General features: G+C 33.8%; 4 protein-coding genes, 1 long non-coding RNA gene and 1 other non-coding gene across 12 annotated transcripts; 2 read left to right on the forward strand and 4 right to left on the reverse strand.

Annotated features, from left to right (window-relative positions):
* Nucleotides 1–9,451: 9,451 nt before the first annotated feature.
* On the reverse strand, nt 9,452–10,063 carry LOC141482459 (uncharacterized). Its single transcript, XM_074175788.1, has one exon. It carries the CDS (start codon nt 10,061–10,063, stop codon nt 9,452–9,454), a length of 612 nt encoding a protein of 203 aa, XP_074031889.1.
* A 7,244-nt stretch (nt 10,064–17,307) lies between these two features.
* On the reverse strand, nt 17,308–30,111 carry l(3)mbt (lethal (3) malignant brain tumor). 4 transcript variants are annotated; one of them, XM_074175669.1, is made up of 7 exons: nt 30,093–30,111; nt 26,591–28,875; nt 24,209–24,437; nt 23,873–23,923; nt 20,486–20,797; nt 20,020–20,242; nt 17,308–17,907 (listed from the first exon to the last, which is right to left on the reverse strand). In XM_074175669.1, exons 1-7 carry the CDS (start codon nt 30,094–30,096, stop codon nt 17,421–17,423), a joined length of 3,591 nt encoding a protein of 1,196 aa, XP_074031770.1. In that variant the 5' UTR covers nt 30,097–30,111; the 3' UTR covers nt 17,308–17,420. The 4 variants fall into 4 exon arrangements, with proteins under 4 accessions (XP_074031770.1, XP_023027014.2, XP_023027008.2 ...); XM_023171246.2 differs by lacking the exon at nt 30,093–30,111 and adding an exon at nt 29,523–29,662; XM_023171240.2 differs by lacking the exon at nt 30,093–30,111 and adding an exon at nt 29,204–29,340.
* Nucleotides 30,112–31,489: 1,378 nt separating this feature from the next.
* LOC111514975 (protein-L-isoaspartate O-methyltransferase domain-containing protein 1) lies at nt 31,490–52,005 on the forward strand. Of its 4 annotated transcripts, none has more exons than XM_074175676.1 (7): nt 31,490–31,703; nt 31,774–32,489; nt 32,542–32,753; nt 35,739–35,841; nt 39,824–40,035; nt 45,152–45,494; nt 50,008–52,005. In XM_074175676.1, the coding sequence occupies exons 2-7, from the start codon at nt 31,790–31,792 to the stop codon at nt 50,292–50,294; spliced, it is 1,857 nt and encodes a 618-aa protein (XP_074031777.1). In that variant the 5' UTR covers nt 31,490–31,703; nt 31,774–31,789; the 3' UTR covers nt 50,295–52,005. The 4 variants fall into 4 exon arrangements, with proteins under 4 accessions (XP_074031777.1, XP_074031780.1, XP_074031779.1 ...); XM_074175679.1 differs by having other exon boundaries at nt 35,739–35,808; XM_074175678.1 differs by having other exon boundaries at nt 31,774–32,486.
* Nucleotides 52,006–54,950: 2,945 nt separating this feature from the next.
* Nucleotides 54,951–55,509, reverse strand: l(3)neo43 (cytochrome c oxidase assembly protein COX16 homolog l(3)neo43). The gene has a single exon (XM_023171196.2). The coding sequence runs from the start codon at nt 55,403–55,405 to the stop codon at nt 55,103–55,105; it is 303 nt and encodes a 100-aa protein (XP_023026964.1). The 5' UTR covers nt 55,406–55,509; the 3' UTR covers nt 54,951–55,102.
* Nucleotides 55,510–66,468: 10,959 nt separating this feature from the next.
* Nucleotides 66,469–67,973, reverse strand: LOC141482430 (uncharacterized). The gene is made up of 2 exons (XR_012465530.1): nt 67,750–67,973; nt 66,469–67,664 (listed from the first exon to the last, which is right to left on the reverse strand). It is a non-coding gene; the product is annotated as an uncharacterized lncRNA (long non-coding RNA).
* Nucleotides 67,974–69,210: 1,237 nt separating this feature from the next.
* TRNAS-CGA (transfer RNA serine (anticodon CGA)) lies at nt 69,211–69,292 on the forward strand. The gene has a single exon. It is a non-coding gene; the product is annotated as a tRNA-Ser (tRNA).
* The last annotated feature ends 1,186 nt before the right edge of the window (nt 69,293–70,478 follow it).

The following is a 70,478-nucleotide window of genomic DNA, read 5'->3' on the forward strand; positions in this document are numbered from 1 at the left end:
ACAATCCCTCAAATGCACTGCTTTATAGAACTACAAAAGTGAAACCTACAAAAGGGAGACTATCAGACCTAGGAAACTGCTTTGCCAAAAATGAAACTAACATGGAGACCCTACAGGCATTATGTATGGAAAGAGCTGAAGGACAACTATCCAAATTCGAAATACCCGGAAAAAACTATTTGGGAAAACATCAATTCGCTCTCATAATTTATAATATTTTTTTGTCAGAAATTTAATGTACCTCTCAAATCTATTATGTGAGCATATGTAAAAATCACTGCAAATATTTAAAAATTGTACACTGGCTGAAGGACTTCGGTTGATGGCCCTTTGGTATTCATCAATATATGACATTTATTATTGTTATTATTTTACTTCACTCCGAAATCAAAACGATTGTGATATGAGTGGTGAGCAACTGGTGAACTCGTCCAAAGTGCCCGAAAGCACAACAATCGGCTAGAAAAGTTATGGCTTCGGTATTTTGGGATGTGAGTGGTGTAATATTCATTGACTATCTTGAGAAGGAGAATACCATCAACAGTGAATATTATATAGCGTTATTGGAGCGGTTGAAGGCCGAAATTGCGGAAAAATTACGCCATTTGGAAAAACAAGTGCTGCTTCATCAAGAAAATGCACAGTCAGTGTTATTGCTTTTCCAGTTTGAAAGCCGTGGATTTTTGGAATTTCTTTCTTACGTTTCGCTGGCGCGAGTGGCTAGCTTCTTCAGAGGTTTAACCATCACGGCTTGCTGTCCGATGACTACCTTTTAGGCTTCTTAAAGCGTATTTATGCCTTGTCAGGTAATCAGTTGTATTTGTACCTGTATTCGTACCTGCACTTGAACCTGGAACATTGTTAATGTTTCAGATTCAAGTGCAGGAACATTGTTAATGTTCCAGGTTCAAGTGCAGGTATGAATACAGGTACAAATGCAGGTACAAATACAACTGATTACCTGACAAGGCATAAATACGCTTTACGAAGCCTAAAAGGTAGTCATCGGACAGCAAGCCATGATGGTTAAACCTCTGAAGAAGCTAGCCACTCGCGCTAGCGAAACTTCAGGAAGAAATTCCAAAAATCCACGGCTTTCAAACTCGAAAAGCAATAACACTGAAAACCTCAGCCGTGAAAGTCTAAACCATTTTGTCAAAATGCACAGTGTCGCAATGTAATGAAAAAGATGGCAAAATTGCATGAAATGGGCTTTAAATTGCTCCCGCATATTCAACACGAGATTAACAAGTTTCCTTGAATCTCGAAATCTCTTGGGCTCATCTCAACACGGTTTTCGACAAAACAAGTCTACCAGTTCTGCTATGGCAGAATTATGTTTGCAACTATATGATGCTTTGAACTCAAAAAACATCTCTATTGTACTCTTCTTTGATCTGAGTAAAGCGTTTGATACGGTCAATCACAATCTCCTAGTTGAGAAACTCTATCACATTGGTGTTAGAGGGACGTCACTAAATTGGCTCACATCGTATCTCGAAAATCGAAAACAAGTATTGATACTGGGTAGTGCAAAATCGGAAGAGAAAACTGTAAATGTAGGGGTACCGCAAGGATCGCTACTGGGTCCAGTACTGTTCACTATTTTTGTCAATGATATCACCTCAACATGCAAACAAGCGCACAAAATGATGTATGCAGACGACACAACTATGATAGTGAGAGAAAACAACTTAGCAAAAACAGTAGAAACTGCCAACACCGTTGAAACCAATTTCACACATGGTGTACTAGTACGGGCTTGTGTGTGAACGAAAAATCAAATTTTATCTCATTCATTCCAAAAAATATCAATAATACGTTCTGTTCCCTGATTAGAATTGATGGCAAAAGTATTGAAGAGGTCACATCAACGAAGTTTCTAGGTATTACCTTGGACCATAAATTAAGCTGGGAAAACCATATTAACAGCTTATGTAATAAACTGAGTAAAAACTGCTTTGTACTAAGGCAATTGAAGAATACAGTGTCAATGGACGTGCTGTTATTGGTTTACTATGGTTTGATACAATCAAATATATTCTATGGGTTGATATTTTGGGGAGGCTCTACTCAAATAGAAAAAGTATTTCTACAGCAAAAAAAAATTATTAGATGCATAAAAGGGGTACATCAAAGAATATCATGCAAAGAAATATTAACTGAATTATCTATTCTAACTGTGCCATCATTGTACATATTTCAAACTATTTTAAACGTAAAAAAAACAATTGGAAGTACTACCTACAAATAGTGCTCACCATAACTATAATACACGAAGTGCAGGGAATTTGCAGCAGCCGTTTTCGAGACTTGCCATTGGTCAATGCTCCCACATATACAAAGGCATCGTATTTCATAATTATTTCAAGAACAAATATGGCAGTGAAAAAAATTTCGATGATTTTAAAACTTTTAAATCTCTTTTAAGTAAGTTCTTGCTGAGAAAACATTCTATTCTATTCTATTCTATTCTATTCTATTCTATTCTATTCATTGTATTTTGTGAAGGAATTTTTAAATGACTGAATATGACCTTTTTTAACAAATTTTAGCGTTGAAAAGTAGGTTGTGTATGTAGAATAGTCTTATAAATAGGTATATATTCTGATTTTAGTTGACTAGTCTAATGAAGTAGTAACATTTGTGTACCAAATTATTTTGTAACATATTATGTTCTGCTTTTACAGATGATTAAATTCTATTCTATTCTATTCTATTCTATTCTATACCATATTCGCCAGATTTGGCTCCCAGCGACTACTGGCTTGAATGAAGAGGTTATTGCTGAAACTGAGGCCTATTTTGAGGCAAAGATAAGTCGTTTTATAAAAGTGGTATTGAAACGTTAAAACGGCACTGGAATGATTGTGTGGCTCTTGATGGACATCACTAGAAATGAACAAAGCCAATTTTGAAAAAAACGCGTTTTCTTCCTTAGGCCCAGGACTTTTCAGCCCAGGTGGTACTTGAATATTACGTTTGCAAAATATATTTCGAAAATGACTATTGTTCAAAGTGATTGAAACTCAGACTACCAAACACGCAAAAACCAAAAGAGCATTAGGTATCGGTGGTTTGTTGTTGAGTGTGAATGCATGTACAAATTTTTGAATATATTCAAACATGAAGTGGTTATCCTGTAGGAAATTGTGGATTGTATTCCTCATCAGCTTGGAAACTTTGGATGAGTTTTTGTCAAATCTTTCCAATATTATATTCTAAAGTTAGTTAAAGTTGTTGATATGCTTGTTTTTGAGTGCATTTTAGTTGTGAGTTGATGGCTTTTTCATAAAATAAAAGCTGCGAAGTTTTTCTGTTTCTGTGGAGAGAAAAATAATTGTTCACAAACACTGTATGGTGCAATATTATTGAAGTGTGGTACTTCGTGTCTAATACAAAGAAGCAACTATGAATTCCATTCTATTTAATACTATCTCTTGGATAGTACCCCGACCAATTTCGTGACAAACTATCTCTTGGGTTTTTTCAGAGTAACTCGGTCGAGTGTCAAAATGTGAAAATAAAATATTAAATGGAAAAAATGTTACATTATTCCCAAAACAATAATACAGAAAGTTTCAAATTATTATAAGACGCTTGTGAGAGTAAAGACACACCCGAAGAAGCCATTGTACGGCAAAACATGTGTTGGGTTTTGGTAAAATTTTTTAGTGAAAATCTCACAAAGTGAGGTGATTCTTTATTCTTCCTGAACTGAGGTTGCACTTAGCAGTTTGTAAATGATATGAAACTATATTTTTAACATCAATAAATGTTATTGTAAAAAATGTTTATTAAAATTATTTAATTATTATCATGGATATATAATATCGAATTCACAAAACTAAATGGCCCTATCTTTGTATACATTTGTATACATCTAAAAGATCAATAAATTATCTTATAAGGTCAGGGCAAGTTGAAAAGGTGCATGGCACCTAGGCAGCAGAGTTCCAAGGGCGGCAAAATGAGACTAAGCCAAAATTCAAATTTGGGTATAGAAAATGTAATTTTAATATCGGAAATTGTAAAAATATGAACAGATTTTAGAGATTGTTTTTTTTATATTCAAAATGCAGACGAATGGAATTTCTGAACGCAAACAAACACAGTTGCAGTAGAAATTGTTACAGCCTGATTTTGTAGAAAAGACCCTTTGAATATGGAGGTACACTAACGTTTGGTTTTCTGCTTCAAATTTTCTTCAGATGAGGAAATTTCCTTAAGTGACTATAGAAATTTAGAATCGAATCTGAATGACTAATCTATAAACGAATATGATTTTAATGGTTTAGAGTGATGCAAAATTATTGCAATTCTGTCTTTTTTCAAATTATATTGTAAATAATTGTTTCGATACATTTCCAAATATAATGTTAGCTTCAAGAATTGTTTTAAGTTGCCTGTATCTGTTTCATGTGGCCAATAATCAGTTCCTGAATTGAGACTTGAAAATCATTTACAGTCAACAATGAGTCAAGAGAGACTCAAGAATTCAATGTCAATATTTTTTATAGAATTAGATATTTGCAACAAAAATGATATCAACAAAATAATTGAGGACGTTGCTGTAATGAATGTTGAGAGTATATTTTAAGTTATACCTGTATTATATGAAAATTTGGTAGGTGGGTGTAAATATTATAAATTTGGTCATTTATCCATAAAGGTTTCACCTGACTGGCCTTTTCTCCGAGGCTACAATACAATGGAGAGCACACCAGTATTCAATGACCACTGCCAACAACGTGGGGTAAGTGATAATAGTATTCAAACAATCGCCTGCCCTGAAAAGATGCTATGAACCAAAAAAAACATGCTTCTGCAATTATCCAGTTGAGATTTTTGGTGTGGTATGGCAAGCCAATCTTGTTCCAACTACGAAAACTCTACAACAAATGTTGTCTTACTACTTTGATCGTTGATGAGGATTACATCAGGCTCATCAGTTTGTATTAGCCTGAGGTTAGAAATGGACAGTTCCAGTGAATTCGACCAGAATATGTGCAAAACCAGATGTCACTGTAAATTATATATCAGTTTCCAAGTCTGCCACCCATGTCAAATTTTCATTAATGTGCATTGATGCACATCTAGATTGGAAAGTACATTGTTTGAGTTTGATATCGGCGCTTCTTTTGCGGTGCTATCTTTTTAAAAATTTGAGAACACTACTTACACATTCTCATTTGTTGATGGTGTATTACACATAAATTGAGAGTTGTATCCGATATGGTGTTTGTTTCTAGGGATGGTCAACCACGCCTCTGGAAGTTTTCACTGCACAAAAAAAGCATCAGGTGCATCATGAATGTGCTTAGCACTGAGAGCTGTAAAAGGTTTTTCAGCAAATATGAAATCTCAACAAGAATATTGTTATTAATATTTCTAATATGTTTAGAATTCTTAATGGTGAGTGTCTATATTCCAAAGCGCTGAATGTGAACTTGTTTATTCCTTAATGTATGCTTTTTCTTTCTTGACTATTGCAATTCAATATTTTGTCCCTCAGAAAATCAATTATTATTATTATTACCACCTTGGAAACACTTATACCACTCGTAAACTCTTGTTTTACGCATAGCAGACTCATCATAGGCCTTATTGACATTTCACATACTTTGTTACACTTCATTTCATTTTTATGCAAAACATGATACAAATTCTTTGATCCATTTGTTTTGACCGAGCTCTTTTAAAAACACATCTAACTTTAGAGGCTGCTATAGACAAAGTAAACAAATAATTCAGCTCATAATTTAATCATATTTCAGGGATATGTATACTTACCAACAAAATTTGAAAAAATTGACAATCGGCCTTTCCAAACTTGTGTTATTTTGTGAACATAGCTCATACCTAGGCATACCCCGAGGCTGCTGACGGATATAATCAATCCGTCAAAGAGTCATCTTTCTGACCCAAAACATCACAAACAGCGAAAGGAGGTTGGAAACTTGTTTCTCTTCTATGGATGCTTTTACAGGAGCTGTTCAACTGACACTATGTCTTTTCATATTCTACACCATATCCAGATTGCTTTTGCAGCTTTGGAAAATATTTGACTTTCGTCGAAAATATAAGCTGAATTCCATTAGGATCTTGCTCTCTAACTTTATATATTTGAGTCTTGGTACATGGAACCAATACTGTTATGTTAGTATTGTCAGTGAGTCATCCTTTTGTGGTCCAGATCTGGATTGAGTTTAAGGTCATCTGTGTATGAGTTCTAATATGACTACATTATATTCTCCTCCTATGATGACGATTAGATCATCAGTATAATCCTGAGTTACGAAATCCTGATCGTGGAGCTTTTTTAAAAGATTGTCGACAAATTAGGTAGGTACCATAGAAGAGATGATAGTACTCTCCTTGGGGGACAGTCATTTGGATTTACTCTTCTCAGAATAATTCATCACCATTATAAAAGATGGAATTTTTCTTTAAATTTGGGGTTGGCATGAGAAGTTTAAAATGGCTAGTACCGTTAGGAGTGGACAAAAATAAACATTTATTCATGTTATTATACAAGGCAAATACCTTGATTGCTTGCTCCCTAAAATTGTATTTCGATTAGTAGCTGAGATTCGATTAGCGAGTGATAAATCATTTTCGCGGTATGGAAACTTAACTTATTATAAACTAGTCATATGTTATGCCGTGGGGAGGAATCTTACTCTCAAATTGTCTGAGTCTGGTTCATTAAATTTCAGCCTATTGCCGATCGAGATGCCAATAAGTTTTGTATTTAATTTGTTTTGTTTACTAAAAGTCCATCAGGCAAGCATTTAAATGATACCATATTTGTTTTCAAATATGTTATTTCTGTTATATGTTGTTTATTGAGCTTCTCTGTTCATTCTTAAGGTGACATGGAGAAACAAAATCAATGTCAACGCTGACTTATGCTGAATCGACATCCGGCGATACGCAGTTCTCCAAAACGACGACACAAAGGCTCTTTATTTTCAAACTATGTCATCATCTATTTTTCTATAAATACCGCCCGGGTGGCGGAATGAGTTAGTTATACTCAGTTATAATCAGTTACATTCAGAATCTGTTACTTTCAAGTTATAATTTTGTAATTGTAAAACTCAGTGGAATTCAGTACTGTTTCCTCATATTTCAAAATGAATAATTTTCAAAACCTTATATTTCCAAAGTGAGATACAACATTTCAATTTAACTTGGCTTATTGTTCTTTTCCACAATATTGTTGTATCATCCATGGAAAAAGTAAAACTACCAGATATATTAATCATAGTGATATTATTTCAAAAGTTTTGTCAGATTTTATAAGTCTACTTCAAAGTGTAATATCTCAGTGAATACATATTCAATTTGATTGAAATGAGTGTCATTTGAATAAGTGCTATTTGCCAACGTAACACAAGTCGAGTAATTCCATCAGCATAAAAATTGGATGCTCGAGTGCCATTTTTGCCTGATCTTGATTGGCGATGGTTCTATCCGTGAGAAAGTTATCGAAGTGCTTGAGAATATGGTAGTTGGTTGGCGAGGAGGTCTGGAGGCAGAACTTCGACGCTCAATTCGTTTCATTTCCGGACTGTGATGTGTGAAATGTGCGGACGAGTGTTGTCGGACATCTTCTGTTGACCAGTGTTGCTACTGACGCAATTTTCGGAACATTTCGTCGATTTCCTCACAATAGGACTCTGCTCTGATGGTTTGACCCGGTTTCAGAAAGTTATAGTGAATCACATCAGCTGCTGACTACCATGGTATTTTTTTGTTGGGTTTTTGCCTTTGGGAAGAGCCTGGGTGACTCATCGGTGTGCAACCACTGTCCTGAACGTCTCCAGTTGTAGAGGATCCATTTTTCATCACATGTCACACATAGTTTTGGATGTGCAAAAGCAAAGAAAAACAGACCTCGAAACATGACAATTTCTATTGATTATGAGGCACAAACTTTTCGAGCTTTCTGACCTTTCCAATACGTTTAAAACTATCAAAAACCGCATGGGAGCTGACGCTCAGTTCTTCCACCATCCCAAGCACTGTTTGTGATGGGTGAATCTCCACCAAGGTCCTCAATTCCTCGTTCTGGGTTATGGTAGTTCAACCACTTTGGTGCTCATCTACGAGGCTAAAATCTCCGAAACAAAATTTCGTAAACCAATGTCGAACAGTGCGTTCATTGACAGTATTATTGCTAAATGTGTATACCGAGAAGAGGTGTGGGGAAAGGACTGCACCTTGTGGGACCCCTGCAGTGACTTCGCCTGTCAGCTAGAAAAGACTCGATTAATCTTACCATTGATTTCGTGTAGCCAAAGTTGATCATTTTGGCCAAATGTCCGTCATGCCAGACTCTGTCAAACGCCTTGGAGAAATCTAAGAAAATCGCTCCGGTGTTGTATCCTTTGCCTAGGTTGAAGCCTTCCGTGGTAAAGTCTACTATCCTCAGGACTTGCAGCTCTGTCGAGTGTTCTGATCTGAAACCGAACTGTTCATGTGGTAATATTCCTAGTTCGTTGGCTTGATCCTCTAATCTTTTTAGGATGACACGTTCTGCCACTTTGCTTAAGGAAGGGGTTAAGCTGATTGGCCTGTGGTTATCCGGGAATAGGTGGTTCTTCTTTGGCTTCGGGATATAGATAACCGTCGCCTCCTTGAACGGGTACGGGAAGTACTGCAGTATAACATTTATGATGTTATAGCTGCTATACCCTTTCCTGGTAGGACTTTCAGAGCCCGGTTTGTAATTTGGTCTGGGCCTGGGGCTTTCCGAGTAGCTAGACGTGTTACGATATCTTCCACTTCCTCGGGAGATGTTGATGCCAGGGGTTGCGCGTTGTCCCTTCTTTGTCTTCTGAGTCTACGTACACCTGTGTCTCTATTTCTTCTACTTCGTCCGTGAACGGGACGTCGTTGTATCTACACTGCCTTTCGAAATTGTCCGCGAATGCTTCCGCTTTCTCTTGGTCCGTGTAGACGATTCCTTGCTCGCCGTGTATTAGCGGGCCTGGCTTTCGAGGTCCCTTCCTAAGAGTTTTCTGCATTCTCCATGTAGATGTGTCTTCAATATTTAGTTCTTCCAGACGGGTTGTCCATTGTTGATCTCTGATTTCTTTTAATTGTTCTCGCAGTATTTCTGCCGGCTCTTTGCATACACCTTTTATCCATTGGTGCGCGAGTCCGTTGATATCGCCTTTTCAGGAGTCTTCTGATTCTAATGAGCTCCATAATTTCTGGTGGGAGATGCTCTTTGTAATTTCTTTAGAAACTTTATTTTTCAAGAAAATACCAAATTATACTTTTTGACGTCTATTGACCTTTTTTGACAATCAACAACAACAAATTTTTTACAAACATATCTCACTCATAGCTAACTAAATGGAACAAAAAAATATATACTGAATGATAAACAAATAAACAAAATATATAATCTGTAACATTCTCCCCACCGTAAATGTTCTTAAGAATTTTCACCAAATTCAACATCTACCCTACAGATTTTGGTTGCAGGACATTTGAAGACCCCTGTAGATGTTTTCACCTCGAGTACTCTCGTAACATTGTCCTTTCTTGGAAATACTGCCGTAATTCTACCTAATGGCCAAGTATTTCTCGGAAGGTGACTATCTGCAATAACGACTACATACCCAACCGCAACAGGTTCATCATCCTTGATCCATTTTGCACGCTTCGATAAAGTCGGTAAATATTCCTTGATCCATCTTGACCAAAATATCTCTGCCAGCCTTTGAGACTTCTTCCACTGCTTTCTTAGGTTTTGTTCTTCAAATTTTGTTGGAAATGGATTTTCTGAGGGTGAACCAATCAGAAGATGATTTGGCGTTAAACACTGATGATCGGAAGGATCGGTTGAAACATGAGTTAATGGTCTACTATTAACTGCATACTCAGCTTCTGCGAACAATGTTAATAAAATGTCATCTTTAGGAGATTCTTCCTTTAAATTAACCCCCAAAATTTTCTTGACCGAGCCTATTAACCTTTCCCAGCATCCACCCATATGTGGACTACCAGGTGGAATGAAGTGCCTTTCTATCTCCATCTCTGTCATTCTTCGAGTTAGCTCCTGGTGATCAAGTTCATGGACAATTTTAAAAGTTCTTCATTTGCTCCCTTGAAATTTGTGCCATTATCTTAATAAAGGCGTCTGATGGGACCCCGGCGTGATATCATCCTCCTTATGGCCATTATTGTACCATCAGCAGTGAGGGAGTGTGCGATTTCCAAATGAATTGCACGAATTGTGAACCGTTTCAACCATTCTAACCATCTATGAAAGATTGTTTTTGGAATCTTATCCGATGCCACTTCGCCAGATTGCATGTAGAATGATTTTTCCCTTAATAGACAAGAATGTGAGAAAGCCTAAGGGATCAAAAATCGACATAACCAACTGCAAAACTTGGCGTTTTGTAGGAATCACCGTACCCATAGTTATTTCTTTGGAAACCATATGATAAAAGACTTTAAATGTAAACGAATCGGATTTCACATCCCACCATACTCCTAAAATGCGGTCCAACGATGACTTATTGAAATATTTTTCAACATGTTCATTTCCGTATTTTGAGATAACCAAAGATGAATTTGAAGACCAATTAACAATATCGAAACCACCTTTTTTATGAAGTTCAATGATTCTTTCGATTTTTGAGAGTGCTTCTTGCTCTGTATCACAACAATCCAGATAGTCATCAACATAGAAATTTCTCTCGACATCTTTAATCAATTCAGGATTTTTGATTGCTTGGCATTTAAATTTTTAACATATTGTGCGGAACATGGAGAACAAGAAGCACCGAACATCATCACCTGTAACTCGTATTCATCTACCTGCCTATGTTGCTCGCCATTTCGCCAAAGAAACCGCTGTGCATATCTATCCTCCTTACGAATTTTTACTCTATGGAACATCTCGATTATATCCCCACAGAAACCCCATTTCGATCGACGAAAACGCATCAGAACACCTGGTAATTAAGTCAGATAATCCGGACCTTGCAGAAGGTTTTCATTTAAGCTGGTACCATTACTCTTAGCGGCAGCGTCAAAAACAAGTCTCAACTTATTAGGCTTATATTAGGATTTACGACACCAAAATGTGTTCAATCGCCTTGGAAGTTTATAATTTTCGAATGTTCCCCTTTTTTAAGTAGTCACTGATTTTGTTGCAGTACTGATCAAAATATGATTTATTCCTCAACATTTTTTTCTCAATACAAATCAACCTTCTCATAGCATTTGATTTACTTTCAGGTAAAGTTACATTGTCATTTTTCCAAATCAACCCTGTCTCATATCGTTTTTCATTTTCTAAATAAACTGTGGTTTTTTCCAAAATATCAAGGGCTCTTCTATGAGCAATGTCAATAATTCTATTATTAACGGAAACGCCAAATGTTTCGGTACTAAAAGATTCCCTGACTAGACGATTCAGTTCATCATTGTTATCGCAGGGGAACAAATGTGGAAGCTATACACATTTTGATCAGATTCTGAAATGTTTCCATGGATAACCCATCCTAAATTAGTTTTAGTAGCAATTGGACTATGTTCAGAACCCTGATAAACTTTTCTTGCTACTGTTAAATGGATATTGTCCTGACCTATGAGAACAGTAGGATTTGCATCTACCATATCTTGAATAGGTAGTCCCTGAAGATGTACATAATCTTTGAAATTATCCATCACGATGGTTTGAGAAGGTAAAGACAAATTTGTTACTGTTCTCAAACCACTCATTTGGAAGATTCTTGCCCCTTCATGAACTCCAGAAATTTTCATATTGATACATTTTGAACCTTCATCATATGAAACAATATTCTTAGCCCATTGCATGCACAAAGGTTTGGTTTCCCCTGATAATCCTAGTTGTTCTGCGATCTGACTTTCTATCAAAGATATGGTTGACCCCTCATCGAACAGAGCATAAGTATTTATATACCCTTTTGGGCCATAAATTTTGATAGGAGCTATCCTGAGAAGAACTTTAGAATTATTGTTGGTGAGACAAACTGTTTGAACGCTTTCATCAATTTTTTCAGTAGAAAGTTCAGTAGAAACTTTACTTTTATGCAGAAGGGTATGGTGGCGTAATTTGCATCCTTCAAAGCCGCAGCGTTGTTTTGATCTACAAAACCTCTTTGAATGACCAGTTTTCAAACAACAGAAGCAAATGTTGGTTTTGTATAATTTTGACCAACGAATATCTATGCTATCATTTTTCAATATGGAACAATTGTAAATTTCATGACCAGTTTTATTACAGTAAAGGCATTTAGGGTCATCGTTTTCTTGATTTGTAGCGACCAAGATATTTTCCGATCTTGAATTATTACATTTTCTTCTGTCTTCATTGTAATTTCAGACTATTGGGTAATTTTCCTACCAACTGCTCCAGTAAAAACGGATTATTCAAATGATTACTTGCCTCAAATTGCTCCAACGTAGCCACCAGGTTATTGACATGACATGAAAATTTAACAAAATTATTAAAATCGCCATCTCTAACAATAAATTGCAAATTCTGAGTTTTGTTAATCAAAGAACCAATGACGTATTCTGGACGACCAAAACGCATTTCTAATGTTTCAATAACATGAATAATATTTTCAGGGTGCAATAATAAACTCCTTAACGCTTCAAGAGCTTCCCCTTTCAGGCACCTCTGTAACATTAGCATCACTTCATCCTCTGAGTTTTGATACATATTAGTTTTCCTGTTAAATTGACTGATGAATAACGGCCAGTCTTCTGGTTTGCCATCAAAAAAAGGTAGTTCCTTAGCAATTGCTTGATTATTTGAACAATTTCCCCTCGAAACACTTCTAATGGCATCGGCGACAACATGACATAATTTTGAAATGTCATTTTCCTGTGGCATATTTGTGTTTTGAATTTTCGTTTTTTCTGGTGAAAAAGTAACAGAATGCACTTCACACTTATCAATCCATTCTTGTACTCCTCTGAACATGCTTTCTTTATCTGTGCTCTCTGCAAGCGATTTTCTCGAACTGATATCTCCTGTAGAGCATAACTCTTTCTCTTCAATTCTAGTTTCAGCTAACTCTTTCTGAAGATCTAGAATCCTCATTTGATTTTCAAATTCCTGCTTTTTCATTTCCCTCATTAGCTCAGTCCTCGCGACCTCAGTCTCCAACGCCAAACGCTTCCTTTCAATGTCTACCCTCTTTGAGGATACCTTGGATTCATTTGATTTCCTTACCGATTTTCTAGTAGAATCTGATACTTTTGATGAATATCTGATTGATCCTGGATCTGTTCCATCCCTACTGCCAGTTCTATTAGATTGTACATGAAATCCGGAACCTTTCGGCTCTTCTATGGGAGCTGTTTGGACAATTTCCAGCGCCTGAATTGCGTCTCCTTGCTGATGCGAAGACATGAAGATATTTGATTCTGACTGAACAGTGTCATGAATACTTTGAATATTACTCTCTAATGCCAGCGGCCATCGAACATAATCATCAAAATTATTGGTCTTGCCAGCATTTTTTTTCTGATATCTTCTTCGATATTCAGACATGTTTCTTTTTCAGTACGTATTTGTGGACTGTAAATACTATATTTTGATGTCTAATCCGGCTCGAAGGACCATGTAATTTCCTTAGAAACCTTATTCAAGAAAATACCAAATTATACTTTTTGACTTCTATTGACCTTTTTTGACAATCAACAACAACAACTTTTTTTACAAACATATCTCATTCATAGCTAACTAAATGGAACAAAAAAATATATACTGAATGATAAACAAATAAACAAAATATATAATCTGTAACACTCTTGTAAGTTGAAGCGCTGGGTTGGGACTTCCCGCGCGCTTCTTTCCATTGTTTGGGTGATCGCCTGTTGCAGCTGTTGTGTGGCGTTCTCCAGATCGGTCTTTGTTTCGATGCGTGGTATGTCTCCTAACGCATCGTGAATGGTGCGCTGGAATCTTTTAAAGTCGATGACTCTCTATGTTGAATTATCTGGTTCCACTTCACCTCTTCCTATTGTAAATAGAATGGGGTTGTGGTCTGCTGATCCTTCGTCAAGTACTTCCATCTCCGTAGTAGTGATGTTCTGCACTATCGCGACGTCCAGAATGTCTGGTACTTGGTCTCCTCGTGGGTAATGTGTTGGGGATTCTGGTGCTACTACCACAATATCCTCAAATTCTTCTAGTATTCTGGCTAGCTGTCTGCCTCTTTGATTTCCATTCCTGCAGTTCCAGTCGCGCGACTTTGCGTTGAAGTCGCCTATGGTAAATGTTGGGTGATGATCTGGGAATTCAAATGGCATAAAACTGAATAGTTACCAAACGTCGGTAATTTCTTTGTAAGGCATGGGCGGCATGGTATAAATACGAGGTCTAATCATTATTTTTATGTGGGAGGTGTTTTATTATTAACCAGTAAATTTATCATACCTGGTACACAGGTCTATATATTTATGAATCTGTGGTATTTGTCAAAGAAAATATCTCTTTTTGCGATTCATGATAGGAACCATACCCACAACACACGAAACAAAAATAACCTTTTGAATATAAAAGAACATTTGACCTATCTTCAAAAAAAATACCTTTTTCAATCATTAATATTTATAACAAGATACCTGAATCTCTGAGAACTTTGTCTTCTTTGATCATGAAGAATAAATTGAAAACTTCGCTTCTCTCCAAAGCTTATTATTCGTTGGAAGAATTATCAATGATAATTTGAACTGATGTTGTTTGTGTTGAATTTTTCATGTCGTATCATTCTGCATTGTGATGTAGTTTAGTCTCTTTTGAACCCTACATAGATGTATATGTTCGTATTCTGTATCTACTATAGTAATATTACATTGAGTATATTAACTGTGATAACCTTGTTATTCATACATCTGTGGCCATTTATATTCTTAACTAATAGTAATGATACTGCCTGATGATTTTCTACTATTTCTATAATGTTTACTGTAATTGACATGTTCTACACCTGAAAAGGTTTGTTATTACAAAGAACTAGTAAAGGATATCTATCTATCATTAATATCTGTTAATTTTAAAATTGGTAATTCCAGGGTGAATGAGAATTAACTTCTCGAAAGTTTGACTTTTGCTGTGTCCACTTGTAGATCGTATTGCAATAAAATTATTATTATTATTAATCTTTCATTTAGCTTTTCCGATCGACTTTGTATACCTAGATTAAACCATTCAAATCAATTGTATACTTCCCATCCACATAGGTTAGGTCCAAAGTGAGTGGGTCTATTCGACCCTCCACTGCAACCCGCAAGGGTTGCGACCAAATAAATCCAACTTCTTAACGAAGCCGATTAGTTTGTATGGTGGGTGGTCTTATAGGTCAGATGGTAATAGTACGGCTCTGTCGAACTCTAAAAACCTGATTTGGTCCCCAGCGGGGCAGGCAAAAAATATGTGCTCTGCTGTTTCATCATTTTCCAAACAGAGGTGACACGCACCTTCCGATAGTCCGAGTCTCTGCATATGATGATTCTGTTAGATATCGTAGTTCATCCCTACTGCAGTCCAACAACTGTTTGAAGCTTTGAAGGGTGAATAAACGCCTTGGAGTAAGCCAATCCTGGAAGATTCTGCCAGAAGCCCATAAATCTTCTTGCCATTCAGGTGTTCAATCTTTGTTTGATAAAACCTAAAGCAATGCCAATAACAGGTTCTGGTCCGATGAAGCTGCTTGCAGCACCCTCCTTTGCAAGGGAGTCAGCCAGGAATCCAGACCAGAAACAATATGTTAAGTCTTCCACATTAACGTATTATCTTGGTTAAAATCCTATATAAGTGGTCGTCGTATGACTGTCAAATATAATAATATCGTGTCCAAGGAACATGACGTAACATTAGGAGTTCCTCAGGGATCAGTATTGGGACCTTTACTGTTTGTAATATTTGTTAATGATCTCGCGCAATATATTGATATTGATAATTGTTATATAACTATGTTTGCAAATGATACCACAATGACGATTACTGGAGCCACACTATAAGATATACTAACAAGTTTCAAAGATGTTATTGATAGATTTACTTCATGGTGCCAACGTAATCATTCAATATTGAATACCTCTAAATCTGTCTCACTGAAATTTTATAACAGAAAAAATAACATCCCAAGGGAAATTGAACTTACTGATGAAATAATGATGTCACGTGACGTAAAATTTCTAGGAACTATATTAGATGAATCTCTAAATTGGGATCTGCATATTGATAGTGTCTGCAAGAAACTAAATTCAGCTTTTTTTGCAATAAAACAAATGAAATTGTGTGTAGATTCACAAAGCCTTCTAAGAATATACTTTGCAATGGCATATCCACATGTTTCTCTAAATATTATGTCATGGGGATGTGGTAGAGATTTTAATAGAATATTTGTTGCCCAAAACCGTATTATAAGATTAATTTTTGATATGAACTATCGTGATAGCTGCAAACCTATACTCATAAGGGAAAACTTGTTATCAATTCCATGCATATATATATATACTGAAATGTGTAACTTATTTAAGAAGCAACCTTGCATCTTTTAAAGTGAATGCGGCTACTCATAACTATTGTAAACGTCATGGTGATATGTTGAGAATACCCTCTCACAAAACAACCAAATTTAAAAATTCTCCATTATATAACTCGATCACACTGTACAATAAACTACCAAATGCTATTAAGGAGTCTAAATCGTATGAAATATTTAAGAATAACACTAAAAAATTCTTGACAGAAAAGTATTTCTATAGCGTACAGGATTATGCTGTTGTGATATTTGTTTTAGTTTTTTTTTATTTATATATGACAAATCATGATTTTAATTGTTTTTATATTATATAGTACTTTTATTGACTTACCATATGTACATTAAGTACCAAAATGGCTTATAAATATTATTATTGAGAAGAGGGGTTTTTGGCAGTTTGTTACCAATTTAGACGTTGCTTGGTAGGAGCCAAGAGCTTCCAACGCCGCTTGACACTCCGAGAATATTTTTATTGACTTGTGTATGAGGTTGGATTCTTCCAATCAATCCGCACACAATTCAATAGCGTAAATTTCTGCTTAAAATACAGCCTAAGGTCCTAGGCAGGTTGATATCTCTGTCCTCGCTCTGCAACTTGAAAACACCTGCACCGGAACGTGTCCCATCCGCATAAAAAATATTTTGTGGTTAATGCACTCAGAGGCTTTAGTGCAAAAAAACTGTTTCGGCCATATCACCAGCATTCAAATTCTAAGTTCATATCAGGAAATGAGTAGATACAAAAATAAAAAATTAAAAGGTATATTCTCCATAATGTCTATATACAATTTACATTAAAAAAAGTCAACATCATTAGTCATAAAATAACAAGCAGTCTCAAAATATCACTTTTACTGCACTTTACATATAAATCTTCTGGTCCACATGATGCCTCAATAATACAATACTATTATACAGCTTGATAGCAGGACCGACCTTCATTTTCAATAAATTGAGAAGGTCTATTTGACTGAGCGACAAAAAAGCTTCGCCATCGATTTTCTCATTACGAAAAACGTCATAGTCTCTACCGCAACACGGAATTCTGGAAACAAAATTCACCACTTCGCGATTTGACCAGAATCGAGGATCAGATTCGCTCTTTATGTATTTCTTCAGAAATTCTGAATGCTGGTGCCAAGATTCCCGCTCTGCAGGCAGAAGTTTCGACTGCTCTATGAGGATTTTAGCTTTTTCCTCAGGAGATTCCATGCTCTCCTGTTTCACTATTTTTTTGTGTTCCCTCTTGGGCTTCTTTTTAGGAGGTTCCTCACTTTCTTCACTTGGTTCCACAGGTTTTGACGACTCCGGACAGGGACGCTTTGGTGGGCGACCAACTCTCGGTTTACTGAAAGAAAACATTGACATTAACATTGACCTCTTACTTTTTCAAATAATATATCACTTCATCATTTCCATAATGTTTGATAAATTGTACAATGTTGGTATTAGAGGGTTTCTCCTTAAATGGAGTAGTTTATGTCTGATAGAAAAACGATAGTGTACAGCTCTGGAGTACAATGTGAAGAGCTTCAAGAGAGCGTGGTTCTACAACAGTCAATCTATGTCTTAGTTTGTTTGAGAGATCAGCTGATCTTGTATTGTAGTCATGACTGTTTTTCGGTAACAATTTACTGTTTTGTAGATTTTCTGTGAGAGTTATATAAGTATACAAAGTGGGCAATGGCTGAATAAATTACCGAAGATAACGATTCCTATAGTTAAGATTTGCCAAGCTCCAAATGAGCTTTTTTAACATCTGAAAGCGGCTACTGAAGTAAATGAGTTTCCCCGAAGTGAAATACCGAACGAAAGGGTAGAATGAAACAAGAAGACATGAAATTCTTTCTTAGGATGTTAACATCTGTAACATTTCAACTTTACCTTGTATAATTTAAAAATGCTGGAAAATGCCTTTTGGGAAAATATCAGTTAGATAAGTCCAAAAAAAATGAATTTGAGGAATGAAAGTATTTGAAGTTATAATAGATATCAGGATCGAGTTTTGGAAGAGATTTAATAAGTCATCCAAGAGAAATGCAGTTAAGAACTGTTAAATGACTTTGAAACGGAATTTTGAGAAGCTTTTCTTATGACAGTTGGTTTAATAAAATGTATGTGTTATGGTACTGTAATTGTAGTCCTTTCTTTCTTGTGAATAAGGATTTTATTTCATAAACGAAAATGAGAGTTCCGTACAAAAAAAATTTATAATTAGTCGAAACGTGTGTTCTTCTTCTTCACATACAATTTTCAGTACACACCAGAAATCTTCTATGAGAGCATAATAAAAATAGGTTTTCAATTCATTTTACTGAGTCTGTTTAGCTTTCTCTGTCAGTAGACTGTCCGATCTTTCAATTTGTCTCCTCTGGCAAAGTTCACCTGTCTTTGTCCCTTTTGAAAATAGATTCAATATGTTGATCGTTTTTATCAATTTATATCTTTACTGAAAACTTCTTCACTCGCGGTTTCAATTTCCAAATTCAAGTTAGTGCAATGAGCTGACAAAAACGTCCAGAAGCAGTGCCAGATTGGCCACTGTAACAGGAGGCAGCAAATGCTAAGGGTCCCACATGCCAGTTACCAAAAAAACAAAAGCCAACCCCAGAGTCATTTAGTAGCTAATCTCAAAGCGAACACAGACCAGACTGTAATTGTTTGGGTATATAACTATGCTGAGGATTGGCAACATGACAATATATACAGGGGAATTCCCTACAGCTACATCACAAATTAGTTTTCAAATGATAACCAATATTTAAATAGTAGAATGGATACTGGTTCTGCTTTATCAACATCCTAAATTTTGACAGATAATGCAATTCAAGGGTTCCACTCCACTTTTGCTACAAGCCCTATGACTGAATTGACTAAACCCCCAGTAGACAAAAACTGAGTAGCAGAATAGGCACAAATTCACAAAATGAAGGGGGGGGGGATTCATCAGAAAACAATTTATATTTTCAACTCACTGGTATCTAAGGGTAAGAACTGAACTCATAATTTCTCAAATAATTTTTTTCTCCATATCTCTTTTGTAATTTGTCATTACCAGCTTTCATGGTATACGTTACCATATTCCTGAACTAAAATAGACATGGCTATTATCAATAGATGATAACTGATAAATATTGCACCACAAACTGTCAGAATATCCTGTATTGCATATCTTATCTGAGGCGAAAATTTGTTTATATTATACTTCATATTCCTGAACTATTATATTGATTTAAAAATAAATTGTGATTTATCAAATGTGCAATAAACGATTTTTTGGTTCCTCAATCATAATTTCAATAACCCTAAAAGTTGGTGCAAGTTCTATAACAGACATAATAATATTCAGACATTGGCGTTAAATGGATAGAAATTATTTTGTAATCTTCATTCTTAGGCTGGCGACTCAAAATTCCTTAAAACAGCAAATCCCAAATGGTGAAATATTTGATAAACTTACATTTTACATTCTTTGGGTTCCCTAGATACAGGAACCACTGCTTCAGGGCTTTTGTCTGGACTGAGAAGTCTATCGGGTAATACTTTTTCGGCATCGACATTGTCTTCTGCATATGGACAGTTTTTCTCTACAGAATGTGTTGCAAACTTTGGGCCTTTAATGTGACCAACGCCCCTACAGCCCACAGTTGGACATTCCAGGAAATCATAAACATCATCTGGAGCTAAAAAAAAAGACAAACTTAAAGACACACACCAAATATGATAAGTTCAAGAAAAACAACTTCCATGTCCATCATAGGAAGATACAATATTTAGCGATTGTAACTTTTCAACTTAATTGTCAAAACATGCTTCAAAAAAATATTTAAAGTAGTTAATACATAAATAAATTTAAAATGATAAGTTAGTTTGTAGTGATCAAAATATAGAAGTTATATTCCAAAATATGTACCACTTTTACTTACTCAATGGCGGTTCTAGTGGATGCCCCGTCTTTTGACACCAACCCATGGGATGAATATCAGGACTGTCGTCATCCACCCAATAGCTATATCTATCTATCCAACCATCGAAGTGAATTCTGATCTGGTGCTCTTTGACATCATCGACTGTGGCCACTCTGATGAGCTGTGGAACTCGTTTGTCGACGCATTCTAATCTCATTCCTCGCTTGAAACCACATGCTGGACGCTGTTTGAAGGCCCTCACTGGGGCAGCCACTGCTTTACGTTCTTTCAAATACACCTCCCAGGAGAAAGATTCTGGGTTAGGGTAGTCTGAAATAGAAACAAATATAATTTTGAAGTGACAGACATAGGAAGAAGAATTCTTGTCAGACTGCTGAAAGGAGTTGTATAAATATAATCGACAAAACTAGATGAGATTGGTAATGCCATCATGTCTCAAAAAAAAGTTGATAACAGAAAATAGAATAGTGATAAGATAGTTGACTAACGTACCTATACGACTATCTACGGAACTAATTCCATAACTTGATAATGTTGATTAATAATGATAATGTTGACTAGTTTAATGATCCAATAATTTGTATGAAACAAACGTTTGTCGTTTTGTGTTGGTGCTGTCTCGAAAATTTGTCTGTTGCAATGTTTTTAATTTTTTTCAATATGTTTCTAATATGTCTGACGGTTTTTAAAATAATAATATAATCAACACGAAGAAACTACTTTTCCAGCCATGAAGAAAAATGTAATTAAATTTGAAACGTCGGCAAGAAAACAATTGTTATTTTAATTGACCCTGTTCCACAACCAACCGTTCTTCAGAATAATGATAATATTGATTGATGTTCTGAATATTGATACTCCTAGTTTGTGTATGTGTAAGAAATTATGAAACCAACTTTGTGGTGTTCCACAAGGATCAATAATTGGATCCAATCTTTTTCTGAGGTAAATAAACTGAGTTTTTGGGGTAATATACTAAACCAATTCTCTTGTGGTCAAATCATATTCCAACTGTAAGAAAAGAATATAACATTAGTTATAGGAGTTTTGTATAGTGGTCAAATCATATTCCAACTGTAAGAAAAGAATATAACATTAGTTATAGGAGTTTTGTATAGAAGAAGGATTCACATATTCATGAAAAATATTTAAAAATTATCCATTTCAGTATGATACGTATGATAAGAAATTATGGTTAAGACTTTCGTGGCCAACGCTATCAGTGTCTCTTTACTATTCGGGTTTGGTAGGGCGTCGATTTTTGGAATTTCTTCCTGACGTTTCGCTGGGCCTTCAAACCCGAAAAATAGTGGCACTCAGTCTGATATATTCTAAATTGAAGTATTTCATTACAGGGGTCAATATTATCTTGAGACATTCAAAAACATTACTTAATTGAAGAATAAAGTGTATTATCTGAAAACTATATTGAATTTATAGAACTACTCATTCATCAAATTTCCATCAATCAATATTTGTACCAAATTAAAGTATTCATAATTTTAATACAAGGCAATTAAATGATTCTGATTCTGCGAGAATCAAGTTAAACTTTGCCAAAAAATAATTTCATTATAATGGAGATTCTATTTATGATAGTGTAAAATCTCATTAAAAAAAATGTCAACCTCCTATACAAAATCATTTACATTTGTCACATTTTATAGATAATGTAAACACAATTACTTTTTATGTACAAAGACATTTTCTCTAATTTTGCTTGCTTTAAACTTTACTCAATAATTATTCTGCTTATGTGTTTCACACATAAACAGAATATATTATTATAATTATCACTTAATGCATTATATCATCGAACTTTACACTGCAAAGTAGCAACTGCACTGGATTAGTGATTTGAGGTACAATAAAATGAAGAACAATGAAATTATTCTATTCTAAAAATAGACTTTCTTATCAAAATGTATATCAGTTACAATTTTTGAAGAAAAAACAGTTTTCAACAAGAAACTTATACACTTATGATTATTAACCCAAAGATTTAAGTGTAGCAACTTGAAAATAATAGAAATATGGGTATACATACACAATTGAAACTTCAAGATTTTTCTCATCAGCATATCAGTTTTAAGTGGATAATATTTCAAATTACAGTGAAACTCAAATAATTTCCTGGTGAACAATTTTTTCATCTCATTCAATTCAGATGAATCTAATTGATATTGTGTCAAATCTATTTTCCATTATATTTATATATTCTTGATATTTTCTATTACTGGGTGTAAATGTATCATCAATATTTGAATTGGAAGATCACAAACTATAACTAACAAATATGGAGGTAATGAGGATAAAAGTTAAACCATATGATTGGGTAGAATTGTATCCGCCAAGTCACTGTCTCAATCTATTGTTCCAAATAATAAATGATCAAATCCAATGAAAACCACTATAAGAATACCTCTGGATTTAGTCTCCTAATTTTATAATTTAGATCAGTGATATTAACAAAACTTTTGGCACTCCTGCTACAATAAGAATTGTAGTAAAGCATTCATTGAATCAAGTGAGTAGTGCCATGAAAATGGTCCAACATTAAATGCAACGAAAACAATATATATGCAGTTTGTATCAAAAAATAAGGCTTCTAATTGGATTTGTCATTTACACATCGACAACAATTCTTTTGAAGTAATTAACAGAACGAAATTTCTGGAATTAATGCTGGATCCTAAGTTTACTTGAGAATCATACAAAGTAATCACAAAATTGAGTTTTCTCTGTAATGTAGTCTGAAACATACATCCCATGTACTAAATCTCTTATTTTATGGCTGGGTGCCTTCAACTCTTCATTTTCTTTTTAGTTCAGAAACAAATATAACAAATCATTTATAAAATGTCACCAATGGCATCAATCATTCTTTTATATTCTACAACTAGTAATGTACGTGAAAGAAAATGATGAAACTTTCACAAAAAAGGCCAATTTACATTCTTACACTTCACCAATTCTTTTCACATTTAGAAACCTTACAACATGCTACCAGATACACAAGTATGAAATACTATAAGTTCGGACTTTTTCCTCATTTCACATAAATTTGAAATATGAAAAAAAAAGTTCAACTATTTCTTGTATTTTAAAAACTGGGATGTCATTTGGGATAAAAATTATAATGCTTTCAATTTTATGCCCTTTTCAAGAAATTAAAAAATTTGCTAAAATATAATAAAGAACAGTTATGATGCAAAAAATTTTCTTACATTGAGAAATTCATCCTAGGTTGGTTGAGAATGTTACTGTCAATAAATCATCTCAGAAGTTTGTTTGGAGAAGGTATGAATAAAATATATGCAGTGTATTTAAAGAATGAGAAATTAGGTAAAATAATATAAGGAACATTTTAAAATACAGATTTACCTTTATCGAGATTTTCATCAGCATTTTTCTGTATTTTCTTTAATTTCTTATCTAAAAAAGAATTGGGTTATTAATGTATTTTTTAAGCTCCTTCAACAACAAATCATCAGATAATTACTCTTCAATTAAAACGTTTGTATTTCACTTTTGATGGTTAGTATTTGCGAAATGAATTTCTGATAAATTTAAAAATCCTTCAATTACAAAACCAAACTGAACCTAACAATAAGGTTCACGGTTTCAAAAGTGAAAAAGGTAATTCATGATTCACTAAGCAGTTGAGAAATTTGTAAAACCGTTACAAATACTAAATATAAAAAAAAATAAGTTGCTTACCGTTTGGAGGAGTGAGGTTATGTCCATATTGGTCACACCACCCCACTGGGTGAATGTAGGGTGATGTGGGATCAGCCCAGTAATCATATATGTCATCCCAACTGTCAAAATGAACTAAAATCCTATTATCCATCATATCTCGAATAGTCGCCACACAAACTAGGGAAGTATTTTTCCTGTCAACAGCTTCTAGTTTCATACCAACCCTAAATCCATTAGGACAAATTGACTGAAAATAACAAGAGAAATTATAAAATTCCAGTAATACTGAGTAGGGAAAAAGATTGTATTTGTATGTAGCAGCAGAAAATATAAATTTTTAGAATATACACGATTTTAATAGAAGATCAGAAGATTTCTCCATTCGGCATAATCTCTATCATGAAATAATGATGTTCAATATTGACCAAATAAATCGTAAATGGATATAATATGTTGAGTAAATGAAAAATAAACATATGACAGAATACTTTTTTTTTGTTCAATCAAAATATGTAGGAACGTGTTCAGATGAAATTGAGGGGTTTAACACGAAACTTTTTTTTATTGAGATAAACCTGAATAATCCAATAAGATTTTCAAAATTATTAAACAATCATTAATTCATGAGTCTGATCATAAGCCTGTTTCCAGGATATAAATGGTATATTGCCATAGGAATATTTTCTCAACACTAAAAAAACTGTAACTTCGACAGTAGTTTTTAGCACTCTACAATCTCATCTTGTAGCTTTTCAAGCAATAACTTTGGATAATGTTAGGGTAAACTTTTTCTGAATTCACAAAACTGTTAGATCTTTGGGAAGAAAGTTTTTGCTTTCTAGTACTCTATCTTGATATAGAAAAAAGTGGGAATCTTCCAAAGAAAGGAAGGAAGTAATAAATATTAAAAGAAGGAAGTCAATACATAGATGTGTAGATCATGCAAAGTAGTAACTTTCGGACACAAATCTGGAAGAAAAAGCCTTCCTGAAATAGCTACTATCATAATAAACATTGAATTATACGAAAGAAAAATTCTTTCAAAACAAATACTTTTATATGAACACTGAATTATATAGAAAACGCTTTTTTTCTACCCAATGTATATTCCAAATATTCGTTGTTATTAAAAGTGCTTTGGGCTAGAATACACGTACTAGCAAATACATGTTAAGCACTCTCGATAACCTCTCCGCAATGTAGCAGATATATAGTGAGAACATTATATTATGGCTATAAAAATAAAGAAAAACGTAAATTGGTGATAGCATTTCAAGCAAAAAAATTCTTAGCAGTGATAGTCAATACCTGTGCATTTGAGTTTCATCAGTATTGTTCAAGTAGTGACCTGATGAATAATGAAAATAAAAGACTTTATGACTTTTGTACTAAAAAATATATACCAGAATTTTGAGTTTAGATAGACAGATAGATTAATCATTCATTTTCAAGGGGCATACACACCCAATTACAGGAAATGCCAAGTTCTAGTATATAAGCTCGCAATTTAGAAAAATGATAAATAATTCATTACTATTCACTGAATTACAATTATGTGGAATAATGGTATATATATAAAAAAAGGTACGTGAAAAAATAATGTAACTTTTCTAAGTTATTCAGGGATGAAACTGTCCTATATAATTTTTTTCAACTGAAAAATATGTCAGTCTTGGCATATTTCATCAAAGTTTTGATATATAACTAAGAGGGAACAGAAAAATTTATTGTAAATGTCTGTGTATATTAAATTTCTTGAAATTACTTTGAACAATAAAATATCACTGGGAAAACACAGTGATACTGTATGTGAACCTAAAAATACTGTGTATGCGGAAGTTTTGAAACTAGCGTATTTTTCAGATATTAAATTGGCAGTCAGAAAAAAATATCTCTGTACACTCATCTGATACTTTGTTTTTTAATAGCGAATACTTTATTTCTAAATAATTTAGGTGTGTCCTTCTGTTTAAAATCTACTACATCTCTTTTATTCACTGATCATGTAATGAAGTAAGAAACTTAAATGCTGTGGTTTTCTTGTAAACAAAGCAACTAGAATACAGATATAAAAAAAAATATTTCATAATTGTATTTATATATAAAATATTTCAAGTTGGAATGAAAGTCAAGAATATTAATTGAATAGAACTGACCGATACTTGATGAAAATCCATATTAAAACTAGTTAATACAGTTTATAGTGAAAATCATACAATAAACTGTATCAATTAGTTTTTCAAGAATATTAGTCAAGATGAATATTAGTAAGTACCTAAATCCAATTAAAAAATTGGGGACTAAGAAACGCACTGATAACTTTTTTGAAGGTGCTTTTGGGAGAATATAGCAAGCAATTTTTATGAACAAATTCTCAGTGTTATGATTGAAAAAACTCACCTGACCAGCTCTATTAGCAAATAGATGCTTTGGTGCTGCACCAGCCTTAGTTTGCTTCAAATACTGTATCCAGTTGAAGTTCTCTACAGTGAAGCCAGCTGGTGGTTGTAGAACATGTCCATATTTTTCACACCAACCCACTGGAAATATATCCATACTGTCAGCATTGCACCAAAAATCATAGTTGTCGGGATATCCATCGAAATGCAACCTTATGCGGTATCCAACAGTTTCAGCAACTGTAAAAACGCAGAAATAGGAAGGATGCTGAGGATCGACACCTTCAAGTTTCATCCCAGGTCTGAACCCATTTCTAGTATAAGGAAAGGGGTCTTTAAATAGTTTTACTGGAGCAGCTTTGACTTTCATATGTTCAAGGTATTTTGACCAGGAGAAGCCCTTTTTCTTGCAAGTCCAAGGGCATGAGGAAGCCTTGACTTGGAGAAAATCACGAAATACTGGTTCATTTTCTTCTTCTTTCTCAGTTTCAGGTGATGGATCTTTGAGTTTCTTCTTTTTCTTTTTGAATTTATCATCTTTTTCTTTTTTACTTTTAGCTTCATTAGACTCCTGACAGTTATAGCTACAAAATTTGGGGTTTATGAAATCAGAAACTAAACCGTAACAACCACATTGCAAACAACGCATTTCTTCTGGAAAGTCTGTTTTCATTTTTTCCTTTGCTTTTGCAATACGTTTATCAATTATTGCCTTGAACTCTTCCTCAGTGATGTATTCAACTAAATTGAACTCGTTCAGAATAAATTTAACTTGAGTACCTGGTAATGTTCCGATTCCATCATCCCAGTTTAGAACTTTGTGGAGATCACATTCCTCGGACGTAAGAGTTGGTTTTTCTTTTATGAGCTCTATTTCAACTTCACTAGTGAGATTCTTCTTGGGTTCATCTACAGTAACTACTGAACATTTTGTAATTTCATATGAAGGTTTACTAGAAGTTTCCAGACCATAGGAGTTGTTGGATGTTACTTCCATCTCATCAAAATCTTTACGGTAACAAAAATTTGCTTTTCTCCTACGTTCTTTTTCTGGTTTGGAGGGAGCAGGGACAGTTACAATCACACTTTCAGTCTCACTTGTACTTGGTTTTGATACTGATATCTCCTTGCTTTCGGAAATTGGGCTCGTGCTGTTGGTGATAATCAAACTATTTGGTTTTCCCACTTTTCGCTCTGAAAAACTATAGTTTTTTTTCAAAATTGACACACCATGCTTTGAAAACTTGGGTAACTCTTTTGTAGGAGGTCTAGAAAGTATTACAGAAGTGCGAAGCTCGTTTTGGGAACTGGTAGAATCTTCCGTTATGCTGAGTTCGTATGACTTGTTAACAAGATCATTTTTTTCTGAACTGTCCAAGTCAATCACTTCATCACACACTAAGTTCTCGCTATTACTGTCCACATCCATACTATTTTCATTTGAATGATTATCACACATGAGTGTTATACTTGTGGAATCACTTTGAAGCTGCCCATCGCTTATTTTAATATTACTGTATACTCGCTGTTTGGTGACCATTGGTTCCGAATTGGGTACAGGCATGGGTAATAACGTTATTTTCGACTGTACACTATTGACTGCAGCTCCTGAAGATAATTTAGGCATTGGAGTTAGAATAAATTTTTGTGATGAATTTTGAGGTTGAATGAAGGTATTGTTGTTGTTGGTGACAGGAAAATCGTGCAATTTGTTTATATCAGTTTTGTTAATCTGAATAGTATTTACATTTGAACCGATAGAATCGCTACTTTTTTGAGTTTGCTTAAGTACGGTTAAAACACTTGCAATTTTGGTAGCAGTCGTATTGATAGGTACTGGTACCACAGGCAATAAATTGCCCTGCGGCTTTTGTATTACCAAAGACTGTGGTCTCCCTGTAGTAAAAATCACGTTCTGATTTGAGGATACAGTACCAGCTGTAGAAACTGTCGTTGTTCTATTTGTGTTCGGTGCCAGAGATGCAAGCTGAAATTGTGAAATATTATTCACAATGACATTGTTTGTTTTACCAACACTTGACAGTGGTACTTTAGAAGAATTTTGAAAGTATACTACTGGTAAAACTTGAGTTTTCATCATTACCGACGAAGATGAAGTTTGAGGTAAATTGGTAAATGAAGCAGGCCCCTCATACTTGGAGATGGTTACATCAGATGAATTATTTTCTAAAATAATTTTGCTGTTGTTGGAATTAATGGTAATTTTGGAATTATCCAACTCCTCCTGAGTTCTGGATAACTCTGTAGAAGTAATTGAAGACATTTCTGTAAAACCGAAAATAAACAAAAGTTAGTTTTTTTGAAAATACTTTGTACTAAATAATAATGTAGATTGAACCTGCTATAAGGAGAAGCAGGTAACACGAATTATTTTGAAACTAACAGTAAATAATTACTATTATTAGCGTTTGGTCTTCATAGCAAATAAAAAATATATGAAATGTTACTATTATAAGTATGGTATGCTCCTTGTCTGAGACGGTTGTGATTGACCAAGACACAAAAACTTATTATTTTGTTAAATAAACCTCAAGGTAAAGGTCACTTCAAGTGAACTAAATTATAATTGGAATAAAAATAAATTATTAAATACCTTCTAAAAACGTCCGCAACCAGCTCACAAATGAAAATCTAAAATTTTATGACAGGACAGAACCAAAGTGATCATTCTGTTCAGCAGATTTTCATAGAATTTCCGTAATATTATTGTTGCGCACGCGTCGATTACAAGAGGGGATTCGATTTCTCTAAAGTTAATTTTCCCGCGCTTCAATTAACAACAAAATTCTGCCTTGAAAACTTACCAAAAACTATAAGGAGCGGAGTTTTCGTTAAAATAAACGTTTCAGTGTGTGCCTCTTATCAACTAATGACAAAATTGAAGAAGTGAAGCTTGTAAATGGCTTCCTTACCTCTTTAAAATTTTGAATTCTTCTGCATAGGTACCTATTCAGACGCATAGGTGCAGGTAATAATATTTGGCATAACCCTTTTATATAAAACTGAGTTTATGCAATAACAACTATTCCTAGAGATGGGTACAAAATCTCCATGATGAATATTAGGTTTGCAGAACTGAATCTATGACATAAAATCATGTATTACCCTAAAATAAATATTGGGATATAATTACCCTGAACGTGTAACGTAAAATGGAGGCCATTATTAGCATTCAAATTTAGTTGTTAAGCGTTACGCACTCAACCTATAAACATGTATTTTATATTTCATTTAAAACAAATTAAACTATTCCTTATGGAATATTTTAATTTTCTTTATGCTATGCATTCAAAAGCATTAACAAAAAATATTAGAAACTATAAAAGACATCTTGAAATTTGTTTGGGTAATTTCGATTTTTATTTCTGGTTCTTTCAAGTATTTATACTGAAACGAATTGTCATGAAAAAATATTCCCCCTGAACAAAAATAAAAATTTGAACCAGAATTACCACTGGCAACTACAAAATTAATATACCTACTCATGCTACTTTTCTATTGTCTCGCTTGAGTTTATTTATTCAAGACGAAACCCAAAAAGTGGGCGTTTTCTCTATTTCCTTCCGTAAAACATTCTATAATTCTCATCAGCAGGTTTTATTTAGGTTTATAAAAAACACTCACCTTAATTTTCCTGAAAGTACAAGACATGCGCTGCAGAACAAAATAGAACATGTATCAGTGTTGCCAAATGTAAAAAAAATATCGTTTAATATGATTTTTCTTTTCTTGCTATATTAAGGTTGCAAGTAAAAGTAATATAGATCGAATTTCATAAATACACTTGAGTTGAAATAATTCATCTTACATTTTACTATGATTGGGTAGAATAAACGGGCTACAGATTACTAAGATTGTTACAACTAGTAGTTTAATTCACAAGTACTTTTCATGCCAGACTTTTTCTCCGCCTTCGAAAAATATGAAAGAGGTATCATTCGATTCGGAATAGCGTGTAGATGATTTTTGAAAAAAATCCAAGTGCTCCGTGTAAAAATTGCAAAAGTCATAAACAATTACCCACAAAAATGTGGTTTGGTTTTTGGGAATATCTCAAAAACTGTTCGAAATTATTCAAATTTGAAAAAGGATTCGAAAAGAGATGTGCAGTCTTATGTGAGTTACCCAATAAAAAGCAGAAAATAATGAAAATTCACATAAGCCTCAACTGATTTATATTGGAAACGGTGGGTAATAGAATATTGATCCACACTTAGGTACCTATTCGACGCGAGAAGTGGCATGAAAAAACTACTCTGTTCAAAGTTGACGATATTGCAATTATAGTCGATGACAAGGCACCCCGAAACAATTGGTTAATGGGACGAGTGAACTTCTACCAATGAAGAATGAAGAATACTACATGCTTTCCTTTCATTACGAAAGGGTTTAGAACTCTAAATGATAATTATCCAAACCGATCGATAGGCAAATCTAGTCCCTTAAAAAAGCCCGCTGAATCACTTGATATGACGCCTCTATTTGTGTTTGAGAGGATACATGACATCTGAATTATATATACAACTCCAGTCCATTTCAGAACTCGTGGATAGAAAAAGATCTACTTGAAATGAAATTACAACAGAACATTTTATAATGCAATAATTAAGTTTCTAAACAGATTCCAATATTTCCAGGAAGTGAATGATAAACATTCAAAACATTCATGGGAATGAATTAAAGTGAATTTCGAATACATTTTTTTTCAAAATATGACGTATTATTATGGTTTATTTGTAGATTCTGGAAACGAATATAAAACAAATTGGTACCGCCAATAACGCATATACGTACTGGTATACATAGTTAATCTTGTATATAGAAAATAGTTTGATAAGCTTTTGATATCTGGCAACGTCCCATAAAACAGCTGGTTTTCTTATAGCCTACATCCCTACCACTCACTTTCAACTTTACCATTTATCTGTTCTGGTACAAATTCCAGCGTTTTGACAAGGATTTGTTTTGTTCGTTTCATGTGATTGTTAAGAATTTTACTTTTTATGTCCAGTTATGCTATTGAGGAAGAGTTCAAAGTATTGTAAAACGCACATTGTTTGTGTAACTTATCTTTAAACCACCATTTTGACAAGGTACCTTTCTGTTTGTTCTCATTTTGATTTTGACGTATGTAGGAACTAAAAATGTTGTATTTTATTTAAGATTTTCCACAGTTAAAATGGGTGGAGTAGTGAGCTCTGGTCAAAATAATGATGATCTTATAGACAACTTACTGGATGCTGACTATATTAAAACATCAACCATAGAGAGAGTTTTTCGAGCTGTAGACAGAGCAGAATATTTTTTGGCTGAGGCCAGAGGTAATGCCTACAAAGATTTGGCATGGAAAAGTGGCAATTTGCATCTCTCTGCACCGTGCATTTACAGTGAAGTACTGGAAGGACTGTGTCTCAAGCCTGGACTATCTTTCCTGAATCTTGGTTCCGGAACTGGTTATCTAAGTACCATGGTAGGACTCATTCTAGGAAGTTACGGTACAAACCATGGAGTGGAATATCATGCTGATGTAGTGCAGTATGCCAATCAAAAATTTGAAGACTTTAGGAAATTTTCGGGAGCTATTGATGAGTTTGATTTTGCCGAACCTAAATTCATACAGGGGAATTGTTTGTGCCTTACGAGTGATTGCAATGCTCGATATGATAGAGTGTACTGCGGTGCAGCTTGTCCTGAACAGTACGAGACTTACATGAAAAACCTGTTGAAAGTAGGTGGAATTCTTGTAATGCCTCTGAACGATACATTGATGCAGATTAAAAGAACAACTGAAACAACTTGGGAATCAAAATCTCTTTTACCAGTCTCTTTTGCTTCCCTGATTCAGCCCCTCGAAGGTCCTCAGGAATGGGTCCAGAGTAGTAAGGAAACACATTTTAATATTGATATTTTCTATGTGAACTTTATTTCCAGTTGAAGTTGAACCTTTGTCTCTTCAAGCTCTTTGTCGTTCTGTCATAAGAAACATGCTGAGGAAAAATGTTGAAGTGGAACATCCCCCTGTTAAGAAACCAGCGCCAGTTACTAGGTCTGTCAAGAAGAAAAGAGCTCTCAGAAGATTAGTAGTACCTCTGTTTGATTCTGAAGAAAGTTCTGACGATGAGAGACACGTTAGAATTGGTGGGGTAAGTTGAACATCACTATTAAAATATCATCATCATATAAAGTCTAGTGTCATCAAGAAAATTCACATCTTGTTTTCTTGATATATTAACTTTCAACATGTTGTTTATATCAAGTAAAAATAAGGTGAGTCCTAGTATGGATCCCTGCAGTTTACCTCATGCAATGGACGTCCTATATGAATAATTTGTTGCTTTAACCATTTGATACTGTTTTGACAAAAAAAAATGTTGATTTATGTATCATGTCATGTGTTACATTTCATAAATCTGGGTTTTCATTAAAGGACCAAAACAGAGGTTCCTTGCCTCTCAAAACAGAGTGAATTGCTTATCAAAAAAAGTACAGTAAGTTTTATGAGTAAGAAAGATAGATTTGATAACTACCAATATGGTTCTCAAGAAAATAGTAGTACTCTTAGCACAACAAATTTTATAAGTTACATTTCAACTAAGCTTGATGAAAAAAAAAATACTGCAGATTTGCGGTACTAGTTAAAAGTTTTCTTACTTCTTGGAGCTGTGAATGGTATAATGATTTTAGATTCAACAACACTTGTCAAAATATAAGTAAATTTCTTCCTCAGAATCAGATTCCGTATATCAGTTTGGATTCTGTAAATGCAAAATATACTTGTTTGGATGCAGACGCAATCAGTTTATTTGAATAAGTCTAATTTGCCAATTTTTTATACAAATTATTTGTCTGTAAGACCCTTTTCCAATTTTCAGATTTTTGTTGATTTTGATCCACAAAATTTCCTTGTTGCAAATCAAATCTGTGCCAAATTACGAATTGATATTCGGTTTGTTAAAATTAGGAGTGTTTTCCAAAACCATGACATATATTGCTTTTCACTGTCTTGGTAACATATACGCATCTAGTGGGCGGGACCATATCGAAATTTAGAAAGCTCTTCCTACATTTGACAAGTTATACATACATACATACAGACAGATAGACAACAGACTTGTTTTTTACTCCTTTATTCTTTCTTAATTGACAATCCTAAAAAGTGCCCACCTTTTCTATTTTCGATGTTGTAGGAGCTGATATTGTCAGTGAAAAATCATCTGCATATGCAGTGTACTTGCCTAAGTTGATATGCTGATCTATATCTGTCACAATATTAATAGCACATGCCCTAATATTGACCCCTGAGGAACACCTCTCTCAATAGTTCTCAGTTGTGAGTTGACCTTCTGAGTCTTGCTGCCATTGTTTTCGGCTTTTCTAACATACTGCGTACGATTTTTTATGAATGTTGATATCCAAGTATTCGCTACCCCTCTAATACCAAATCTTTCTAGTTTTGCTAGTAACTTAGCGTGGTTCACACAATCGAACGCCCTGCCCAAGTCACAAAATACTGTAGCTGGACTTTCACCTCCTTCAATATGTTCTACCACTGTGGTGTAAAAGGAAACTAAAGCCGTTATTGTCCACCTTGCTTCTCGGAAACCATGTTGGTTTTCGGTTATATTTTCAAATTTTTCAGTAGATGTTATAAGACGGTCCAGAAAAGAGTATTCGAATACTTTTTGAAAACCAAAAGGTATCATTACTGGTCTGTAATTTTCCAAATTATTTCGACTATTTTTTTTGTGAACTGGAATCACTTTCCCTTATTTTAGTCCTTTTGGGAAAGCGCCATTAGAGAAAGACAAATTCACCATGAAAGTGAGAGGTGTTATTATGGATTTGATAACTTTTTTCAATAAAAAAGGAGGAACATCATCTGGACCTGTCGAACATTTATTTTTTAGTCTATTTAATATGCTGAGTAACTCATTTTCATGAAATGGACTCAGAAAAATAGAATTGAGATTAAAATCTGTATTTTCTATTGGTTCTATGCTTTTTTTGTCTAATCGAGAAACCAGATCATTTGGAGCAGTAACAAAAAAGTTGTTGAAAAGTGTTGCCAACTCAGAGGGATTTTCAATCATTTCATCTTACATTTTTATTTTAATGTTTTGGAAACCTCTAGATTTATTTGACAACTCCGCAATCACCCTCCAGCATATTTTTGCAGGGTCATCCGATGCAAAAATCCTGTTTTGATAATATTTCTTTTTATTTTTTTCTACTAAGGCTTTATGTTTCTTTTTTGAGATACGATACACATCCGAGAATAGTGGGTTATATTTTTGTAGTATGTAAAGATCACTGAGATTATTACTGGACAAACTAACTTCTTCACTAATCAAATACATTTTATTAATTTTTTTATTTTTCTTTTGTGGACATTTTTTATTGAAATGATACATGAATACTGAATGAAAATAATCGAAAACATCATCTATCTTGCTCATTCCATAGAGAACCCTCCAACTCTCAGACATCAGACCGGATTCAAAATTTTTTATTGCTTCTTGTGTGAATTATCGTTTCGTTCTAAGACTTTCCATGTGTTCGTTTTCATCTAATGGAAAATCATATAAGATTGTTCTATGATCAGAGTAAAAATTGTCAACCACGCAACAGGTTCCTTTCTCATTTGAATTTACAAATATTTGATCTATAATAGTACATATTTCCAACGTTATTCGTGTTGGTCATTTCACTATTGGAGTTAGGCCAAAAATAGATAAAATATTGCTCAACTCTTGGAATTTATTTTTGTAAACGTCGAAATTACATTACAAAATCTACTTTATCAATAATAACGTTTTGTACAAAGTAACTATAGGTCTATTTCTTTAAATAAAAAAGTTGGGGTCTGCTTTGAGTGATGTCAAAATAAAACATTTTACATAGCTTAAAAATGTTACATGAGTCATTGTCAGTAATCTACTAGTGTCTATGATTGTACCCAAGTAGTGTAAATGTGATTTGAAAACAGCACTGTTGGCATTTAGGTGTCGCTCTTTTTCAAATAATTTATAGAAATTGGTCTTTTATGTAACTGAACTCATTATGAACCAAATTATTGAAATGAAGTATTTAAAAATGTATTTTTAAACTACTTCTTTTTTACTTCAAAGGTGAGGAACAGAGATGCGGGCCGTGCCATCTTTAGAGAAGAGAATGACGGACTTTTAAACTTTGTGTTAGGTACGTTTAGAGAAGGAAGAAATCTCTTCGCTGGTGAGTATTGTGCTCAAACAATACTATATTCCCTGTGCTTTTATTTTTTTTATCCTTTTTCTTTATATCTTTTAGCGTTTTGTGGGAGGAGAAACGAGATGTTTGTTGAACCTTTATTATTCTTTATAATTTATACTTTTTTCATTTTCATTAAAACATTTTGTTATACTTTCTATTTTGAGCAAAATCTTCATTAAAAGCACTAACGGCAGACACTATTAGAAAACCCCAATCTTTAGTCAGTATGGAAAAATATACTTTTGACTACATAAATTCATTGAATTAGAATAATGAAAGGTGTTCAGTTAGTTATAACTATTCATTGAACAAATGTTTCAACGAAAAAAAAATCATCAAAAATGTCATACAAACATTTTTATATTTCTCTCCAGATTGCTTATACTTGACATCACAAAAATTGTAAATACCTAGTAACACTAAAAAGAAATAATGGTATGGCGGGTTCTGGGGTCCTGGATCATAAATGTTATTTTTGGGGTTGTGATTTTATCTTGTACAGCTTTCATTCTACCTTAGAGCACCAATGCCATCTCTTTTTTCAACACTTTTTCCAGGAAAATAATCTGCATCATGTAAAATATCTACTGACCCTTTCCTATTCTTATTCAGTACTTGTGTTTTCATAGTAAGCCGTTTTTTCAAATAATCTCAGTTCTCTTTCGTTCTTCTTTTTTTTAATATTAGCAACAGCCTTTACCATTTTTTATTTCTTCATTGTGTTCTTTTACCTTGTACTTTTTTCCTCTTCTGTATTGGCTCTTTTCATTCATATATTCTCATAAGAATGATATACAGATTGCTGTTCTTTGGCAGAGAGAATTCTACCTTTAGGAAAAACAAAATATTTAAACTATTTCTTCAACTGTGGTCTCAATGTGATCTGTTTCTAGTCACAATTTGTGGGAGATATTCCATTCTTTAAATAGTGTTTCTACATTTTTATCATCTGTAATTTTTTAACCCTATTTTACAGTATGTTTCATGCCATTGGAAAACCTTGATACACCACACTTGTTGGAGTGTGTATGTGCAGTTTTGAAAGCCACTCTTATATTAAATTTTTTTGAACGTTCGGACCAAGTCATTGGTGTATTTGGATCCATATGGAAGCACTATGAATTTCGAATCTTTCTCTTTTCAAAAAGTCAAGGCATTACGAACATACTCCTTAAATTTTTGTTTTATAATTAATTTATCCACAATTTTCGTGGATACCTGTTGCTTTCAGCCACCTCCCTAACAACTTTTTTTCTCTTTCTATGGACAAGAAATTGTAGTCCCGCCATGTTTTGTTGTGGGCAGTGATGAGAGAGGTCAATATATCCCTGACAGTTCTCAAAAGAAAATTTTGCAATTATTGCGAAAAGAATTTTCATAAAAAAAGAGAGAGATAAATCTTTATAAATTATCAATGGAGCTTGTTGCATCAACGACCCTTCATTTCTCTTTCAGGAATTGTGATTTCCCTAGATTATATTACGATTGTGTAGAAGTAACATATGGGATTCTTTTCCTTTGAGAATTCTATATTAATACCATTGTATACAGAAAAAGTAAATAATTAGTTTTGGACGATTCATTTGATTACAGTGTTCATTTCAGAGTAAGTTTATAAAGTTTAAAAGTCTACTATAAACATTGATAACAGATTAGACTGGTATTAAAACAATAGATTAATTGTAAGTTGTGGTTACACAGTGGGTTTATGTGAAAAGGGGGAATATTTATCTTTTACAATTGACTAGGTATATAAGGCAGGTTAAATATTTTTCGATATTGGGAAAAATTACTTTAGAATAATAACTTGTGGATGGATTGAGATACTCTTCTTATCAACCTATCAAGGCCGACAATTTGAAATACAATTTTTGGATCATATCAACTGAATAATTCATTCAAGTAGACAGTACAAGAATGCAGTTCAATTCATAATATAATTATATGATATACAGAAAATAAAGCCTTTGGGTCTCCCTGAAACAAAATTCCACGTATATCAAGTTGACGGGACACTTTTCGAAATTTGCAAAACGAATGATTCCATAATTTGCCGCTATTTATTCGCTAATTAGTTGCGGAAGAAAATATTTTTTCGACTTTTAAAAAAAAAAAATACATGTCTCGCTAACTTGATATCAAGTTAGCGATACGACTTTTTTATTATTAAGATTTCCAGAACTTTGAGTAGACCTTTGGTTTAGTATATTTTTTCGCTAATTAGTTGCGGAGAAAAATATTTTTTCGCCCCTTTTATTTAAAAAATACATGGAAGTTTTCCAGAACTTTGACTAGACCGTTGGTTTAGTATATTTATTCGCTAATTAGTTGCGGAATAAAATATTTTTTCGCCCTTTTCTTTTAAAAAATACATGTCTCGCTAACTTGATATCAAGTTAGCGATACCACTTTTTCATTATAAAGTTTTCCAGAACTTTGACTAGACCGTTGGTTTAATATATTTATTCGCTAATTATTTGCGAAGAAAAATATTTTTTCGACCCTTTTTTAAAAAAATACATGTTGTCTCGCTAACTTGATATCAAGTTAGCGATACCACTTTTGATAAACTTGATATCAAGTTAGCGAGACAACATGTATTTAAAAAAAAAAGGGACGAAAAAATATTTTTCTCCGCAAATAATCAGCGAATAAATATACTAAACCAACGGTCTAGTCAAAGTTCTGAAAAACTTTATAATGAAAAAGTGATATCGCTAACTTGATATCAAGTTAGCGAGACAACATGTATTTTTTAAAAAAAAGGGACGAAAAAATATTTTTCTCCGCAAATAATTAGCGAATAAATATACTAAACCAATGGTCTAGTCAAAGTTCTGGAAAACTTTATGATAAAAAAGTGGTATCGCTAACTTGATATCAAGTTAGCGAGACAATTTGTATTTTTTAAAAAAAAAGGGGCGAAAAAATATTTTCTTCCGCAACTAAGTAGCGAATAAATAGCGGCAAGTTGTGAAATCATTCGAAAAGTGTCTCATCAACTTGATATACATAAAAATTCCTATATATGAATATACTTTCTCATTGTATACAATAAAAAAAAAAAATTTGTCAATCATTCCTAATGTAGAAACATAGGAAAGTAACAGAAATGCCTTATACCATTAGAAATCAGCTTCTCTAATAAATAAGAAGAGTTCGAAGAATCTTAGAGGGCCTTCAATATATATATATATATATATATATATAAGAGGATACAAAGAAAAGTGATGAGTAAACAAGTAAAGCAGTGAATTAAATCTAAAATGTAACTGATGTAGAAGTTGTTGAGTTGTTGAATTTTCAAATGAAGTTGTAGTACTTATCACTAAAGAACCCACCTAGATTTAACAGTAGGTATATTTTATTATATTTTTTGATAAATATTTACTATTTTTGCAGGCTACAAAAATGTTTGTTGTATGGACTTTTCATGGTGGAAATTCATTTATTGTAAAGAAAAACAAACTGGCCGAACCACTATGCCTTGAAAATATTGTGTTATCCCATTTCTATTTCCTGCAACTGAATGGTATCACATATTTCTACTAATTTAATATGAATGTTGTAAAGATCATATACATAAATGTGCTTCAATAATAGTTTTGTTAAATAATTACAATGTGTCTGGGAGACATCTCTATTTCAAACGGTGATATACTTAACAAATTTGCACTTATTGTGATATAAATTAAAATAAATAACTTTAATACACTTTAATAAAAATCATTTATTTCAAAATATTGTTTTGCAGTTGAAATCATGAATTCGGTATACTATGGTGGTCTTTTTTAACTATTTATATTTTTTAATCACTAAGGGAATAAAATTGATGACAGTTATTTATCTGTTTATATTATTTGGAAACCAATTCATCTTTTCTGTATATATGCAACATCCTCAGTTGAATAAAAAAATTACAATCAATGTATTATAATATTCTATAAAAACGAGACATTTTCAGGTACTGTTGCAAATAATAGAGATAGAGATTCCAATACTGAGACCGAGCAATCTAGCGAAGATAACCGAATGGAAACCGACACCGCAGAATCCACCGAAGAAAGTGAGATAAAATCAAAATCAGAGACACAAGTAGAAACACAAGCTGTCATTGAACACAATCCAAGCACCAGTCAAGATGGTGATGCTCAAAGAGAACGTAACAGTGGAAAGGTATATTTCTTGATGTCAATCAGCATACTTCAAAATATGTTTTTATGAATGAGCAAGACTATTATTTCATAAGCAACATCGACTTTACTTACTGAAGTCTAATAAGCTTACAAAATATTTTGCATGATATCAATCCACCAAGGTATCTTGGCGGATTGATATCGTATAAATAAAAGAATTGATGCCTTCAAATTTACATAAATTCAAAAATAGATTTTTAGTCAAAGACAGGAAGAATCTAGATACACAAATTTTCTTTTTTTATCTTTGGAGAAAGCAATAGCAATTCAATTTTTTTCAAAATATTCGTCATACATAATCATGTGTTTCTATTTCTGGAATGACTACTCGTATTTGATAATCCTTTTCTGTTTATAAATTGAAATCAGATTTGACCAATTATTTGACTTCTTCAGTTTATTTAAATCAAAACTTTCATGACTAAGTAAACTTTTGTAGAGAATATGCAACAACAAACACAATGAATTCAATTACTTTTATTTCACTTTACAAATAAACAATCTATACTAATAAATGTGAAAGTCACTCACCTACCACTCACTCATTCATTTCTGTTTCTCCATACTGGTGAGTCCTATACTATAACAATTTTCAATTGAAGGTGATTCATTAGCAACGTCGCACTTGAAGTGACCAACGGATAATCCTCTTACCAACTCTGCAGAGGCGTACCAAAATAATATTTTTATTTATTTAAACACATAGGTAATTACGTAAAAATTGTTATAGTAGGTGGCGTTACCTGGTGTCATTGGTAAAACTGATTACATTTTTTTATTATGCCTAATTCAGTACTTCAAAAAAACAGAAAAATTTACGTGATAATTATTATGTTCCTTTTATATAGAAAGAGAACTACAAAGCAAAGAAATAATGACCTATGTTATGCTTTTGAAGTTTCAGAATCCATTGACTCGTCCCAAGAGGAATCCCTAGTCACACTTAAATCTATTATTATTTGGTCGAAAACAGTGTCTACCATCCCGTCCAATCTCCACATTTTCTCTTCTTCCTTGATCACATGGGCTACAGCATTAGCCCAATCTTCTTTCTGTATCCATTCCATTGCGAGTTCTAATAAACGTTGGACATCAGAAATTTTGTATGTCACGTTTTCACGAGCTACGTAACCCTTAATTTGAGCCCAGATTAATTCTATCAGGTTTAACTCGCAATGGTAAGGAGGAAGTCTCAAAATGGTGATTCCTTTAGCACGAGCTATTGGCGATATCTGGTGATATCTGTCACGATGCTGTTTAATGACACTCATAAGCTCGGCTTTAACCATGTACTCGGAAAATGGAATTCCTTTTTGTCCTAACCAACTCTGCATGTCTGCTTTTCTGGTGGTCATAGTTGGCAGCTGTTCTATTACTATTACCGAATTTGGCTCAACTCGTGAATGAAGGGATTCAAACCATCCTTCAAAGCGTTGGGCGTCCATGTCTTCGTGATGATCCCCCGTTTTTTTGATAAAAAAATTAGTTACTCTCGCTACCTATATGGGCGACAATTAGTTGTTGCCTTTTACTCGTTGGTCTGTGTAACCCTGTTGATAAACCGTCCACAAATGCTTGACGATAACTAGTTACAGTAGTTTCTTGCCAGATCTTAGATACTGTGTGACCAGCATTCACCCACGTTTCGTCCAGATAATAAATCTTTTTGTGAGCAGAACGCATTTCTCTAATAGAGCGAAGATATCTCCGTCGCCATAAGACTACATCTTCTCTTTCTATTAAGACAGATTTACGGGATTGTTTGGCGTATGTAAATTTTAAATCTTCTTTTATTATTTTCCTTAACTTCTCTTTGCTCATTTTTGGAATGAGATCATTAAATTACCTTTGTCCTAATGGATTCGAAGGTTAGCGCTTTATTCTCAAAAAAAAAGAATGAATGGTATAGCGTACAAAATTTTTCTAGTACTCGTCCAATTCAATTTTTTTTCTACGACGACAATGTATTTTTGGAGCTTGCACAATCCCAGTCACCTTTTTTTCATGTACAAGGCGTTCAATTGTCGACACGGATATTCCCGTTAAAAATGAACATTGGGCTACAGCTTCCACTGTACGGAGTGTATTTTTTAAATTTTCGTACACTCTACAGACAATCTGTTTTTCTTCTAACGACATAAACTTCCGCTTTTTTTGTACATTACTTGGACCTGCTACGGCATCCATCTTAATATTATAAAAATAATAAAATTCAGTCACATTATTCAACTATTTGTCAGTTGTTTACTTACCTCAAAAACTATTTTAAAGTTGATGTATTTTGAAAAACACTTCATTGTGAGATTTTCACTAGAACAGATTAACAAATCCCCAACATGTGTTTCGCTGCACAGTAGCTTTTTCAAGCGTGTTCACTAATAAACTAAATTCTACATACATTGTGATTTATATATACTTTTGAAATATTACTATCTACCTAGAATATTACTGGAGTTTTTTCCCCAACACCAAATCGTTATTTTTAACACCTCGACACGTGTTTCGATCACCAAGTGATCATCTTCAAAGAGGAAGTTCTAATTATCTCACAATAAAGTGTGAATGTGATGAAAATCTATGATGATGTATTTTGAAAAACAAGTATCGGCCAACTCTTTCTTATATTTTAAAGTTAATAAATATAACAGTCTATTAAATAAATATAATAAAATATATTTAATAAATACAAAACAAAGTCACCTTCACAAGAAACAGAACACACTACGTCTATGCAGATAAGAACGCTTGATAATGAAGAAATCGAAATGACTAGTTATGGCATTTCAAGGACGCAAATATAATAGACCTGCAAAGTGTTGATCAGTTTACCGATGTTTCAAAGTTTTTAACAAACTGGTTCACCTATTCGCTCGTACATCCTATCGATATGCAGAAGCTATCTTGTTACGGGGGGCAAATTTTATGGAATCATCTTACTTTTCAATTATTTACAATGGCGATGCATAGACAATACAAGTGACCCCGGTAAGAATTTAGTTCTAACATTTAACATTGTTGCCGTTAGCTCTCAGTTCAATTTGTATATGAGTTACCTTCAATTGAAAATTGTTATACTATAGGAAGCTAAAGTTTGCGCCTTAAGAAAGGATTTAGAATGATTCCAACTGGAATCCCCCATGGGGGTAAAAGCGGCATGTTTAACTATGAAAATTACCTTTTCATCACTGTTTCTTCGTACCAATATATTTTCGTAGGCTGAAATTTTGTATGTAGGTTCGCTTCATGTTGTAGATGTGCAATAAGAAAAGACTTCCAAATGGGGCGCCAGCCGCAAGGAAAAAACGCACGTTCATGAAATGAAGTTACCTTTTCATCACTGTTTCTTCGTACTGGTATATTTTCCGAGGCTGAAATTTTGTATGTAGGTTCGTTTTATATTGTAGATGTGCAATAAGGAAGGCTTGTTAAATATTTCAATTGGGGCGCCAGCCGCGGATTAAAATGGCGGGTCCATCAAACAAAATTATTTTTGCAATACTTTCCCATATCAGTATATTTTCGAAGGCTGAAATTTTGTATGTAGGTTTGTTTCATGTTCCAGATGTGCAATAAAAAAGAATTTTTGAATATTCCAAGAAAGACGTCAGTCGCGGGGAAAAAAGGGGCGTTCATAAAATTACCTTCAATATATCCTTTATTTTATCTGTCCATAATGTGATCAATATGGCCCCTTACAGCATGTAATTTGAATGAATACCGGGCCAAATTATATGTCGCTCTTTCAAGAGTAACTTCAAACGAAAACATGTTTATATTGCCTACTGACAAAAAAACTGTGATCATTGTTAAAAAAAAATCTGTTTTTCCGTTAATCAGCTGTCGCCCCATACGAACGACAACTCTCAGAAGTTGAGAAACTTGTGCGAGCTAAGGACTAATGAGGTCTTACCTTTTAACGTGTGATTCCTAACACGGTTTATGAAGACATTCTGTAGTATATTTAGTATCAGCATTGCACCCGTGCGGAGCCTGGCGGCGCTAGTATGTCTTAAAACACAATATTTCACTCGTTATCTTTACCCATCTTCAGTTATATTCTCATGTATCTGGGCATATTCAACTTCGACTTTTCTTGATTTTTGGAAACCCTGAATTCTCGATTTTTGGAAACCCTGTGTTCCGAAAATACTAGAATAGTGTACGACAGAAACTGTTTTTTACGACCGATACCGAATTTCGGCAACGGTCTCAGTTTCGGCCGAAACCGAAACTTCCTTACAAGGATTATGTTTTGAGGGAAAAATAATGAAAACGTTATAGTAATCAGTCAGTCTTTATTTTTTTTATCTTTAAATCACAACGTTATGCAGTCTTCGATATTTTTACATATTGATAATCAACAAATCAACATAACAACCCGTTATTTGAGAAAAAATATTAATTGCACCTTAAAACTACTCGAAATAGGTGAGGTGTTTATTTGAGTAGGTGTAGATTCTTCTTTTGAATATTATTAATGGTTTTTCAAAAATATTAAACATAAAATTACTTATTTAAGTTGTTACCTAGTATCAAACTAGGTAATTAATTTTCATGTAATAAACGAAGTAAGTCACGACATGATTAGGCACGTGGACGCGGCAAAATGTCTTCGTCACTTGTATGAAATTCAACGCGCCGAACATGACCGATCACATCGCGAGAACTCCCAAATGTAGTTTCGGTCGTAGTTTCGGCAGATTTGCCGCCGAAACCGAAACCCGTTTTTTTGCCGAAACTCGACCGAAACCGAACTTTCGGTCGGAGACTATATTAGGAAATTTCTGGGAAGAGGCATTCTGACTCACGATAATTTGGCTTCATATAATAATTTTTCGAATTGTCCAGGAAATTGTCTAGGAAATAACCTGACTTCGAGTGACATTTGAGTAAGGCACATTTAAAAAAAAACAAATAATTTGCAAGTTATTTGTGCTTTCGATTGAATATGATATATGTAATTTCGAAATAATTATGTGAGACAGAATTTGAACGTGAACTGGTGAACTGATTTTAGACCGGTATTCAGGTCTCGCCATACACATATCATAATAATCTGTTAGAAATCATTCCCTGCATTTTCTCTATGTTTGAAGGCTTCTTCATCGTCCACACATCAACCGCCAGAAATAGTCAAGGAGGAAGAGGAACTCGATGAGGCTCCTCTAGAATCTCTTGATGAAATTGACAAAGTTTTCTACGGCGTCTTGAATGTGCTCAGAAGAGAAAGAGGAGAAGAAGAAGAACCATACGCCGATGAAGCAGAAGCAAGCAATGACGAAACTATCAGAGAAATGGAGCAGTTCAGACCAGACTTAGAAATGGACCAAGATAGACCAAGTACCAGCGAGGCGGAGGATAATAGAAAAAAGAAGCGTGAAAAGATCGACAGTGGATTGGGTGATGAAATCGTTGAGAATCATAGTGAGACTTCAGAAGGTAATGTCGAAATTTAATATTTTCTTTGGGTATCCTGAAATTATAATTCAAAAGTTTCAAGCAGCGGCAATGTTTCTTAATATAGGAAAATTCTTAAAATTCAAGAACATTTCAGTTTACCTCTTTTAAAGTGATATCTTTATGTGAAACAAATATTGAACAATGTTTAGGAACGAATATAAGCAGCACATCTGTTTCTTGAAAATATTAATAGATTATGAAAACATGCCAAATTTATCACATATCTGATTGAATTTTCTTAATGTTAATGGCGATATGAGCACAGCAACTATTTCATTAAGGTAAGTTGAAAAAACTTTAGTTGTCAAACCAATGTTACATTTTTTTTACACTTAATTGCGTAATACACTGACCAAGTTGTTGGTTCGCTTTTAGGGAAAGTTTCTTGCTGTTTTTTGCGTATTTAAACTTCCACGATCTGAAAAATAAACAAAGCTGAATCAATGGAGAATCTGCTGAAGTGTAATAAAGGATAAAGTAATAAGTTTACTGCATAATAATAATAATAATTTTTATTTTCATTTAAAAAGCATAAATGTATAAGCAGTAACTGACAAAAACGTCATAATTGATATAAAAAAGAATTTCCAAGATGCAAACACAGTCATAAGTTACGAATATAAAAGAACTAATATATACAAATATATGGAATTATACACCCTCGTAAATAAATATAATTATGACATAAATTTATCAATAGTGTAATAGTTTTCATCAATCAGTAATGCTTTGAGACTGGATTCGAAAATATTAATATTTGGTGAGTTTTGGATAGAGTCATCAAGGTGGTTAAAAACTTTGCATCCCAAATATAAATAACTTTTTTGGTATAGGTTAGTTCTGTGCAAAGTGGACACAAGAAGATTTCTGGATCCAGTGGCTTACTGATGATCTGTTCTATTGAAATATTTTTGCTTATGTCTGTATACATACATACAAAGTTCATGAAGATACATGCCTGTCACACTTAAACTCTTTTAGTCGCTTAAAGACCTCTTTACATGATTGCCTCCACTTCAGTCGTGCCACAATTCTCACAGTAAATTTTTCATAGTGAAAATACTTGACTAAGAGGCACATGTACCCCAGTCAAAAATACCATATGGCAGTTGATGTTTTCATAATAAAGCATTGAAAAGATGTTTTTGTGACAATGATTTGATAGAAACTTCAACACATACCAATTTTTTCTTAACTTTTTGCAAAGCATGTCGACATGTGGTTCTCAACACAATTAATAGTCAAGTGTTAGTCCAAGCAACTTAGTCATACTTTCATGTCATTGTCCTTTAAAATTTGAAATTGTTCCATTGTTCCCCCCAAAGTAAATTTCATCAAAGAGGTTTTAGATACATTTACAGCCACAAGATTTTTTTCGGATCACTCCATTACTTTAATATATACCATTTATTTATATACCAATTTCAGTAGTATCTGGAGTTTTCCATCCAGGGCTGTTATTACAATAAATAATAATAAATGTCATTTACTGGTTATTACCAAAGGGCCATTGACCGAAGTCTTTCAGCCAGTGTACAATTTTAAAATATTTACAGTGAAAAAATATAATAAATTATGAGAGAAATTTGATGTTTTCCCAAATAGTTCTTTCCGGGAATATGAATTTGGTTGGTTGTCCTTCAGCTCTTTCCCTGCATAATGCCTGCAGAGACTTCAAGTTAGTTTCATTTTTGGCAAAGCAGTTTCCTAAGTCTGATAGTCTCTCCTTTATAGGTTTCACTTTTGTAGTTCCATACAGCAGTGCGTTTGAGGGATTGTGTAGTATGTTTTGAGGGAGATGCATTTTGGTAATACTCCTTAGAGTAGATTTTTCAGCTGTTTGAAGATTATTTAATGCAGGATTATGACAACTTGAATAAACTATATGTGCATATTCGAGAAATGGGCGACAGATCATTTTATATATTTTAGTTGCAGTTTCAGTCTTCATTCCTTTTTTTTTTAAATGATGATGCATTTCTTTTTAATCATTTTTTTTGTGGGTGTTCAAGATGATTTTGTGGTTAATGTAAACTCCCAAGTATTTGACTGATTGCCTGCTTCTTACTATTTAGTTGTTGGTGGCTTCCCTGAAGGGTTGTGATAAAAAATGATAAATCATGATATTTTCGGGTTTGCTCTCAATCGCCATTTATTGAGCCAGAGCGTGGTCCTGTTGACGAGGTTTTTCAGTTCCTCTATTGTGAGTGCTAGCGTGCAGTTGTGTGAAACTAAGGGATATCTGCATACTGTAAAATGTAAAGGTTTTTTATTAAATTCATTCTTGTCTTCCAAGTTGTGATTGTATATATCATGGCACTATATATTATAGAGAATTGGAGATAAGGGAGAGCCTTGTGCAACTCCTTGTTGGGGAGTAAATTTTTTGGAGAATGAATTTCTGACTCTTGACTGTGAGGAAGTTTATATAACATTCCTTCATACCAAACATTATCAAAAGTTCTGTTGATATCCGCAGAGTGTAGGTTGTTCATGCTTGCTGTTTGTAGTTGGATGTTACAATTACTATAGGGTGGGTTGTATTTCTATTTTTCTCTAAAACCAAATTGATACATTGGTATATTGATATGTTCACTGAGTTGACATTTGATGATTTTCTCAAGTTTTTCCTAACACTGGCAGAAGAGTAATCAAGTCTGATTCTTACTGGAGTGGGTGTAAAATATCTATCGATTTTCTTGACCATTCCTCTAAATCAGGGGTCTCCAAACTACGGCCCGCGGGCCAAATCCGGCCCGCCAGTGTCATCAATCCGGCCCGCGACAGCCAATGATGACAAAGAAAACTTAACTTAAGTATCTTAGTTTAAGCATATTAATAACTAACAAATAATTGAAATGAATCACAGTAAAACAAAAACACTAATGATATTTATGTAATTGTGATTTTCCACCGACAATACTTTGTAGTTGCGGATCAATTTTACTTGTACCAATTATCAAAAGAGATTTTAGATGCTCATTGGTTAATTGAGATCTGTAAACATTGTTTGTGTACTTCATCTTGGGAAACGTTTTCTCACACAAGTAAGTAGTATCAAAAACAGAAAACAATCCACGAGCAAATTTATGCAAATTGTCGAATTGTTCCAGTGGAAGACTCTTATAAAATTCCAACAAAGATGAATTTTTATATTTGTTCTTAAGCATATCACTGCACCGTAAATCAATAATTTCCATTTGGACTTCTGGAGCCGGGGTTTCAATGTCAGAATCAAAAGAATTTTGAAAAAGCAATCCTCAGATTGAAAATATAATGTAACCAATTCTTTTAGTTTGATAATATCATGCGGTACCATTATTATGTTATGAATTGACCCCGATTAAATTATACTAAACGAGAAAATATTGGTTCTTGAGTGTATCAGGAGACGAAAGTATCATCAAAACTGAGTAACCAGAATCATTTTGACCTCTTTTCTGAATTTATTGTAAACATTAATTTCTTTTATTTCAACTGGCAGGTGATTGAACAGTTTGATGCCATTGAAAATAAAAGAGTTCCTAAATAATATAGGGAATAGGCAGTACAATATTGCTATTGTGTCTGCGGGTATTATGAGAAGAAGTGTGGATCACACTAGACGAATATTTCTTTATTGAATAGCAGGTTTCCAAAATGTATGGGGAGGTTACTGTTAAAATACCATAGCCTAGTCCTGTGGAGATGACTGTCAGCGCGTAGCAGCCTAAAACAAGCTTCTTGCTTAAGTTTATTGTATGGTCCTTGAACTTCAGCTATATTCCATATTCAGCCCAAGAAATTTATAAGTATGTATACTTTCTGAGATTTCGTTACCTAGGCAGATCTCCGGTAGGGGCAGCAAATAGTAAGAATGCTGGTTTCATTGATGTTGAAGAATAACTTATTACATTCTCACCATTCTTTTATTTTTTTGATGTCTTCAGAGATGATCTCATGCAGAACAGCATTATGCCATAATGATGTGGTGTCGTCAGCAAAGAGGGTGATTGTGGCTGATATATCTATGAGAGCTAAGTCATTTATATAGATGAGAAATAGAATTGGATCAAGGATCGATCCTTTAGACACTCTACATTTGATGGACTGTTCAGAAGAGCATTCCGATGTTTTTACTATTTGTTTGCGGTCCAATAAGTATGATTGGAACCACTGAAGGGTGATGCCTCTGAAACCGTACTTCTGCAATTTATTCAGCAGTATCTTGTGGTTAACACAGTCGAATGCCTTCGATAGCTTACAGAAAATTGCAGCCAGTGATATGATTCAGGTATTCAATTTAAAGTGATCATGAAATTAAGTTGCTGTGATACAAAACAGTTAAAAATTATTGTGCTATATATTTTTCAATGTATTTTATGTATATTTTTATATTTCTTGTGAGAGGCATATAAACATATTTTGGTTGTTGTAACAGAAATTTAATTTGAGGTTGATAAAATTCATCTTTTCATTCAATCATTTCATTAAACTTTATTTTAATTTCCAGATATTATCTCGAGCAGCGAAGACGACCACCAAGAGAAACGTAACAAGCGAGGTCAGAGTTGCGAACACGAACCTCGCGGTGCCCTCAAATGGCGACGTATTGAGTCAAACATTCATCGAATCATGGATGATAGCAGTAGCGATAATGAAAACGAGGAAGAGGTCAAGGTAGACAATGAAATGAGAATGTATCAGAGTCCTTACACAGAACACATGAAAACCAAGATACAAGCTCTGCCATTGCCGCCCATTCTGAAGCGGTACCTCAATTATCACAGAGACTTTTAAACTTACTCGGTAATTTGGTGAGATTGGTCATAAATTAAATTTGCAATGTAATGAATGGACGATACTTTGGGATGCAAAAATTCCGAAATGTTGTTTCCAAGCTTAATTTTAGAATTCACAAATCACAAATGGTTGATTTATTTGAGTGCAACTCTAATCATTTCATATTTTTTCTTCTTTGATCATGTCATTCGAATTTTTAGGTTCTGGTTGTTTTAGTATTTTTAATATTTCATCTTCAACATATTTTTAGACAATGGAATCTGAAAAAATCAAACTGTATGTCCTGTATTGATTAATAATTCTCACAGTATTTGAATTGGAATATTTAACTTGCATATACACAATTGTTCACATGAATATCGAAAAAGATGTATGACTGCCTTTCAATCAATGATATAGCCAGTTTTGCAAATTGGGGGCTACTACATAAGATTGAGGAAGTAATCTTTTTTCCAAATCAGTCATTGATTGAGATCGTTCATCTTATTTCAAAAAAGTGCCCGACATTTCGTATGCTCCTGGCTGGCATTAAAGTTTACTCACCTATTTATTAACGGAAACAGTTTTTCAATAGTCGAAAGTGTTCATTTTCTTTACTGGTCACAACTGAATATTATCTGTTATGAAAGCTGTTTTGTTAGCTTGGGAAAATATACAAATATTCCTGCGACAAACTGCGCAGGAAAACTTTGTTTTCTGTTATTTTTCATAAAAATATGAGTAGTCACATTTACCTATTAGAAAACAATACAGAGGATATTATTGCAAATAACTGAAGGAGTTATTTTTTTATTTCAACTTACAATAGTAAAGGATTCATCAACCTGTTTGATATCTATACTTATGTATTCAATGAATTTCGGGAGTTATTTGGTGCTCAACAAATTTTTTACTATTTGTTTCTCGGTTGCTATTTTAGTGTTTTACAAAAATTGTTTGTGGTGATTTTTTTATAAATTATTCCTTTCTGTTCACAAAAAGGGCTCGAAATTTCCTAACTATTAACCCAGGCAACACAAGGACACCCGATGGATATCAATTTGAAGTCCAATTCATGTCCAAAGGATATTTCATGGACTTTCAAATTATACCAACCTGACCGCGTTTATAACATATCATTCAATTTTGGGATATGTTAAGGATGTCCATACGATATTCATTCCAAGCATATTGAGGGATATGTTATGGACATCCATTATATGTCCAAGGTTATGACGGTGTTATATGGTGTAGTTCATTTTTCAAACATATTTTATACTTTTATAAATATTCCCCTTAAATTACATATTACTTTTATGAAACTATTTTTTTTTACAAATCTAGTATTAATATTGACCAATCCTACTGACTGTTTTGTTTTCAGAGATTAGCATGTAGTCTTAGTTAGATATTTGTACTAATATTTTATCTCGTGGGTGAACCAAAAAATAATTCCTGTTCTACATTTCTCCATTTATGAGAGTGTTTTGTTGGTTCACTCATTATTATTATTTTAGGAGTGAAATTGCGAAGCTTGTGGAAATTTTATACCATCATGATGCATTAATTTTTTTAAATGATTTATTTTCACCATGGTTGATGTTTATTGTGATATTTTTGTTTGTGAATTACTTCTATTTCATATATTATGGAGATGAGTTTATGGAAAATGTATAGTTACTTCTAAGTGACGATTTTTGGGACTAATACATTTAAATCAAAAAATTAATGTTGAAGTTTCATTTTACAAGCCTTTATTTAACTTGAAATGTTTGAATACGAGTTTGGGGTAAATTCAGCAACTTAATTTTAAAGCACTATCCTCGACCGGTTGAGCTGAAATTTCATTGACACATTTAGGTTGAATAACAAGAGACTTCATTCTACATCCAATAAAGCGTTCCACCCAAAATGGTTATTTTTTATGTACTTCCATGATATGGTTATCAAATGGAGGGGTTCAAGGGGAGCAATTCAAAATGGTAGAAAAAAAAACGTTGTAAAAAAATCTTTAATTTACTAAAAAAGAAAGTAAACTTTCAATTGAACCGATTAATTTATTACATTACTCAGTATATGACAAAAGCTTGTCATGGCATTTACTTATGTAAATGAGCAAGAAGTATGTAACTTGATCTTGACAAAAGTAATTCTACAAAAAATGCTTTTTTAAATGGGTAGATTTTGCAATGAACTTTGTTTTTACTTTATACAAGTTATGTAATGTAATACATTGATGGGTTTCATTTAATTTGAAGTTTCTTTAATTTTTTTTTGGAGTATGTGAAAGAAAGCTTGTTTACTATTGATTTATTTCAAAAATTCTCAAGAGAGTTTAACTTTTTGAGTGTTTTTACCTACTTGAGAGAATGTAGTATAGTAAATAATTTGAGCAAGTAGTGACCATTTCTTGATAGCAGAATTCTCATACCAGGAACATTTCAAAATGAAATTCATTTGTGTTATCCCAAATGTGTGATATTAAGTTTCATAACTAGAAGCAACCTGGTCAAAAAATTGAAAACTGCCTTCATTTTAATTTGAACCCTGTATCACTGGTTTAATAACCCCAAGTTCAAGCAACTGTTCCATGTGAAGCTATTTGAGTTTCTGACCACTTTCATTTTGTTATAAAGTGGCGAACTTTATTGGAAAATATAAACATTTTTGCTATATTACAAATTTCTGGTGAGGTACTCACATTCTCATGCTTTCGTTTCAGATATTTACTTCATCTCCTGAAGACGCCAACTTGTTTGGTGAAACACGCGTGAATAAGACTTGCAGTTCTGGTGTTAGGGACCAATACTTGTTTTGGATTTATTCTACTCCAGAGGATCTAGTTCTACCTTTCATTTTTGTTACTGTTTTTCATTATAAAATATATTTTTTACAATAAACTATAAGTGCAATTATTAAAATTGATATTTGTGAATAGTTGTGAAGTAGGTATAGTCTATACATCTATGTAAAGTCAATCTGAACAACTAAATAAAAGACTAATGTACCAGGTCTGATAAATGTACTAGTTGATACCATATAAAACCTCACATGAAAAACTAATGATTAGATAAAAAATTTACTACGCCGCCCATGCCATACAAAGAAACTGCCGACGTTCGGTACCTATTCAGTTTTTATGCCATTAGAATTATTATGTATACCTAGTATAAATCATCGAGGTGCACTTGCAGATGAAAATCATTCAAACATTAAGGTAATGAATTTGCTCATCTGTTATTGGCCTTGAAGGTGTTGAGTTATGTTTCTTCTCAACTGTGATTGATTCAAAGGTGGATCATTGCCTACATACCCAACAAGATACATTGTTCTTCAACTAACAAATAAGAGTAGTGAAGTAATTCGTTCATATGTTCAAAAATGATATTTAGGGTCAATTCAGGTCTTAGATATAATTATGGCTGAGCTAAATTTGTGTTTCTATTAATAATGTGATTTATTATCTGAAGAAATATTAATTGTGTACTCTATAATGTTATTCTATCTTAAACATTCGAATGTAATACTACAAGTTTTAGGTTCAAATTTTATTCCACTTACTGAAAAGGAATTGGTGTTGTTTGGTATTTTCTTTTTATACCGTTTTTGTCCAGGCGATAGCTTAATGAGTAGTAATAAATAATAATTTAACAAATGTTTATCCAATCTTGAAATTTCAAAAAGGAAAAAATGATCGTTGGAAGATGCATTTTATGTACATGAGGCAAGTTCAAGTATTTTGCTGGCCCATTTTAATAGGAAAGTGCTCAAGAGTTGTAAAGCTGTTTGTATCATAATTATAATATAATTTTCAAGGTAAAGAAGAAAAACAACAATATATTCTTTTTCATTGAAATGGTATCTGGTGTGGGAAAAGTTCTTTCCATAAATTTATTTCACGTCAGAGGTTTCAATTCTACTTATCACTTGTACTTTTTGTCAAGTTTATCAATTTCCATGTTGAAAAATCCTCACTGTCAATGAGCATGTTTGTCAACAGCTTGTGATGCACCTTTGGTGTAGTAATGAATATTACTGGAGTTTTTCCCAACACCAAACCATTATTTTAATACCTCGACACGTGTTTCGATCACCAAGTGACCATCTTCAAGAGAAATATTAAACTTAAGAAGATTAATGTTTGATGTTCCTCTTGTAGAAGATCACTTGGTGATTGAAACACGTGTCAAGGTGTTAAAATAACGGTTTGGTGTTGAGAAAAAACTCCAGTAATATTCAAGCTTTAAATCTCATTGAGACGTGGTCTGCAGCTGTTTCTACCATCGTTCAAATATTCTTTCAATCCTCTTTTCAGGAGGATTAAAGTCAAAAACAATCAAAATTTGTATAAAAAGGCGAGATGTTAGGTGAACGTTTTTAGAGACTGTGTAGTCTGCAAATAAAAAAAAATAGTTTGGGTCACAGAAATTACATTTCACTTATGCAAACTTCTTGCCCCGTCAACTCAAATTAATTCGTTTGAAAGATATAAGGTGATTAATTCTAATGGATACATCAAGCCTTATTTGAGAAGATACATTTATTAACATAACCCTCAAAGTGGATGAAACTATTTTCCTATTTATTTTGACTAGCTCAGGAAAATAGTCATTTGTGTTAGACATTTGGCTGATCATACTGTGTAGGAAGCAACGTTGGGAGAGGTGAATAAAGTTCAATTCAAAATATTTACTTTCTTAACACCACAAGGTGTTTTTAAATCACAGGCACAAATTTCAATCACTAATGCTTTAATGATTACATTAGTGAATTGTTTTTTGTATCACAGAAGAAAACGTCTATACTACAATGATAAAAACTTGTTCCTAATTTTCATTCTTCTCTTCCCACGGCCTGGGCCCTCTAACCTGCTCCCAGTTATCAATATCTAGTTTTTTCATTTTTTCGAATTCTGTTTCAATGGTTACTTCTCCGGGTTTTTTCATTTCAATACCATATTTTTCGAATTCTTCGGGCCTCACTTTTGATACTTTTGAAAATTGATACCTAAGCTGGGCGAACTCCTTCAGTCCAAAAGAACCCCCAACAACCAGCACAAGAAATGGGAGGCCATATTTAACTGATCTCTGATTCAGAAAAGCTTTAATTTTTTGTGAAAACTGGGCCATTAATAATATGTAATTTGAAATACTAAATAAATAATTTTGTTTTAAATCTTATCAAAAAATTTAAAAATTAAAACAGGTTACTTCGAATCTTCTTCTATTTTCTATTATTAACTAAGTGGCTTGAGCCACAAGAGATGTTCAGTCATGAAACTTAGCTAGGTTAACGGTAATGGATAATTATTAGGTTCCATGAGTTTATGAAAAAACGTAATAGACAGTGTATAACTTTCAGTAGAGAAATTATTACATTTTATGTTGGCTACAGTCGATGTCGACTGTCTCCTCTTTAGTCAAGTGTAATATGCTCGATTATGATTATATTAATAATTGGTAAATTAATGAAAAAATGTATGTGTATACCGTGTATTTATGTACGTGTGTGCATTCCCAAAGGTTTATCCAGTTCCTAATAGGTAAATATTGAAAGCTCATTACAACGATAGGACGTAGAATCCAAACTGAACTGCTTCATCTACTTGATAACTGGCGACATCTCGGACGAATAACAAATATAAAGTTGCTCTATTTCATGCTATAGGCTTTGCAGACAACCTTGATTCAAAACAAGAACCAAAGAAATGTGCAAAGAAACAATAAAATGAGTACACCCCGTCCGGTGTGTACTGACAAAAATCGATCTGATATCGCCTATGATAGAGGTTTTAAACAACCCGCTGATATTTTGTCTTCATTATGAAAAAGGATAGGAGAGCATCTCTATATTTTCTATCATCCATCTCAATATTTTCTATCATCTACCCGATGATAAATTTTTGGGGGGTCCTGTGATACCTCGATAAATTCCTACACGGCTTATGTGAATTCAGTTTTTTATATCAAAAAGGGTCATTTATTAATATGCTGTATACATGATAAACGTAAAATCAACCCCTACCCCAAAAATTGAGTCTAGGTTATTAATTTTTGTACGGTTAATTCTATGTTTACCACATCATGAATTGATTTGTTCATGACATCATCAAATAAGTGACCAGTTATGATATAAAAAACTAATTTCACGAAAGCCGCACAGGAATTCATTACCTTTGAATATATAGAGGTTACTTTTCCGAAAATGAAAATTTTTCAATAATTTAGAAATTTTGTACAAACAGCCACGTCAGCTATACAAAAACCCCAACGAATAGTTGTCGAAGAAGGCGTCTAGCAAGTGTGGAAAGCTACAAGAGAAAAAAAAGGTACTAACGTAACCACAGTTTCCATAATTTCTGTATCTATTCTAATCCTTCAGTACTGATTTTTCTACGTATTAATTTCAAAACGCAAATGACTCATGGAGCTTCCCCCGGCACATTTGGCTTATCCATGCCTACCGGTTGGTTGACACCAACACTCTTTGCCGAAAATATTGAGCATTAAATTTGCCACAGTTCTGGAGAGAACCCTACCCTATTAATTTTATAACAACGTAGAAAGCCACTCGTCCCTGGAACCTTTCATGCTATGCAAGGAAAATGGCACCTCAGTTTTGACCTTCTCATTCATCCAATAAAATGCAAACACTGTATGTTGCTGTTTTTGGGTAGTCGAGGACTTATTATAATGCTGCTCTTGACTGCAATATAACTGCAGGTTTCAAAAAAAGTGGGATACATCCAAAGACGCAGACTTCCTGTGCAATTATTTGACTGATCGACCGCCTCCTAGCTTTGTGGATGATCAACCACCTGTAACAAAAGGTTATACTGTGCCAAGTGAGTCGCTCAATGGCTCTCCCCCACAAGTAGAAGAAGGCTTAGCTTTAAACCATGCAGAAATCAGTGCCCTCGATCCAGAAGCTGGTCCAAGTCAAGCTCTCCTCTTTACTGAAGATTTTACTGGTTATTAAAAAGCAGGAGAACGAAAAACTGCTCAAAAGAATATGATAGCTAGGAGCACTTCAGAAATGAGAGCTATTACAGACATATTGGAGCTGATTCCACTTTTCAAGAAAAACGCAGTCAAAAGGGAGGGTGTTTGGACTGAAGAAAAAAATCTGCACAAAAGAGGATGTGAATGCGTCAGAGGATGATGACTAAGACGTTCCATATGTAAACACAGACGACGACATGGACATGGACATGGATGAGAATTTGTTGCTGTTGAGCCAGACCACTTTGCATATCATATATGTTGGTTGAATTGAAAACCAAATCCCAACCAACCTACGTTGGTTGAATTACCAAGATGAGAGATGATGAGGGAGACTAAAAGGTCAAATTTCTTTGATATGAAAAATGCAACACCTTCGTTGAGCCTAGTGTAGATGACATTGTCTCAGTTGATGACACAGATATTAAGAAGTGGCTGGAAAATTCGTTTGTAAATGAGGGTTGTGTTTCATCCGGGGTCAATTTCATTGATTTGAAAACTGAATAAATAAAATGTAAAATTATTTCACTTTCGTGCCTTAATATTCCTAATCGAACGGTCACACGTGATGTACAAAATAATGATTGACGGATTTCTTTCATAGACTATACCCAAAGGTAACAGGAAAAAATGAAAAAGGTGAAAAAAAGTCTCGCGGGGGCAGTTATGGACAGAACCGACTTTTGTGTTTCATCCTTCCCTACTCTATTTAGAAAATGGAAGCGTCGAAAATTAAGGTGATAAAACGTATAACGAAACTGGTGGCACTCCTCTAATTAGAGAAGTGCGAATTCTTTTCGAATCTTCCAATAATTTTTCAGCGAAAAAATGAACTCCAGTTTGTTCCATTTTGGATAGAATTACCTGCACCAAGTTTATCAATTGAGTACATTTGCAATATGAATTATTAGCTCTCAATTCTGTAATAGAAAATTAATGATTATTTGAAAGCGATAATTGAAGATACAAATAATGGATTAACCTATCTCCAATAAAGTTTATATCATGTTTTAATATATCATTGTAACACCTCGATTTCCATAATTGTATAAATTTTCAATACCATTACAAACACCTATTATATTGAATAACGGTCATTAAAATATTACTGGCATCTGTATACACACACACACACACACATTTGATTACACAGCTTCCAGCTTTCTACAAACAGAGTTTCCTTATCATTACAAATTTTTTCGTTTTCATCACAAATTACAAAATTTCATTCGAGCGTTTGATAATATTCCATCAGCTCTGGGTGCAATACCAAAGTAAACGTTTTTGAAAATTATGTTTGCGTATCTGTGTCACTGATTTTTCTGAAAGTATCACCGTACACGATGTGTTGCATGGTGTCTTGTATAAGTCTAAGTTAATAATATTCATAATATGTGCTGTAACATAAAATTTGACTGAGGTAAACTGGACGCAATGTCACAAAGGAGATATGCAAGCGAACAATTCGCGAGTTTCATTCTATAAGTAATTTGGACGCAGATGATTTCGATGCTAGGAATCACACGTTTGAAAGTAAGATTTCGTTAAGGTGTTTTCAGTCGCAGACCCAGGACAGAGATACATGCCTAAGAATCTATGCGACTGTATTTCAAGTGGAAATTTACGCTATTGAATTTTGTGAGGAGAGAATGGAATAATCTAACCGCATATTCAAGTCAATAAAAATATTCTCGGACAGTCAAGCGGCGTTGGTAGCTCTTGGCTCCTACCGAGCAATGTCTAAATTGGTAGCAAATTGCCAAAAACGACTCTCCTCGATAGAAAGACTTAACATATTGTCTCTGGTCTGGATTCCTGGTCATACTGGCCTGGAAGGCAATGAGGCTGCCGACTCCCTTGCAAAAGAGGGTGCTGCAAGCAGCTTCATTGAACCAGAACCTGTCATTGGCTTCATTTTAGGCTTTGCCAAACAAACATTCAACACCTGGATGGCAAGAAGATTTATGGACTTCTGGCACAATCTTCCAGGATTGGATTAAATTTTTAATGATACCAATTTAATAATCAACGTACAAATGAATTGATTTTATTTTCTTATACAAAAACCGGACTTCAAATTATTTCGACTTGAGGGAAAAGCATTATTTTATAAATGATTCAGTGCAAGTTTTTCACAGACACCACTGTCAAAAATGAAGAATTATGATGTGAAGCAGAAAATGCCTTCTGAAGTGTACTAAGTTTCAAAATAATATGTGGGGTCAAACCAAAATTGTCATAAAAAATTGTTTTTTCTAAAATCTTATTTGTGGTAGAAAGTGTAGGCCTTTAGGAGACATGTTCCTAAGGAGTTTTTTCTCGGAATGTCCAAAAAAATAACATCTTTAAATATGTTTCATTGAGAATTTCTGATCTTCGGTCTTAATCAGAGTTTCGGAAGCTTCGAAAAAAAAAAAAATAAGAGCGAAACCAAATACCTGTAGCTACTATCTATGATCATATTTTTTGTTAACTTACGGATTCTTCAATGAATTTGCTAATCTGCTGAGCATATTTCTTCATGTTTGTTTTAAATTAGAGCAAAATCCACTATTTGAGATTTTGTAGCTTTCTCTGACCACCACTGAATAAAATAAATGTTGAAATTTAAAGAAAAGGAAAAAATTTTCCTGATGATGGCGCTAATCGAACGATATACGGCTGATCGGAACATTTGAATGTGAAATAGTTTATATGTTTATTGGTTGTTTTTTGATTACAGACAATCGAAGACATGATATTTGTGAAAACAGCTGACAGGGCTTTGTTTTACCGTCCTAATATTACCGATAGACGTCCTACCTCGATGACTAACTTACCTATCGCAAAGGCAATATTAATCGTAAGCAACAAATATTCTGGATTATTCCTCTCAAAAGAATTCTTCTACGACTCTGATATGAGGTAACGCATCATTTTTCAGTCACGACTTGTCAATTGCGAGGTTGCTATAGAAAGAACCCGCCAGATCAGGATCACAAACCGTTGAATAATTTTCGATTATCGATTATCGAAATGCGAGTGGATTATCTAGAGCAAATATATATAAAAAAAGGAGTGAACGTGTCATCTAAAACAGTGCCGTACCCATTATTTTTTGTTAGTGAGTTCTAAAATACAGTGTGCATTTCGGTGTTGCTAGTTTGATTGGTATTTTCAGAATTCTCTTGACGATATGAAAATACATTTCAAGATTCACAAATGCGAGTGGTTTTTTTCATAAAGGGTAGCTAGGAAATGAAGAATTCGTTCACGTGGACATTCAGTTTCAAACAAACAAATTGTCACTCGTCAAATCGAATACAAAACAATGAGGTATGTACCGAGAAAAATACAGACCTGCCATATATACGAAAAGTGTAAAACTGAATAACTCCTTTTCACTCAATAATATTGTGTTTCAGTTCAGTAACGACAAAATCAATTGAAACGATCAAAAGTTACTGGCAAGAAATCTTGAATATGATCGTTGATTGTTACTTATGCTGTCACTCACATTTTTTTCCTAATATTCAGAATATCTCTTTTCAAAGAAAAAGTTATGTAAACAATAAACAAGTTTTATACTGCTGGTATTTTGAAATTTTTTTCAAGTACAAAAAGACGGGATTGAATTTGAAATAGAAAGGTATCCTCCTAGGTAGGTAGCTAAAGAAGCAACTCTTGATGCTGAGGAGACTAAACATTTATAGGACAATTCGCCCTATAGGTAAATCGGAAAAATCAAGTTACGATTTTGTGACTACTCCCTTATCATTTTTCTTCTGTTCGTATTCTTTTATTAAATCTTTTCCGTATTTCATAGATTATGTTTTGGCTCCCATTTTTCAGGAATTTTATGTGTAGAGATTTCTCATTATTTGAATGAAAAATCATGTTTTCTTCAGGTAATAAAATTCTTCAAATCCAAAGAAATTTCTTCGAATCTGGCAACAATGATGTGTATAGTCTGCTGTTGATATCATAGATTGCGCCTTTGCCTTCGGTTTATTCATTTCAATTTTTCTTAAAGGTGGTGTGAAATTAATTAATGCTTGAAGTTATCACTTGTACTTATGTATTTCTTATCTTTTATATATTTCTCAAAAATTCTATTCACATTTTCTATCTCTACATATGAGTTGCTACACCATCTTAGATCACACTCACACAGAATGTTGTTAGAGGTGAACTTTTCAATTTGTCAGTAGAGCAGATTGTTTGTTGATCTATAACGGTTGGGCTGAGAAGTTCGTAGTCTAACACAGAAAAATTCGTTCTTCGAAGAAATTTGATTTTATTATTCAATTTAATGGCCTTCGCGGGCGATACAACGATTATAGTTGTCATACAATTTTTCGATAGTATTTTTATAGAACGAATTTGTCTTTAGCCTCAAAATAGGCCACAGTTTCGATATTCGCTCTTCATCTGGGCTAAATTTCTTTTCAGAAAACATTTTCTTGGGTTCTGAGAACAGGAAAAAGTCGCTGGGGGCAAGATCTGGAGAATACGATGGATGCGGAAGCAATTCGAAGCCCATTTGTTGTGATTTTGCCATCGTTTTTATTGGTTTGTGACACGATGCATTGCCTTGATGGAACATCACTTTCTTTTTTTTCGAATGGGACCGTTTTCCCACGATTTCGTCCTTCAAATGCTTCAATACCGCTAAAGTAATAGTCGCTGTTGATTATTTTTCCTTTTCAAGATAGTCGATGGATATTATACCATGCGTACCCCAAAATACTCATATCATAACCTTGCCAACCGACTGTTGCGTCTTTGTACGCTTTGGAGTCGGTTCACCAAGTGCAGTCCACTCAGATGACGGGAGTGAAATGATGGAGCTATGTTTCATCTAGTGTCACATATCGACGCAAAAATTCCGGCTTTTTATGGTGGCACAGCTTCAAACACTGCTCAGAATCATCAATTCGTTATTGTAGTTGGTCGATTGTGAGCTCGGGCGGCACCCACTTCGTTTAAACTTAGCAAACCACTTCTCAACGGTTGATTATCCTGATGCAAAGTCCAAATATAATTTAATTTCACCAAAAAGCAATGCTTTATCAACACAAGAAATTTCTTTTTTTCATTTTCTTCAAACTCAAAACGTTGCTTCACTCAAAATGTTCTATTCCACAAACAAATAGTCCGACTGCTGTGAAATTTGTAGACGTGGCTTTTGAAGGTTAGGATTACATGAAAATTATATGAATTCAATACTAAGTAGTAGCCCCATCTGTGTTTTAACCTACGAGCTTTTCAGCCCATTTAATATTTCCTCAAGCAAGAAAACCCGTTTTTGCTTGTGGAAGCTATTCTATTTTTGTAAAAGTAAGTCAATTAACCACCCGATTCCCTTTTAATCGTGTTCAGCAAATTATTTCTTTTTTTCTGATGACTGATTGCACAAAAATGATACAGCCAGAAATGAATAAAAAACAAAATAAATAGATAGTGTTATGGTAAAATTAATTGAGAAGTTTATACCAGTTTTGCATCATTATTTTATAAAAAGCGAAGTTGAAAACTGAGAGTACTGTCGTAACAGTTTATTTGCTTCTCAATACTTAATAATTTGTTCACCAGAAATAACACATCAACCACACCCTCTTGACTTCTGTCAAAGCTTAGAACACCACCCAACAGAGTTACACACAGGACACCAACAACCATGAACATTACATTACATCCCCCCCCCCTTTTTTTATATAGAAATTGAAGTCATACTCCAATGTTGCCGATAGCTGTCTTAAAATCTATTCCAATACATAATCAGACAAGTGCATAGGTGTTTTAACATTTCTCTTAGGCCTGCTTGAACTGTTATCTGTGTGTGTTACTTTTTTACTTTTTACACTTTCACTTTTCACTTGCACCTCACTTTGACAATTTTTATTTTCATCCTGAGTATAGTCACCTTCATAACACATTTCATTTCTATCGTATACATTTTCAAATTTTCTCTGAACATGACTTTCTTTATGTTTCAAGAACAAATCAGGTATAGGTGGTTCAGCATGGATATTGGATGAATGATAGGGAGCTTCAACTGGTTTCAACTATATATGAACATTGTTCTTTATATATAACAGTTATCTTTCCGTACTGTCTTAAATCAATCACCCAAACTGGATCGCCTATGTTTAAGAAAGTCATATCCTTAGCTATATGTCTCTTATCATAGTTTTTAGCTTGTTTCTCTTTTATTTCCTTCTCTATGCAACTGAAATGAGACCTAATATCAACAATTTTCTCTAGCTTACTAGGTAACTGGGGTAAGTTAGTACGTAACTTTCTGGACATTAATATTTCACTTGGTGAAAAACCTGACTCTAATGGAGTTGTTCTATATGCTAATAGAGCCAAAAATATGTCAGCCTCATTTTTCTTAATCAGATGTTTAGCCGTTTGCACCGTTCTCTTGGTCTTGTTGCTATTTTATCTTTATTGAAAGTTTTTTTGGTGTTGCATCTGTTTTCAATACACTGTGGACAAGATTCTCAATTTGTGTTGACAACCCTAACCACTAAACACTAGATTTAGCTCTTTCCCTGCATTTAATGAATCCCAAACACTTAGTTGTAAAATTTTAGGCATAATAACTAGCTGAAGAAAATAATCTTTAACTGGCAAATTTTTTATAATTGACCTAACGTATATCTCTACTTCATGCGTTAACTCATAATTATCATCCTTACTTATTGCACTTTTCAACGGACTCCTACTAAGAGTGTCTGCGACTACTAAATTTTTTCCAGGAGTGTATATAACTGTATACCTGTATTTCATAAGTCGCATACGAAAACGTTGCAATCTTGGTGTCAAGTCATCCAGGTTTTTAGTCTGTAGGATCTGTAATAAAGGTTTATGATCGGTTTCAAAAATTAGGTTTTGCGCTCCATAAATGTAGTCAGAAAAATATTCTGCATATGAATAAAGTTGAAAATTATAGCACAGAGTTTTGTTGGAATAAATAACTGTTTCGGTGTACAATTACGATTTCTGCCTTAAACGTCTTATTATCTGGAATTAACCAGAGATTTCTCTAATGACTCAAATCAAATCTCCAATGCAGCTGATGTTACGTAAGATACATTATTGTACAAAAAAAGGAATTAATTATATTAACTCAATGCCGACACCCATGACTTGATTGACTATAGAAATACGTTTCTGCACTGGTTGGGGCTAACCGATCGCAAAACAACTTTTACTTGTGAGAGGTGTTTCGTATGGCAAGACCTGAATTCATTATTTTGCTCAAAATAAAGCGCATTTTTATCATCAAAACGATATCTACCGTTACGAAACGTTACATAAATTTCGACAGGGATAATCAGTCATGGAGAGTAAGTGATACAAAGGGATTCAAGTGATGCAACTGATTAAGGATTGTAAGGAGTTTATTATGAAAACTTTTACTTTGTAGTTATGCATTTCATTTTTATATTGAAAAAAACCGGCATTGTTTTTAATATACTGTTTCAATTGAAGTTGAAATATTCCAAAACAAAACAACATTCCTTTTATCACAGTTATTCAATAAATATGTATGTCAACATATGGTGAGAATGTGTACAAGTTTTGCGAAAAAAAATTTCATTCACTTGAATTTTATTAAATTTAAAACTTCATCATTTCTAAAGTATGAAAAGTATGGTCCTTTTGCAATTATTATTTTTATTGAAATTGAATGGATAAATTTTTATTATTTGACCAAATAAGAGCAACCAGCAAGATGAAAGAACGGACTCGTTCTTCTATCTATTGCTGGTTATTCAAAAATAATAAATGACAAAAAAAGGACATTCATCTGTATACGTCGCGTATTCTTTTCGATATCGATGAAATTCCTGTCATTAAGAATAATGTTTCGATTAGAAATAAAAATCTCTTATATCAACAAACGATAAGATCTACAAGATCGGTTAAATCAAACTAAAGTTTTCTTTTTTTGGGGAACTAGAAAAATCTCTTTTCAGATCGAGGATATCAGTGATTGTTTTTGAAATATACGTCAAAAAGTAGAATTGTTGTATTTGGCTTTTTGGTTCTATTCTTCGAAGGAAATAAAAAAAGAGGAAAACTTTCAATCCTGTTTTATATTTGACATACTCTGTTATAAAACAACTAGCGACCCGCTCCGGCTCCGCATGGGTGCAATGCTGATACTAAATATGAATTCACCCACCAGAAATTTAAGGGCATGGAGAAACAGTGATGAGAAGGTAACTTAATTATCTGAACGCGCTTTTTATCCCCGCGGCTGGCCCTCCAGTTGGAATAAAAAAAAACTTTCTTATTGCACATCTACAACATTAAACGAACCTTCATACAAAAGTTCAGCCTTCAAAAACATAGCGGTAGGGAGAAACACTGATGAAAAGGTAATTTTTATATTTAAACGTACCCTTTTTCCCCACAGGGGGCGCCCCAGTTAGAATATTCGAATATCATTTCTCAGACCTAAGACCTAGGAAGGACCTATATACCTACCAAACTTTAGCTTCCTAGGACTTACCAATACGGAGAAACAGAGATATATGAGTGAGTGTTAAGTAAGTGACTTTCGCAAGTATAGATTTGCAATGCGACATTTTGTTCATTAGATTTCATTTGTTACTATAGTGGCTACAAAAATCCATTAAAAAACTAGAGGTCCGTGGAATTGAGAGAGTTACGTACGTATGATTCAAGAACCCAGATGTTAATTTCATGGCTGTCAGTTTTGTCGCTGTTTGGAAGAAGCGTTTCATCGCTGTAAAACTCTGTTTTGATGGCCTAGCCTTCAATTTTTTCATTTTACCGGCTTGAAGGGATTACCTAATCAGAGTAATTTTTGGGAATTAGGTACGAGATAATATAAACTGTAGGTATGCAAATGTAAAAAATAACTCTAAAATAAAAAAAATCATAAACTAAAGTGGGAAAACTACTTCGTCGGGATAACGTGATTGGGTTAATTTTGATTGTTAAGTGAAAGAAACCAAACAATTTATTTTATGTATTGATTTCCTCAGTGGCGCACGCAGAAAATAATTATGGGGGGGGGACTGACCGGGGTACCCTGGGCCAACCAACGGATTTTTTTTAAAATTCCTTAGAATAACCGGTATTTTAATGCATTACTTTAAGTTTATTTTAGCTCTTTGAATGCAAGTTTTGAGTAGGGACTATAGGAATGAATGATAAAACCCAGCAAATAAAATAACATTTTAGGTTTTACTTTGACAAAATCTTTTTATATCAGCTGCCTTACAAAACAAAATCCTTCGTGTTATGAGAGAAATACCTCACAGACAATGAAAACTGTTCTTGAGTAGACACGTCTGTAGTCTCATCAGCTAACACACTAAAAAAAGTAGCATCTTTAACATCTTTGACTATGTGACTTTGTCACAAGCATCAATGATATGGTTCTGGATGTTCCAGCTTATATAAGTGGCATTTTTATCACATGATTTGAAATGGTCTCTTAATTTTTCATCACCTGCTTCATTGAATTTTATGTGCAGTAGCTTCAATAAAATCTGTGAACAGTGCGATCTTCATTTCGACTCTCTGAATGCCTTGGTATCTTGTATCCACAATCACTTTTAATAATACTATAAATAACTTTTGTGTCAGTACTGTTACATTGCATGATTTGTAACTTTTTGTGTTAAATACTCAATTTCTCATTCTTCTTTGAAATTCTACTTATATATGAATATTTTATGTATACTTTGTTTTAGCATTTACTTTTATACATTTCTACATTCACTTATTTTTAATATTTATTCCACATATACTCTGTAATAATAGCATTTCCTGTAACTGGGTACTCCTATTGGAAATAATTCTTTTTTTTTCAATAAGCATCCGCAATAGGGCTCTGAAATTCCCCTCATTATCATCTGGCATTGAAGTCTCTATAGTCTCTGTGGCTATTTCCTGTTGCCCACAAAAAATTACCGTTTCTATTATGGGTTTTAACCTCTCCGCATTTTTTTCGCCTGATTGGTTTTGCCCACATCTAAAGATCTGAATATTACTGGAGTTTGGACAAGCTAGCCACTTCAGTTGGAGCAAAGAGTACACAATAAGTGCAGTAAGCCCGGTTTCCTATCTCAGAATATGACAACCACTTATACTTCTGCAACCAGGAATACAAAAACTTCCTCTTCTGCTTTCCATGAGTCGTCGCTGGAAACTTGTAGTTGGAAGATGGAGCCCACAAGTTTTCCAAAACATGTAACTTCTCTGTGACTGATAGCCGCTTATTTTTGTACAAAGAAATGTCCATTTTACTGCTGCATTCTATGTTGACATTGTCCGGTGTATGGCTGGACCTTGAGGCTGAGGTACCAGGTTCATCAAGAGCAGGACTAGCCAATTTCTTCCGATCAGGCTATCCAATCTAAAAAAAAATATTAACCGCTGTCAATGTGAGACGAGCTAATAAGTTCGTGTCAAGTGAATATAAATATAACATATACACTTACCTTTGCGCCGCTGGTAACACTCTCATTTTTGCCAAATTAGTCCGTCAAAAGCCGTTTCATAGTGAAACATAAGAGTTGACAATAAACACTTGCACTTTTGTAACCTCTGTCACTAATAAAAAAGCATAACAAATTACTTTACGCTAACGCGAACAAAGAACATGAGCCAAAGAGTGGAAGGGGAAAACCGGTTTTCTCCCACCCGCCACCCACTGTGGTAGGTATTCTCGGCCGCCACCACAAATAAACAAAGCAAGCGCGCGCGAGAAATGTTCCTGTGCGGAGTTTGGAATATATGAAATACGTTTTATTTGTTTTGTAGTGCATTTCTTATGAATAGGAATGCAGCAATGCAGCTATTCATTTCGTAGTTGTAGTGAAATGTAACTCCCGCAAACCAGTATGCGATGCGTCCACTATTGGCGCTAATATATTTCTTTTAGCCCTACATCTTTGCTGGTAGTTAGAACATGTTTGTATAGATTTCTGAATGAATATGAATGATCATAATGAATAAATGATTATATAGTTATTTATGTATCAAGGGAATTAGGAGGGCCTTAATTACCGATGGCAAAGTTTGCGTCCCGAGGGCCTCTGGCCCGAGGGACAGCAATTGCCTGAGGTTATTAAGGCTCATTAATTCCCGTGGTACATAGATAATTTTATTTCTGACCGATTTCAATAAAATTTCGTTCATTTTTGAAACGGAAAAATGTACCAATTCATTACCTTCCCGGTATATTTGAATCAGGTACCGTTGATTATAGTAGAGTTTTCTTGTTGCTAGGTTGTTGCTATGTTACTTGTTTATAAACAGAACTTTGTTATCAAGCTGTGTTTGCGGTGAAAACGTGTTTTCTACCCCAAATATAATGGAGGATATTTTGAAAAAAGCTGAACAAGCTAGAGAATCATTAATTCCATCGAAAAGTGAAGCCGTATACCAAAAAGAATACAAGATATATCGGGACTGGCTGACACGGAAAAATGTTATGCCAAAAGATGTCACTGAAACTGTATTTATGGTATATTTTCAAGAACTGGTAAGGAATTTTCTATGAGAAATAAAACGGCGCGTATGTTGTCTACTTTGTCATCAGAAGAGGCAGGTACCTCGACTGTAGTGAACAGAAGCTCCAGCCATACAAAAGAAGAAATTGTTTCCAGTGGCGGAAGTAATTTTCAGGGAACATTTCAAAATTGTACATTTATTATTTGTAATGACGTGAATAAATAAAATATGGTTCAGTTTTCATTTCTATTTATTTTTACTTGTGAAAGATAGAGGGAATTATAAAATCTATAATGTCCCAAGGGAGTTATGACCCTCTTTATTGATAGCGTAACTATGACGATATAAGCTTATAATATCCCGGTCAGAAATAAAATATATCTGTAATTTCGATAGTTCCTATAATTTCAACCATTATATACCATAATAACACAATTTCCGTACAAGCTGTGATGTCCGAGTGGTTAAGGAGTTTGACTCGAAATCAAATGGGCTCTGCCCGCACAGGTTCGAATCCTGTTCGCAGCGGTTTTTTTTTCTGATTTCAGTTACTTTACCAAGTCCACAGTACAGATGAATATTTTACGGAAACCGGAGAATGACTGAGATCTTATGGCGAAGTTTCAATTGTTATATTTTTTTAGAAAACATTTTAATTTCTAGACGCGTTTCGCTAACAAGTGACTTCCTAGGCAGAACATTTCTACGGGAAACGCGCCTAGAAATTAAAATATTCGTGAAAATTGTGTAATCATTATCATGGATAGTGTTAATAATTTTCATCAAGTGATGGGTCAGTCCATTCATAATTTGAAATTAGTTTCTGTTTAATTGATATAATGAAGGATTTTGTTTTTCTGTTGAAATATTTTTTGGCTTCATACTTCTCTTTCATTAAACAAACATCTGTGAAACTTCCTAAGGAAGGAAGAAAAAAAATATAGCAAAAATTCTTTTTTTCACAAATATACCGGGTGTCCGAAAAGTCTTAATACGGTCTAATATCTGACAATTTGTTTGAAGGTGGTTGACAATGGTATAGATATTTCATCAGTTCGGACTTCCATTGTCTAATATGATATAAAATGATTTGAAATCCCTGAAAGAATAAATAATATTGAAAGGATTATCTAAAAAATATCAAATATTTGGAGCAAAACAAAGTAAAATTACAATGAAATAAAATACAAGCAACAAATTGAACAATAAACAAGAAATTGAAATCAAAAATCAAAAGATTTCAAGCCAAGTTACTTCACGACGTTTCGATTGTTAGTATCCACAATCGTCTTCGGGTGATGACTGGTGTACTTTTTTCAACCCACATTTATGATGGTTTGATGTGTCGTGGAGGTATTTGCTTGCATGTGTTCAACCTAACATCAATGAAAGGAAATTGACCATACATATGTTACAGTACAAAAATAACAATATACAGAACCATTATACAGCCCCATTTTGATTATTGTTCCACTCTGCTTTATCTTTTAGATAAAAACAATATACAGAAACTGCAAAATCGAGGTTTAAGAATCATCTTAAAATGTAATAGATACGCTCCCATTCAATGCATGCATGCAAGTGGTATGATGTGGCAGATATACTGTATTACTCAAGTATGATATTTATCTATAAAATAACCAGAAATTTATTATCAAAATATTTTGATTTCTTCATTACGTACAATAATCAAATTCATGACTACAACTCAAGA

The sequence above is a fragment of the Leptinotarsa decemlineata genome, unplaced genomic scaffold, assembly GCF_025532065.1.
Source record: "Leptinotarsa decemlineata unplaced genomic scaffold, Ldec_3_MD MMD2_tig00001064_RagTag_RagTag, whole genome shotgun sequence".
In the NCBI taxonomy this organism is placed as follows: Eukaryota; Metazoa; Arthropoda; class Insecta; order Coleoptera; family Chrysomelidae; genus Leptinotarsa; species Leptinotarsa decemlineata.

Bases quoted from the DNA above. Each gene is read 5' to 3' on its own strand.
- LOC141482459 (XM_074175788.1), bottom strand. From the start codon at position 10,063: ATGACAGAGATGGAGATAGAAAGGCACTTCATTCCACCTGGTAGTCCA.
- LOC111514975 (XM_074175676.1), top strand. From the start codon at position 31,790: ATGGGTGGAGTAGTGAGCTCTGGTCAAAATAATGATGATCTTATAGAC. The intron at 32,754-35,738 runs GTAAGTTGAACA...TTTACTTCAAAG, and splicing joins GACACGTTAGAATTGGTGGG to GTGAGGAACAGAGATGCGGG. The intron at 40,036-45,151 runs GTATATTTCTTG...CTATGTTTGAAG, and splicing joins GAGAACGTAACAGTGGAAAG to GCTTCTTCATCGTCCACACA.